The 70,290-nt window shown below is 53.2% G+C and overlaps 6 non-coding genes and 1 pseudogene across 6 annotated transcripts; 2 read left to right on the top strand and 5 right to left on the bottom strand.

The window, feature by feature from the left end:
• The first annotated feature begins 9,721 nt into the window (after positions 1 to 9,721).
• On the top strand, positions 9,722 to 9,803 carry TRNAS-UGA (transfer RNA serine (anticodon UGA)). Its single transcript has one exon. It is a non-coding gene; the product is annotated as a tRNA-Ser (tRNA).
• Positions 9,804 to 11,196: 1,393 nt separating this feature from the next.
• Positions 11,197 to 11,268, bottom strand: TRNAH-GUG (transfer RNA histidin (anticodon GUG)). Its single transcript has one exon. It is a non-coding gene; the product is annotated as a tRNA-His (tRNA).
• A 14,007-nt stretch (positions 11,269 to 25,275) lies between these two features.
• LOC142016244 (small nucleolar RNA U3) lies at positions 25,276 to 25,475 on the bottom strand (annotated as a pseudogene).
• A 9,921-nt stretch (positions 25,476 to 35,396) lies between these two features.
• Positions 35,397 to 35,478, bottom strand: TRNAL-UAA (transfer RNA leucine (anticodon UAA)). Its single transcript has one exon. It is a non-coding gene; the product is annotated as a tRNA-Leu (tRNA).
• Positions 35,479 to 53,866: 18,388 nt separating this feature from the next.
• Positions 53,867 to 53,939, bottom strand: TRNAK-CUU (transfer RNA lysine (anticodon CUU)). The gene has a single exon. It is a non-coding gene; the product is annotated as a tRNA-Lys (tRNA).
• Positions 53,940 to 61,828: 7,889 nt separating this feature from the next.
• TRNAT-AGU (transfer RNA threonine (anticodon AGU)) lies at positions 61,829 to 61,902 on the top strand. Its single transcript has one exon. It is a non-coding gene; the product is annotated as a tRNA-Thr (tRNA).
• Positions 61,903 to 67,163: 5,261 nt separating this feature from the next.
• On the bottom strand, positions 67,164 to 67,237 carry TRNAT-AGU (transfer RNA threonine (anticodon AGU)). Its single transcript has one exon. It is a non-coding gene; the product is annotated as a tRNA-Thr (tRNA).
• Positions 67,238 to 70,290: the final 3,053 nt, after the last annotated feature.

Raw genomic sequence — 70,290 nt, 5'->3', positions numbered from 1 at the left:
GGGGGAGGGGATCGTGCTGAGCCCTGGGCTGGTCGGGGTCACAGTTATGCCAATTCACGTCAACCCAGCAAACCTGTCCCTCGGCTGAGATCTGGGTACAGAGGGGAAGTGACAATTGCTGCTCATATTGAATAGGAACAGAGAGAAAGCCGGGCTAGTCTGTGTACTATCAAAGCCATAAAGCAGTCCAGGAGCACTTTAAAGACTGGCACAATAATTTATTAGGTGCTGAGCTTTCATGGGACACAAAAGCTCATAACCCAATCAGTTATTTTGTTAGTCTTTAAAGTGCTACTGGACTGCTTTTTTCACAGAATGATAGAATACTAGGACTGGAAGGCACCTCAAGAGGTCATTGAGTCCAGCCCCCTGCCCTCATGGCAGAACCAAGTACTGTCTAGACCATCCCTGACAGATATTTATCTAACCTGATCTTAAATGTCTCCAGCAATGGAGATTCCACAACATGGAGTTTGGGGCGCAGCTGGTATTCTCCTCAATCCTGTCTGTCAGTGGTAGGGGCCCAGGCAGAGACAGGTCCATCCTAGAGGTGAATGCCTGGCTTCGAAGATGGTGTCGCCGGGAAGGCTTTGGCTTCCTTGACCATGGGATGCTATTCCAGGAAGGACTGCGAGGCACAGATGGTGTTCACCTTTCGAGGAGGGGAAAGACCATATTTGGACACAGACTGGCTAACCTAGTGAGGAGAGGCTTCAAACTAAGTTCGATGGGGGCAGGGGAGCAAAGCCCACAGATAAGTGGAGAACATGGCAATCTGGGAGGTGGGTCAGAAATGGGAGGCAGCATGGGCAACAATGTCAGAGTAAAAAGAGGGTGAGGGCAAAACAGGGAGGCAAGATCAAATCAATATCTTAGATGCCTATATACGAATGCAAGAAGTATGGGAAATAAGGAGGAAGAACTGGAAGTGCTAATAAATACATACAACTATGACATCATTGGCGTCACGGAAACGTGGTGGGATAATACACCTGATGGGAATGTTGGTATGGAAGGGCACAGCCTGCTTCGGCAGGATAGACAGGTAAGAAAGGGCGCAGGTGTTGCCTTCTATATTAAAAATGGACACACTTGTACTGAGGTGGAGATGGATGTAGGACATGGACATGTTGAGAGTCTCTGGGTTAAACTAAGAGGGGTAAAAAACAGGGGTGATGTCCTGCTAGGAGTCTACTACAGGAGCCTAATGGGGTTACCCTGTCCAAGTGCAGCACAGGCGTCCAGCAACACAACCCTCTCCAAGGATGGGGCGGGGGCGGAGTCCAGAGAAACTGTCAGCTTCACTCACACTTCTTACGCGCCGGGGAGAAACCGCCCCTGCTTTGGGCAGTGGTTCAGTAGCACTAACAGCGCCAGTGCGGCTGTGGTTCCGTTCCAGACTTCGCTCTCTCAAAATCATGCGCTTGGACTCGCCACCAGTCAGCCAGCAACAACCCATTTGGCTACACCCAACATTTTAAATCCCTCTCAAGCCTCCTGGAGAAAATTTAGGAGCAAAAGTTGACTCGAACCGCCAGGCAGTTCAGCCGGCGATGAGAACAGGGAGGCAGACCGGGGGAGTTTAGATGGATCCCTTACTGTTCACATGCGTGCTGTGGCCCCATCCTGTTCTCCGTCGTCACCCTTTCCAGCTGGAGCTCCAAGCCATCCTGTTTGTGATGCCAGTTGTTGAGGAACCCCATTCCCCTGGGGTACAGTGTCCCCCAAAGCCCGAGGCTAGAGGTCAAAGCATGAGGCAAGAGTGAGATCTGAAAGGAAACTTTATTCTGCATGTATGCAGGCTGCCAGATTGCAAAGAAGTGGGAGCCCTGAGAACCAGTTGTAAGGACTCTTTATACAGTTTGTTTAGACAGTTTAGTCAGTAATTTTCTTCTTTGCCCTGATACATGTCTGTAAGCAACAGATGTGCCTGAGGCCAGTTTACACGACAAAGGAACCCGATAAAACAGACAGAGGAGCCGACAGGATGAATCATCGCTAGGCGACAAGGTAGGGACTTCAAAGAAGTGCAGATGACCATCTAGTTTCCCTTGCAGAGTGAGGCCAGGTTAGAATGAAAAACCATTTTAACACTGAAAACAGTTTCCCCCCCGAGTTTTGGGCATAACGGTGGGTTCGAATACGAGAGGCAGAGCCCAGAAAGAACAGGGAGACGATCTGGTAGCTCGGCGCAGAGCTCGTCTACAGAAAGGAAGGCGCTCTGCACTAGAGAGGGAAAGATGGAAGGAGATAGTGAGACGGGCATTGGACACCAATGGACGCTGAGCACATGGTCGATGAGGATGGTGCCAAGAGCCTCCCTGGTGTGTTCCCTCAGCAGCCACATGCCCACCTTTCTGGGCAGGAAAAGAGGCCCGGCAATCAGTGATGCTTCCGGCCGGCAAAGGAGTCTGGAGGCTCTGACGTCTCGCACATCAGCCCTTGACTTTCCAGCAGGCCATCACGGGTGCGTGTCAGGACCAATGGCAAGCAAATGAATGGCATTTGAGAGGCGGGGCGAAAGAGCCCACCAATCGAGCCGCTTGTGGCGTGTCCTTGGCATGCAAAAGGAGCCCTGATGGAAAATGGGCAGGAAGACAGCCTGTGCTTCCCCTTTCTGGCCTTCCTGCCAGCTGCTCCTTCTTGGCCCACTGGCTCAAGCGGGGAAGTGAGGTAGGAAAGGGGCAAAAAATGGGTCAGGCTGAGGGAAGCAGGCAGCTCTCACCTTGCCTGGTGGGGCCACAGGCAAGAGCTTCTTTCTTGTGCACTACTGCCGAGCTCGAGAAGCGGCAGGGGCAAGGGCTGCAGAGCCGTTGTTGAAGGAGCTCACTTGGGAGAGGGCTGTGCTGAAGCTTGAAAGGTGTGGGGCCCATTGCCGGGCCTGGGGAGGACCCTTTCCTCCTGGGCGGAAGCAGGGCTTTGGCTGCTTTTGGGAGAGTACAGCTGCCTCTTCCTGGATTGGCGTTCTCTGCTCAGTCAGGGGGTGTTTCCTTTCTTCTCTTGTTCGGCAAAGGGGAGGACAAAAAGAGCCTCTCCTTCGAGTTGGAATTCAACCAGCCACCTGAGGAGAAGATGCTTCACCTTCCCCACAGTCCTGCGCTCTACCAGCTGAGCTATCGAAAGTGGGGGAGAGGGGAGCCGCCGCTCTGCCCAGCGAGGCCCGTCTGCATGCGTCGGGGCGAGCGCCTCCCGAGCGGATGGCATTTCAGGGAACAGGCAAAAGAAGAAAGTGGAGGTTCTGTAGCCCACTGGGCTCTCGTGTTAGCCAGGCCTGCAAAATGGCTCCCGCTTGAAAGCAGACACAAACACGGCATCTCATCCTTGCTCATCCCCTTTCTCTTCTGGCAGGCGCTTCTGTTTCTCCCGCTGGCCTGTGCTCTACCATCACCTCCCAGCCCAAGAGAACGCCCCTTGGTGCCATCGGGGGCAAACTAGAGGCAAAAGGCCAATCAGCTCTTCCTAACAGCTTTCAACCTTGGCCTCCTCTGCCCTTGGAGGCCAGCTTTTCCCCCGGCCTGTTTTCCTATACTTGCCAAAGAGGAACTAGAGGAAAGAAGCAAGTGCCACTAAGAAAGATGGCGTGGCTTTCGGCTCAAGACCCAGCGCCAAAGCTGCAGCTGAGCCTCTGTTGCTCTCCTGTCGCCTCCGCTCAAGCTCCAGGGGAGAATCCAGCCCTCGATGGAAAAGGCTGGATGGGACATTGTCTGTGGGTGTCCAGCAAAGTGAAGGGAGGGCTGGTCATAGTGTGATGGACCTCAGTGGGAATTTTGGGAAGGCCAGCTGGGGCTTCCGAGCTCGGTGTGTGGCTGGGTTTGTTGGGTTACATCACAGTGGTTTTCTCTTCTGAGGTGTGGTGCTTTTTGTGGGGGGAACTTTTATCCCCATGACACACCTCATGCAGGAGCCGTTGCTCTTTGTGCCAAGGCATGTGGCTGGGATCCAGGACTCAGGACCCTTTCCCAAATGTACATATTCCCCTCCCAGCACACACATCTGACACTGTTCCACTTCAGACTCTGCAGCCTTCACTTTCCCTGGCTGGTGCCTCAAACGGCTTGCATATGTGGGGGGTTAGCTCAAGTGGTACCTCCTCCCCTTTCAGGTGCGGCGAGAGTCGGTTCCATGTCCATATCCTCCCACTGCTGGTTTTCCTTTCCCAGGAGCCCAGAATTGTCAGCCTGCAAATGTCTCTCTCTTCTGCAACATTGGCCTCCCTCTTACTAAAACCAGCCACAACAAACTTCTTCAACCTAATTTTGTCGTACAGACATAGCCAGAGGCATTTGAACCAGGCTGAATGGGATTTCTCGGGTGCCACGCAAGTCTCTGCTAAAGTGTGGCTGTGTTTGTTTGGCTTTGGTAGTGGATTCCTGTTTCTATAACTTTCTCGCTTCCTAGAGAGGGAGTTCTTGAGGTCAGAAGACCTGGCAAGGAAATGAGAAGCAGAGAAAGCCAATGGAGCTGCTGTGGAGTGCTGGTGCCCTTGGGAGAGTGATCCTGCTGCTCCTACCTGAGTAAGGAGTGCTGTGCAGTGAGGGCTGGTAGCTCTGGGAGGCTGGGTCCAGGGATGTCCAACCCTCACCTGCTCTGCTTTCTTCTTCATAGGTTTTTTTTTTTCCCTTTCATGAAACTTTAACACTTGAGGGACAGTGGGGAATAACAGCCGAAAAGGATCTGGGAGTTGGAGTGGACGAGATGCTGGACAAGAGTCAACAGTGTGCCCTTGTAGCCAAGAAACCTAATGGCATATTAGGTTGCGTCAAGAGGAGCGTTGCCAGTAGATCCAGAGAACTGATTATTCCTCTTTATTCGGCTTTGTTGAGGCCGCATCTGGAATACTGTGTCCTGTTCTGGGCCCCCTTTTACAGGAAGGATGTGGATACACTGGAGAGGGTCCAGTGGAGGGTGACCAAAATAATTCGGGGGCTGGAGCAAATGACTTTTGAAGAAAGGTTGAAGGAATTGGGACTGTTTAGTCTGCAGAAGAAAAGACTGAGGGGGGACTTGATAAGAGCCTTCAACTTACTGATGGGAGGTTGCAAAGAGGCTGGAGAGAGGCCGTTCACAGTGGTCACGGATGGCAGAACACAGAACAATGGACTGAAGTTGCGGTTGGAAAGGTCCAGGTGGAACATTAGGAAAAACTTTTTTCCACTCGGAGGGTGGTGAAGCATTGGAATGGTCTCACCAGGGAAGTCGTTGAGTCTCTATCCCTGCAGGTGTTTAAGTCTCACCTTGACAAAGCCCTGGCGGGGCTGATCTGATGGGTTTGGTCCTGCCTCGGGCAGGGGGCTGGACTTGATGATTTTTTTAGGTCTCTTCCAGCTCTTTTGTTCTACGATTCTGTGATTCTACGACCACACACGCTCAGAGCCTCCTACACTCACACGTTTACCCAGATGAACCCCCACTGCTCTTAGTGACAGCTCTGTGGGAAGCTTTACGATATATTTCAACAACAGAGAAGAATTTTTCTCTTCTGAGCTGTGAAAACTACGTCTTTCTAAGGCTACGTCTGCACAAGCCAAACACTTCGAAATGGCCATGCAAATGGTCATTAACAAAATGGCCCACTCCATTAAAGTGCCGGCTGACAGCTCAGCAGCTCCAGCTCAAGCAAGAGTTTATCAGATTCACACTGGTGTGCCAGTTCGAGGGGACTGTAACTGCGCCTGCTGAGTCGCATGGGAGGGAAACAGGCATCCATTGCGTCTGTGAGCTCCAGCTCAGACAGAGAACTTCTGCCTGGTTCTTCTCTCTGCTGCAGGTTGTTCAGGGACAGAGCTCATCAGCGCCCTTGGTAAGAAGCTGTAACATTTGCAAGTTCACCCTGGTTGTTAACACAACTTTTTGTTTCTGCCGCTGCCTAAAGCAGGGTCAGCCAGTCAATCAACTGCTCTGGGACGCTGCCAATAGGGCTGCAGAAAGGAGTCTCAGCTCGGGGCTGGACTTCATGGCGAAGCGGACAGGGCGCTGCAGACAGAGGAGTTTCGGAGCCAGAGCAAGTGATCCTGCCGCGGCAGAAGCTACCAGGTGAGAGCGCTGGCTTTTGGGGCGGGTGAGTGAGTGAGTGAGTGCGTGAGTGAGTGCGTGTGCTTAACTATTTGAATGTGAACTTCCATTTTGATTTCAGGTGGGTGAGTTTCAGTTTCAGTTTCTGAGGTGGGTGGGATACCTGCCTCACCTTTGTTCCCTTGATTGCCTTCATCAGCCTTTCCCTGTGTGACCCCCGGGGGGAGAGCCTGACCCAGGCCAGTCGGCTTTGAAAGTCAGAGGCAAGGGCGACCAGTGGAGAGACACGGACAGGGAGCTGCAGACGGGGACTTGAAGAGGGAGTGTGACCGAGGGAGGCCTACGATGGTTAGGAAGACCCCCAACACCTGTGTGAACACGACTCCTGTCTCCTCCACCTGCGCCTGTAGCCAGACAGACTGCCTGGCCATGGATGCCTCTGCCCCGATGCTGGTGCGGCTTTGCAGGGACTGTGGCTTGCAATTCCCACTCACTGACACCCAGGCTGGGGGCACCATCCAGTGTGAAAGGTGCCTGCTGGTGGAATCTCACAGGGGGCAAGTGGGAGAGCTACAGGAGGAGGTGGCCAGGTTGAGGAGTACCCGACTCCATGAGCAGCTCCTGGACAGTATTCGTGTGGAGACAGCTGAGGTGACTGTCCCAGGACACAGGACGGCTGATAAACCACTGGTGGAGGAGGAGATAGATCGGAGGGACACTGGCAGCTGGTTACTGCTGGCAGCAGGCAGTGTTCCACCCCTGCTCCGAACCCTCCCACCGTGGTACTCGGAAACCGTTACGCGCTGTACTTGATACAGGAGACAAAGAATCGCCCCACACAGCAGAGGAGAAGCCTCGTGCCCCCACGGCTGGGAAGTCTGCTGCCACCACTGCGAGGAGGAAGTGCAGATTAGTGGTGCTCGGGACTCTCTTCTAAGGGGGAAGGAGGTGCCCATCTGTCGCCCTGACAGTTCATCTCGGGAGGTGAGCTGCCTGCCGGGGGCCCGTATCCAAGACATTACCAAGGTGTTGTCGAGGATTATCCGTCCCTCTGACTACTATCCTATGCTTCTTATCCATGTGGGCACTAATGATATGGCAAAGTGTGATGCTCAGCAGGTCAAGAGCGACTTCAGGGCTCTGGGGGCACGGGTGAGGGAGTTTGGGGCACAGGTGGGTTTCCTTCCAGAAGATCCCCGCAGGCCGGACGTCTGCACGTGTACTTCGGAGTCAGGAAGAGCTTCTTCTGGACTCCGAACCATGTGCTGATATGCTAATAAGGTGTGGAAAATTTGCATCCATGCCTCATTAGCATCTTCCAGATAACTCATTTGCCTGAGGCTTCCAGAAGATGCGGCACGTGTCGACACAGCCAAAGGCTATGTCTGCACAGCAGCATTATTCCTGAGTGAGGTATTCCAGAAGAGCTGTTCCAGAATAGCCGATTCCAACATAGCACAGCTACACACAATATGGATTTCAAAATATGGCTCAGCTATTTTGACATACAGCAGCTGCAGACACCGAAGCCTATTCTGAATACAGTCATTGGAAGGACTATGGTTTATTTTGAACGAGGCGCTATTCCCTCCCTACACAGTCCCTATGTCAAAAGAGCTTTTTGAAATATTCAAAATAGCTGAAGTCATGACCCCAAGACACACTCAGCCAGGGCTCTGCTCTCTCTCTCTCTCTCTCTCTCTCTCTCTCTTTCTCTCTCGTTCTGTTTCCTTTGACATCCTGGCCTAAGGCAGGAAAAGTCTTTTCTTGTCCTCAGCTCTCGTAGAAGTGAAGAGAGGAGAAATTGGTATTTCCATCATCCTCAGAGAGTGGAAGTGGATTTTCTTCTCTTTAGTTCTATCCCCACCTCCCCAGAGAGGAGAGAAAATAACCCTTCCCCAGCTGACTGTCCCCCTCAGCACCTCTGGGGCACCTGGCATTGGCTACTGTCAGCAGACAGGACACTGGGCTCCATGGGCCTTTAGTCTGACCCAGTATGGCCGTTCTTATGTCTTATGTCTTTCCACATCAGCTCCATCTGTGCACTGGGCCTAGACATGAATTACGTATATCCAGGGGACGGTAAGAAAATGAGGAGCTCAGCGTTCGTGTTCCTCACTTACACAAGGACAAAAGATGGAGGGTCAAAAGTGTGATGGGAAAAGTGTTACTGAGAAGGGGAGGGGATGGTGTGTGTTGAAGGGCTGGATGGAGATTTCTGCTTGGAGAGTTCTGATTCTTCACACCTGACACTTGTCTAGCCAGGGCAGTCGGGGCAGGTGAGCATCAGTCACAAGATTGTTCTCACATGAAAGGGCACCAGAGGCTTTCTGTAGCTATTTGGAAAGAACAGAAAGAGGGGAACTGCTGGCTGGGTATTAAATATTCAGGAGTTTTCTGCTGCCAGTTTTCTTGAGAAGTCGGCAAACTCCCATAACCTGGTGGTGACGGCATTTCTACCATTACTCCACTGGAGCAGAGCAGCCCCAGGAGGCCTTGAGTTGCCTCAGCCCCCAGGAGGCAGCTTGGCTTCACTCTTCTCCTCCCACTTCTCCTTTCCATGTGGGTAGGTCTGTTTGGAGACACCTGAAGCTCCTGGTGACCAGCTGCTTTGCTCTCCCCTTGTTCTGGGCCCCTTTGACCACAGTAAAGGGATTGCACATAAGCTGTCTGAAAGCTTTGACCAACAGATCTTAGCTCACACCAAGCACCACAGGTATAAACTCCAACACCCGCCATCTCACCAAGGAGCAAATCATCCCTGCTCTCCAATTCCAACAGAGAACTTGCTGGGGGAAGAGGAAGTAAGAAGCAAAGCTGGGAATTGAACCCAGGCCAACTGCATGGGACGCAGCCATGCTAACCACTACACCACCAGCACCTCTTTGTGCATTGGGAGGGGGGCTAAAAGGGCAACATGCAGAAATATGAATTACTGCGCATGTGGTTTCCACCCCACCCCGGTTCTTTTTTCATTAGTTGTAGGCATCCTTCGATCCCAAGGGATCCTGGGTTTGCGCCCCAGCTGGACTGATTCGCGTAGTGTCTCCTGTGGCTGTGCAATCCAAGGCGGGAGTGGCAGTCCTTTCCGCACAGTGAGCAGCAGGAGGCAGACGTCGCTCTGGGGTCACGGGCACGGACCTCTCTGAGGGCTCTCCTGCATTCCGCTTCCTTCACCAAGGTAGTTTCATACATAACAAGCGCTTCCTCCACTCCCTGTTTCCAGACATGCCTGTCTGAGGCGAGCGAATGCCAGGTGTTCGCACTGATAGAGAGAGCGCTGAGGTCACACTTGCACGTGTCCTTGTAGCGCAATTTAGGTGGCCCTTTCGGCCTCTTCCCAGACGCCAGTTGGCCGAAGAGGAGGTGCTTCGGTATTCGGCCATCCGTCATGCGTGAGACGTGGCCCAGCCAGCGCATACGCCTCTGTTTGAGAAGGGTGAACATGGAGGCGGTGCCCTCTCAAGCACTGCGCTACTGGGGACCTTGTCCTGCCATGAGATACCGAGTATGCGCCTAAGGCAGCGCATGTGGAATGTGTTGAGCCGCTGCTCTTGTTTTGAGTGCAAAGTCCATGTTTCACTGGTGTACAGCAGTGTGCTCAAAACACAGCTATCAAGTGACAAGTTGCCCCAGGGCCAGTGAACCTCCTTCTCCCCCACCGAGCATTCACCAGGGTCTCTGGCCTTCAGGAAAAAATAGCCTTGGAGCTGTGATGGCTGAGTGGTTAAGGCATTGGACATGAAATCCAATAGGGTTTCCCTGCGCAGGTTCAAATCCTGCTCACAGCGAAGGCTGTGTTTTAGCCACATCCTGGAACCAGGACAACGCAGCAGCACACACCCTGAGACACTGCCCAGGGGCTGTCTGTGACCAGTGTGTGCAAGAGGGCAGGGGAGACTGTGGTGGGGTCACTGCTCTGGCTGCTGCTGGGCCCAGCTGAAGACTCAGCAGGTCTGTTTGGCGGTGCCCATGCACTTAACCCTGAGGCTTCCAGGCTACATGGTGGGCAGCTTGTGGCTGGGACAGAGGAAACACAAGCCACATATCACCAGGAAGGTCAGAGGGAGGCTGCACCTCTCCCAGGTTTCTGCTCCTCCCCTCTGGGGTCACCTTTCCACAAGCAGAGCTCTGAGAAAAGCACTGAATGACCTGCCCCAGCTGGGGGTGTGTTGTAGAGGGAATATCAGGCCTGCAAACCCCCCAGCACGGCATGGAAGAAGGCTTCTGAAGGCTTTGTATGTCTGTGACCTGCCTTGTAACACCTCCCGTCCTCTTCATTTGTTTTCTCTTGATCACAAACTTTTTTTTCCCCACACTGCAGGGATGGGCGGCAGGGGGCCTATTGGGGTCAGAAGAGCCCTGTGTACATGTGAGTGGGGAGTTTAAATCACTTCTCTCTGCACCAGAGCCTTCAGCAGGAGAGATACGGCATTGCCAAGAAGGGCTGCCCCAGGCTCACAAGATCACACCAGCATCAGGACTCCAGGGATCTCTGGGCACACTGCCAAGTTCCAGGGCACCAACCGATCGCCTGAACCCTTCCATCTGGCTGGGCCAAAGACCTGGCTCCACCAGGCGCCAGTCACCCCACTCACTCTCGTGCAGGACAGGAGAGGGAAGCAGCTCAAAGAGCTTTAGGGCTGTGCCTCAGTAAAGCAGCCCCAGCAGGTGCCTCTGACATTGAACTCAGACTGGAGGAAGCAGAGCCCTGAACAATGGCTCCAGCCCTCCCCACCTGCCCCTCACCCTTTGGGGCTGGCTGGCATTGCCCTCTGGACACCTCTCACCCTCAGCTGGCAGCATGGACTGTGTCCTCATTGCTTCTCTGCAGATCCTGTGTCTCCCAGGACTCCCTCTCTCTGCCCGGGGCTTTCTCAGCACCTGGCCCTACAAAGCTTCCACCAGACAGATAATCTGCTTTCCAGGCCCATTCCTGTGGCTATGGGCTTAGAACCACAGAATCCTGGGGCTGGAAGGGACCTCAGGAGATCATTGAGTCCAGCCTCCTCCTCAAAGCAGGAGCAACCCCAACTAAATCATCCCAGCCAGGGCTTTGTCAAGCCAGGGCTTAAAAACCTCCAGGGATGGAGATTTCACCACCGCTTCAGGTAACGCTCTGCAGTGCTTCACCGCCCTTTTGGGGAAAATAAAAGCAGGACCAGCCCTGTGGGGGGCTATTACTGCCATGACTTGGATTTGAACCAAGGTTTCTGCAGCCACAGTGCAGAGTACTAACCACTGTACGATCATGGCCAGCTGGGGAAGCTTTCTCATAAGCTTTCCTTTCTTGGGCATCACCCCACAGTCTGGAGTCTGGACCACTGCTCCAGCTGTAGGCAGGACTCTTTGGGCTCCAGGGCACAAAGCAAATTAACAGCCATCTGCCCAGAGAAGGACTTGAGCCCAGCACTGCCAGATAAAGAGCCTGATGCTCATCCAACTTCTGCTGGTAAAAGGGGCTTTTCCTTTTGGCCCTCGATACAAGTGCAGTCAGGGCAGCATTAGAGGAATGTACAATGTTAAAGAAGCCCACATTAGAAAAGGCTGGGGGAGTTGCCTCAGGTGGGAAGCAGATGGTTCTGTCTTTTGCTGCACTTCTACATAACACACATTCTCTGTGCTAGAAAGTGCCTCATTCTTCTGGAAAAAGAGAAACCTCTGGCTTTTTACAATGTGTCTCCTTTGACGCAAATAGAGCCCTCAGCCTGCTACCTACTGTCAAAGTTTGACTCAGACTCACAATTTATCAGACCACTCTGTTTTATTAGCAAAGCCGCTCTGCTAATACATTTAGAAGTGAGCCCCCTGAGTGGGGCTTGTGTCTCTTAATTTATACAGTTGTTTTTGGAGAACAAGTTACAGAGAAGTTACAGACAAAAGAAGAAAAGATTTTAGTCACCACCCTTCGAGATCCCTGAGACCAGTCAGGTATCTTCAATTACCTGCCACCCTTAACAATCTCCTTTAACAGCTTCCAGTTAACTTAACTAACTGCCCTTCACACCTTCCATTCTGATGCCTGCTTCTTAGACGTGCTGGCTCCATCTTAATTGCTTCTCCATTCAAAAGCTAACTGTCCCTACGTGTGCTCCCTCAGATACTTTGTAACATGTTTTGGCATGTCCCTCTCATATACAATGTATCCAGCATGTCCCCTTATACAACGTTATACTTATACAATGTTATACTTATACAATGTTATACTTCCACAATCCCCCCTTTTGGTCAAGGCTACGCCCATGACCAACGACTTACTGGATTCCATACATCAATCGCTCTTTTTCATTACTTTCACTGGTGACATTTAACAACATTAGATTAGCACTCTGGTTAGGGGTAACCTGATGGATGGTGTGTCTTGTGCAGTTTTGGATACAACAAGAAATCAATTGAAAACACACAAAGATTATTAGAATTCCAAATAGGATAGTCAGGATTCCTTGAAACAACCAGTTTCCCAGACTAGAGAAATTGAATAAGTTACTTATCCATTTCCACAAGGAACTTGGTTCTTCGTGGGGAAGGTATGCAATTTGCTCCAGATGGCTAGCACGATTTATTACCTCATTAGTATTATCAGGTATGTATATGCAGCATTCTGTTCCAATTAGAGCACAGGTCCCTCCTTTGGCTGCCAGTATTATATCTAATGCCCGACGGTTTTGGAGGGCCACTTGTCGGACCGCTCCTGCTTCTTTGGCTAGAGCTTTTAAGCTCTCTCCTGTTTCATTGGCCATGATCTCAACCACCGCTTGTAACCTTAAAAGCCTTTTTGCATGGTGGATTACCCCCCCCTACTGGGACTAAAGAAATGCCAACAGCGTCTTCCCAAGTTAGGGGGCTTATGTTATCCACATACCATTTAGCATCTGGCAAGTCCCTCCTTTTTCGCCTGAAATTACGGAGGCGATTTCGTGGGAGGGATTGAAGCACCCGGAATTGTGGGAAAAGCTGAGCAGGATAACAGATACCTGACCAATTTGCTGGTAACACAGTGTAAGCATTTTCCCCACAAACCCAATGATGTCCCATTAAAGCTGGGAAGGGTTGACTGCAACCCTTTGACATGTAAGAATTTACAAAGGAGGAATAGTATCCCCCAAAGGGCACAGGATGATTTTCACTGGAAGAAGAGGTAGCATTTACATGACATTTGTAGATGGTGCTGTTTTTCTCAGGGAGGCTGTAGGGGGAGCAAGAGATTGAATCTTTGGTTTGATCCCAGGTTGAGAGGAAGTTTATCTTTCCATACCCGGTTCGCCATTCTCCAACCTTGTTTGAATAGTCCCATACACCATGGGACACGATGTATTGGAGACAGCTGCTCCTCCCTAGATTTAGCCCTGTCCCATTACACACCCAGCACCAGTGGCCCTTTCCTTTCACCACACTTATAAGTTTAGGAACATATGTTTTTCCCAGCCCCCAAGTGTCATTTTCCTTCCATGTCCTTTTAAGTGGATAGGGTTCTCTAGCAAGCTCTGAGGAATTCAAAGGGATTGCCATGGTGGGGATACTAGCTTGTGAGTGAGCTGGGATGTGGCTGCAGACCCAGCAATTAGAAATATTCAGGATCTGGGCTATCTGCACCTGTTGTTGGATGAAAGAATTGTCACTGTCACTCTGGACTCCCCAGACCCTCAGGACACAGTAGCTGAGGATTAAGCTTCTCAAAGGACACATGTTGGAAGCAGGACCCTTTCTGGTTCCGACAACCCCTTTCGAGGGAACCGCAGTCACGGTTTTACGTCCACCAGGCAGCAGGCGCTAGGCTCACTACTGCTTCTTGTTTGTTGGGTCCTGCTGTCTGCTCACCCTCTGCTTCTGGCAACCCTTACGAGAGTGCAGATTGTAAGGTGTTGCAGGCTGTTCCTCTTTGTCTTCTGGGGTTGAAGCTGGTTCTGCGTGGTCTTGCAGAGGTGCTTGGTCCCCTGGAGGTGGCGCTGGCTTACACTGTGAGGCGTGGATCCATGCAGCGATGCCGGATAATTTCACTGCTGTCTGGGTGGTGAGCAGTACCTGGTATGGACCCTTCCACCGGGGTTCCAAGGCAGGCTTCCGAAGGTGGTGCCGCAGGTAGACCCAATCACCAGGCTCAAGAGTGTGACAGGCAGCAGAGGTGGGTTCCGTCGGCCAGGCTGCTCGCACCTGCGAATGGAAGGAGCTCACAGCTTGCATTAACCCTTTGCAGTACTGGAGGAGCGTGCTGTGAGTTAGGTTTAGGTCTGGGGCTGGGGTAATAGTAGCCATTGTTCGCATAGGGCGTCCCATGATGATTTCAAATGGACTCAATTTGTGTCTCTGGGATGGGGATGACCGAATTTCCATAAGGGCCAGTGGTAAAGCAGCTGGCCAGTTTAACCCTGTGGAACTACAGATTTTTGCCAGCTTATTTTTAAGCACACCATTTCGCCTTTCAACTGCCCCTGCACTCTGTGGATGGTAAGGGCAGTGCAACAGGTGGGTGACATGTAATACCTGGTTTAGATGTTGAACAATTTTTCCAGTAAAATGTGTTCCCCGGTCACTAGACAAAGTGGCAGGAATTCCCTTGGTAGGGATAATGTGGTTTAACAGACATTTTGCAACAGACAATGAATCAGCTTTGCGACAGGGAAAGGCTTCAATCCAACCCGAAAACAGACATATTATAACTAAAATGAATTCATATTTCTGACACTTTGGCATTTGTACAAAATCAAGTTGCCAGTGTAGGAAAGGTGCTTGAGGCAAACCCCGGAACCCTTGTGTTACTTTTACAGATTTGCCTACATTGTGGCTTTGACAAGTAACACAAGTGGCACAGTGGCGGGTTGCAAAGGAGCTGAAATGGGGAGCCCACCACCCCGCCTTACTCATAGCAGAGACCATCCCCTCCTTGCCGACATGCGAAACACCATGTAGCAGGGCGGCTAGAGACGGGTAGAGTGAGAGGGGGGCTACAAAGGTACCGGTGGGCGATCGCCAAAGGGAATCAGAATGCAAAGAGCAACCCAAAGCACTCCAGGAGTCTTTCTCTGTTTCTGGGGCAGAATCCTGGAGCTGAGCGAGATGAGACAGGGATGGTGGCGTTACAGAGACAGAGAGGGGACCAAGAAATGCTTCTGGTGAAGGTTTTATAGTGGCGGCATGTTTTGCAGCAGCATCAGCAAGTGCATTACCTTTTGCCACCTCGGTGTCTGCCGCTGAGTGGCCAGTACACTTAACAATTGCCAAGGCAGACGGTAGTAAAACTGCATACAGGAGGGCGGCAATGTAGGGGCCATTCTTGATAGGGGTACCAGTAGAGGTAAGAAAACCTCGAGCCTGCCAGAGGGTGCCAAAGTCATGCACAACCCCAAAGGCATACCGAGAATCAGTAAAAATAGTGGCAGAGAGCCCCTCGGCTAGAAAGCAGGCACGGGTTAGAGCAATCAGTTCAGCCACCTGGGCAGAGGTCACAGAGGGTAAGGGCGCAGCTTCTATGGTCTCAGAGAGAGAGACCACAGCGTACCCTGCAAGAAGGTGGCCTTGGTCATTTCTATAACAGGACCCATCAGTGAATAATACCAAGTCAGAGTTAGGGAGAGGTACATCTGAAAGGTCGGGGCGCGGGACAGTGATAGCGGAGACAGTTGCAAGGCAGTCATGGGGTTCACCATCACTAGTTAAAGGAAGGAGGGTAGCAGGGTTTAACCGGGAGCAGCGCTTAATAGTGATATGTGAGGCTGAAAGCAGCAAAAGTTCATACCTAGTGAGGCGAGCAGAGGAGAGGTGAGCAGTGTTGCGTTGCAGAAGGAGAGTTTCCACAGAATGGGGAACCATGAGAGTGAGAGGAGAGCGGAGGTCAAGGGACTCAGACATCTCGACCAGGCGCGCTGCAGCAGCTACAGCGCGTAGGCAAGGGGGTAAACCCTGGGCTACAGGGTCCAAGGTTGCAGAAAAATAAGCCACCGGGCGATTTCTGTCACCGTGCTCCTGAGTAAGAACCCCGAGGGCACAAGCAGATTGTTCGTGACAGAAAAGGGTAAAAGGCTTGTCATAGTTAGGTAACCCTTGGGCAGGGGCAGAGGCTAAATTCTGCTTAAGGGAGATGAAAGCAGCATTTGCCTCAAGTGGCCATGGCATGGGGTTAGGTACAGAGGATCGAGTGAGTTCTTGGAGTGGTTTAGCCAGAGAAGCATATTGGGGAATCCGTTGCCTACAGAACCCTGTCGTGCCTAAGAATTTTCTGAGCTGGCGTGGAGAGCAAGGCTGGGGAAAGCTAAGGATGGCTTGTACCCGGGCTGGAGAGAGTGTATGGGAGCCCTGGGAGAGAAGGAAGCCTAGGTATGTGACAGAGGTTTGGCAGAGCTGCAATTTTGTGCGAGAAGCCTTATGACCCTTGTTCGCTAAAGCTGTGAGAAGTGTTAATGAATCAGTTTCTGAGGCAGACAGAGAGGGGGAGCACAGGAGTAAGTCGTCCACATATTGGATCAGTGTGGATCCTGATGGGAAAACCAGATCAGCGAGATCCCTGGCTAGGGCTTGAGAAAAATAGGATGGACTCTCTGTATACCCCTGGGGAAGGGTAGTCCATGTATATTGCTGACCCTTGTAGGAGAAGGCAAAGAGATACTGGGATTCAGAGTGAACTGGGACAGAGAAGAAAGCGGAGCACAAATCTACAACAGTAAAGTGGGTTGCATTTGGAGGAATAGACGCGAGTATTGTAGCGGGGTTAGGAACCACTGGAAAAGAAGGTATGACAATACGGTTAATAGCTCGAAGGTCTTGAACAAATCGCCACGATTTGCCATCAGCCTTTTGAACTGGGAGGATAGGGGTGTTACAGGGGCTGGAACAAGGGACAATAATTCCTTGTTCTTTTAATGCAGATATAACTGGAGCAATCCCAGCCTCTGCCTCAGGATTCAAAGGATACTGAGACAGGCGAGGCAGAGGTTTGGAATTGTCTACAGTAATCCGAACTGGGTCAGTATTTAATCGGCCCACTTCAGATGGGTGAGATGGCCATAGGGAGGAAGGAACCTGAGAGATTAGGTGCTCTAGGGACGGAGTTAAGGGACAGCAAGGGACCGGAGTGGAGAGGGAAGTTTCAGACAGCAGGGAGGCTACAGAATCACATAAGGAAGACTGAGGGATTTGCAGACAGACACCATCTGGGGAGCAGTAAATAGAACAGCCAAGTTTGCATAGCAAGTCCCGTCCCAGAAGGTTTGCAGGGGTGGAATCAGAGAGGAGGAATGCATGCTCCTCAGAGAGGGGACCGACCTGAACAGACAAAGGTTTTGAGAGGGGAAAAGAGGTAGGGATCCCTGTAATGCCAACAGCAGACACAGATTTTCCAGATCGGGGAACCACAGGCAAGTCAGTGGTGCGGATTGTAGAAAGAGAAGCTCCAGTATCAACAAGGAAAGGGAGAGAGAATCATTTACAGTCAGGACACATTCTCCAGTAGGGGACAGAGGTAATAAGGGAGCTAAAACTTTCTGAGGTTCCCCAGCATCCCGTCATTGTTGGGGTGAAAAATAGGGTTGGGGATCAGCTGGAGGAACCAGCGGGGGGTTCACTTGATTTCCCATACAATTATTAGGTCGTCTTGGACACTCTTTTTTCCAGTGTCCAGGCTGTTTACAGTAGTTACAAACCCCAGTTAATCCAGCCCCCCGCCCCCTTCCGCAACCCCGTCCCTGTCCCCGGTGTGGTCTGCTTAGTCCTGAATAATGCTGTATCTGCAGAGCCATTAACTTTTGGGAGGACTGTTCCTCCTCTCCTTTTAAAGTGCGGTGGCAATGCTCTGCCACTGCCAGCAATTTGTCCATGGTTTCAGTCTCCCATCCCACACTTATTTGTTTTAACATGCTGCCTGTGGCAGGGAGAAGACCATCAACAAATGCATGTGCCAAGGCCCCCTGCCCATTTACATCGGGCTCTTGTATTCCTGAATGTTGTAGGAAAATATCAGTTAGCCGGGACCTATAGTCGCCTGGGCTTTCTCCTTGCCCTTGCTTACAGCAACGTATTGCTCTCCAGTTTGTTTTAGGAGACCACACTTTGGGAATGGCTTGATGCAGGCGCTTCCAAAGAGCCATACACCGGTCTCTGTATGCCGAATCTGGGCCAGTACTTTTTATGGTTGAGTGGCGTGCCTCAGCTGGCCAGTCTGCGGCAGCCAACCATTTTTCATAATAACTGGCAGGAGCTAACAATTTACACAGTTGGAGGAGATCTGTCTCAGAGGGTTCATAGGTTTCACAGATTAACAGAAACTCCTCAGCAAATTTGACAGAGTTTTCCTGTGGTTTGGGAAAACCTTTAACTATAGATAAAAGTTCCGTACGAGTCCAGGGCTTATAATCCCATATGGACTCACTTTCTCCCATTTTAAGGACTCGTAAGGGTGCCACAACAGTTTGATCAGAGTCTCTCATTAACCTCCCATCAGGTTCTCTTTTCCAAGAAGAGATGTCAAGAGAATCTTTGCAGTCTGCTTTGGATTTCTTCTTCATTATATTTTGCAGAGCTGCGAGGCCAATGAGGGTATCTTCTTCACTTTCATTATCTGTAGTCACTGAAGATTTTTCTTTTTCTGATTTCTTATTTGCGCAGGAGTATGGTGGGGGTCGGGTTTGATCCGGATCATTGCACAGGACTGGGCAAAGGGGAGCGCTCGGACTAGTGGTGGGAGAGACTGCATCCAATTGAACTGTTAGTTTTTTGATAGAATTTTTAAGAGAGGTGAGTTTTGACTCAGTCCATCTACGATTTGCCTCTTCCCACCACTGCATGAAGCAGTCTACTTCTCCTCTCTCAAATTTGGTTTTTGGGAGGACGAGTTTGCTTTTTAAAGCGTCCACTCGATCCTTGTCCCAAGAACCTAACAGTGGCCACTGTAATTTGGGGTTCTCTAGAGCTAATTTGGACCATTTTTCAAGAAACCTACAAGAGTCCGGACCCCTCCTAAAATACATAAAATGAGCCAGAGTTCCCTTAGGGAACTGTTCTACCTTAGACTTCTGATTACCCATCCAGGAGGACTTCACACAGCACTCACACAAGAAGGAAATTCGGGCTCGGCAGAGCGGTACCCGGTGCAACACACAGAAAGGAGCCCACAGGCTACTGCCTCAACTGCCCTTGCTTTCACACCAGGGGTTATACCCAAGGCGTGGTGCGGCTGCAGCTGTGCAGATTCCACTTATTCAGACCATGGGGACAGGGACCCCTTGGTCAGCCAGTCTCCGGACAGAGATGGCTCCCAGATTCACACACACACCACAGGGAAGACGGATAGACACAAAGACAAGACAGTCCTCAAACCGGTTAAAGCACAAAAATAATAATTACCTGAGACGTCTGATTCCAGAAGCTGGATCCAAAGACCCCTACCCGAACAGAGTGGCAACCAACAAGTTCAATGGCGTAGACTGCGCTGCTGCTGTGTACCTTTCTGTCTTGTGGAGGATCGCTTGGACTAAGCGTCCAGGCGCCGGCTGCCACGATCGTCCTGCAAGGCAGTCAGGGATCACACAGCCTCAGCGAAGCCACTTGCCATCTCGGTGGAACCTCCAAATTGTCAAAGTTAGACTCAGACTCACAATTTATCAGACCACTCTGTTTTATTAGCAAAGCCGCTCTGCTAATACATTTAGAAGTGAGCCCCCCGAGTGGGGCTTGTGTCTCTTAATTTATACAGTTGTTTTTGGAGAACAAGTTACAGAGAATTTACAGACAAAAGAAGAAAAGATTTTAGTCACCACCCTTCGAGATCCCTGAGACCAGTCAGGTATCTTCAATTACCTGCCACCCTTAACAATCTCCTTTAACAGCTTCCAGTTAACTTAACTAATTGCCCTTCACACCTTCCATTCTGATGCCTGCTTCTTAGACGTGCTGGCTCCATCTTAATTGCTTCTCCATTCAAAAGCTAACTGTCCCTACGTGTGCTCCCTCAGATACTTTGTAACACGTTTTGGCATGTCCCTCTCATCTACAATGTATCCAGCATGTCCCCTTATACAATGTTATACTTATACAATGTTATATTTCCACACTACCCACCCTGGTCCTCCAGAATACAGTGACCCACAGTTTAAAAGAGCAAAAATTATACAACACACAAAAAGTTTAATAAAATCACAGAATATCCAGACAGCACAGCAAGTACATTTGAAAAAAAAATGGTGTTAAACAGCAAGAAACATTCAAGGAAATACACATAAAAATCAAGCTATTAACACACATCAACCACAAACTGGATAAAAATTCTCACATGCTTCTTTGCACAGACAGCTTTATAAACAAACAAACAAAAATTAAACAAGCAAGAAAGAGAGTACACACCAAACCAGCTGAAGGAGCTGGGGGGGGGTGGGAAAGCAAGTTCTTCTCACATCACAGTGATGACACAGACAACCCACAAAGCCTCCCCTTTGTGCAGCCCATTGCCCAGAGGTGCTTCCAGCCGAATTTCAGCACCAGAACCAGAGGCTCCAGGAGCAAAGGCAGCTCGTGGATGAGGGACTCTGGACACACCACGCAATGCATTGTGGGTATGCAAAGGAGCATCACTGACTCTGCCCCAGAGAGCAGAGGAGCCGGGGTCTCCCAGCTGTGGCGGCTGCCCCGAGAACAGGGGTGATGACAGTTTTTATGCTGTGCCCCCTTTTTGGCCCTGCACTGAGCTGGTCCCCACAACCTGTGGGAGAACCATAGGAAGGGACGCTGGCCTGTGTCTGGTTCTGTAGATCAGTCTATTGCTGTGGGGGCAGACAGGAGATTGTGACTTTCATTCCCCCTTGGGCAAGTGTCTGTCCCTTTCCCAGCTGTGTACTGCACAGCTCAGTAGCTGGGAGAAACCAGATCCCCTGAGCCAGCCTTGGGAACAGGCCCTTCCCTTAGAGGCAGCTGCCCTATCTCTGGCTGCAGCTGAACCAGGGCTGCCCACTCCTTGCCAGGGCATTACACAGGTGAGTGCAGCACTGTTGGGCTGACGTAGGAGACAGGCTGGGCCCAGTAGCAGCCAGAGCAGTGACCACACCCCAGGGTCAGCATTTCCCCCAGGCACAGACTCCCCTCACCTCTTAGACACACTGGTCACAGACAGCCCCTGGGGAGTGTCTCAGAGTGTGCGCTGCTGTAGTGTCCTCGTTACAGGATGTGGCTAAAACACAGCCCTTGCTGTGAGCAGGATTTGAACCAGCGCAGAGAAACCCTACTGGATTTCTAGTGCAACACCTTAAACACTCAGCCATCACAGCTGCAAGAGCATCTCTCCTCCTAGGCCACACACACTGGTGAATACTCAGTGGGGCGAGGCTGGTCAGATTGGATTTCTTCAGCCCCGGCCCCGGCAGTGTCCCTGGAAGCTGTGTGCTTGAGCAGCTGCTCGGGAGAGATGCAGGTGCTGCCTGGCTAATTAGCAGAGCCCCACAGGCAGCAGCCGGTGTTTCTCTTGGAGGTGCACATCTGCCCAGGCCGTGGGGCACAGAGCAAAATGTATTCTATGTCCCTAGGGAACATTCGAGGGAACTGTGGCCCTCGGGCAGCAGATGGTGGGGGAGGGGGATCATTCTGCCCTTGGAAAGTTCCATGTGGCAATCCATGACCAATGACCACAGCCCTGTATCCCCCAGACCCCCCTTCAACCCATCAGAGGTGTGTCAGGAGCCGAGCCAGGGGACGCAGACGAGGGCCCCTCCTGGAGTGAGACTGACTTTAAGGACTTCTGACACTCTGGGGAATGAGGAGCTGCTGCTCCACATGACTGGCTGGTGCCAGGATGCTGCAACCTTCAGCCACCTGTTCTCTGGCCTGAGCTCCGAGGGTCACCCCACCTGAACAGCTGAACTACTGGGGAGAAAAGTGAAGGAACTGTGGCAGGCCGACTGCCAGGCCCAGGATGAGGCCAGCCACTCGAGGGGCAGTGGCCGCTACCTGCCCCACTTCCAGGAGCTCAATGGCCTCCTGGGACCCAAGGAGGCCGCACTGACCACATACGTCGTACACACGACCAGGTCAGATGGCGCTTGCCAGAGGGCTGCAGGAGGTGTCAGGACCAGTATCAGGCAGCAGCTCCCACCCAACAGGCACAGGAACAGAAGCCCAGAGCCATGACAGGGGTTCCAGCAATGGGGCCCTCATCATCTCTGTGTCCTCAGAGGTCTCTATCTGGCCCCCCTCCAGCTGGGCCTCCCTTCAGTTCCTCTAGGGACACCAAAGCAGGTTTCGTGCATGTTGGACGCCTGGCACAAGGGGAGGGGAGGCCAGCAGTGGCCCACTCACACAGCCACCAGCTCCAGTCTGGATGCACCCCACATGGCCGTGCTCCCTGAGCCTCAATGGGGGCCTCATGCAACACTCAGCACCTGCCCCTGTGGACAGCACCACAGGCTGCATGCCCAGGGAGGGATCCCTCAGGGACCCCCGGGCCAGATGGGGGGACAAGGTGGAGGGGGGCACACAGCCCCCAGGGCCAGGTCATGGTACTGATGGCCTTTCCCTGGGTCCCCTTCCGTCTCCAGAGCTCCACCACCCAGGGGCCAGACAAGGCCTGTAAACAAGCCAGAAAGGCCCACACCAGAGGGCGAGGGGGCTGGAACTGCACCCCTAAGAGCGCCCACATGGGGCCAGTGCTGGGGCATGTGCTGGTGCCACTGTGGGGAGGAGGAAGCTGCTGCTGTCACTGCTCACACCACCCTGCAGGACGTGACTGCTGTCACGCAGGAGAGGCTGGTGATGGAGCAGGAGGCCTGGGGTTGGGTGGCAGGCAGCCTGGACACCCTCACACAGGCTGTGACCACGTGCCTGGCTCAGCCTCCCACCCCATCACCAGTCCCTCCCACAGCCCCTGCAGCTCCTCCCTCCACATGTCCCTCACAGTGTCCCACAGTTCCCCCCACCCCTCCACCCACAGTCACTGACACTGCTGCCCTGCTCCCCCCAACCTTCCCCCATCCCCTCCCTCCCTTCCTGTAGCCCCCAGTGAGCCCAAGCCTGAGCCCACTGGACCCCTTCCTTGTCCCTACCTCCTGATGGTCCCAGACCCATCCCAGCCCGTGTGAGAATATGGACTGTGGCCTCCCACCTGCTCCCCAGAGCCCTTTCTGAGTTCTGTTACCCCAACCCCCTCTCCAAGACATCCTCTAAGCTCCATTGCCCCCACTGCCCACCCCAGGACCCCATTGTCTATAGTCCCCCATCCCTCTTGTCAATCGTTTACTGTTCTGTTTATGCAGTTTGGAATCCATTGCCAGAGTTTCATGAAATACTTCCTTTATCAACACTCCCGTGTCCCTGGTGTCTATTGGGAGGCCGGGAGGGTATGGGAGTTTCGGGGAGGTGTTGATAGTGAGAGGTGGGTGCGTGGGAAGGGAGTTGTGGTGGTGGCTGGATGTTGGGGGGTCACATGGGCCCCCGCACAAAGGCCTCCCAGAGGAACTTACTGACCTGCACCCTGACCCTCTGTGCCTGACAGCATGGGAAAGCAGCCAGCTGCTTGGAGCCGTGGCCAGACCCAAAACCCACCCCTGCATGAACGGCTCTTGCTTTACCTCCACAGTGTTGTGGAGGGAGCAGCATGTACCCACCACATCTGGTACATTGCGCGGGATGACCTCCAGTATCCTGAGGGGGCTCTGAAAGTGCCCTTCAGCCACCTAATATTGCAAGCCCAGTTTAGGAACTAAATAAAAACATCCTGGTTGGGCTCAGTGTGTCCCATGTAGGGCCGCATCAGCCACTCATGCAAGGGGTAAATGGCATTGGGCAATATATCGGGGGGCTGGTGGTGTCCCCATTTGGTAGTTCCCAGGTTGGGATGGATGTCTTCTCCTGCATGCTGCAGCAGAGCCATGAGTTGCAAAAGATACGGGCATTGTGGGCTCACCCAGAGAAACCCACACAGAATGCCATAAATCGTCCTTTGGTGTCCATGCGGGTCTGGAGCACCCACAAAATGGTACCCCTTGCAATTGATGAAGATGCCTGTGCTGCATTCTGGGGCCTGGATAGCAATGTGGGTCCCATCCAGAGCCCTGAAGCACTTGGGGAAGTCCAGCTTCTCAGCCCCATTAGGGTGACTTGCAGATCCCAGACATGGAGAACCCAGTAAAGTAGGTTGTTTTCGATTGCCCAGAAGACCTGAATGGTGTGTGGGGAGAACGGGTCCATGTGTGCGTGGTGGGGTGCTCCATGCATCCCCTTCCCCTCCTGCCACCGGGTCCCAGCCACCCCACCCTGTCCCTCTCCCCTGTCTCTGAGGGTCCCGCTTGCCTGGTAGCCCTCCTCCCCGTGGTGGGGAGGTGCCCCAAGCATGCCCTACCTCCAGCAGAACAGCCGCAATGGTGGCCCTGCCCACCCCCAATTGGTGGCCAAATGACTGGTGGCTGTCCAGGGTAGTGAGCCTCCAAGTAGCAATGGCTACCCCCTTGTGCAAGGGGAGTGTGGGCGGCACCTGTGTGTCATGGTGCTGGGGGGCCGGGGAGGGCCAATGACTGAGCTCCAGAAATAGCCACTTTCTCGTTCTGAAGTTGTGGGGCCAGCGGGTGTCGTTCCAGTCCCCCAGAACCAGCCTGTCCCATCACTCGCTGCTGGAGGGTGGCAGCTCGGAGCAGTGCCTACAGGCTGACCATGGCCTGGATGGGTCGGGCACCAGGGAGTCTCTGGGGGCCATTGTGTGCCACCAAGTGGCTTCTCCATGTAGTTGAGTTCTCGGTGCTCTGGGTACAAGCCAGCCCTTGGCATGTGCAGAATGAGTGTGTTTTGGCGGAGCCCTTTAAAGGAGCACCAGGCTGCAGCCCCCAGAAGGGCTTATCTGCCTTGCTAGCGCAGCCACGGCATTTTCTGGCCCTTTTCTCCCAAAAGAGCACCCGGTGACATGTGGCTGCTTCCTTGCAAAGCAAGGGCCTGGTCTTTTCAAAGAGCGGCTCACAATCTCCTTTCGCTTGGGGCGTGCGGACGCTCGCTTTCGAACGCTGATCTGTCAGAAGGGGGCTTTGGAAAGTTTGCCTTTTGACATCACACTGTGGTGTAGGCTTAGCCAGACACGGAGAAAAGGGTAGAAAAGCAGAACCAGGTCCCCACGTGAAGAGTGCAGCATAGTGTAACAAAGGATATGTGTGTGTATTTTAAAAAAGGATAAAATTCTTTTAACAACTAAGAAAAAGAAACTTTTAAACACCATTTTCACTCTGTTTGCTCCTAAACATTTTATGTAAAAGCAGCTAACGCAATTCTCCCCACTCTCAAAATTTCTTTTAAATTTTACAATAAGAACCAACCACTCAGACGAGGTTCCCTTTTTCTTGTTTCCAAGCGAAAACAAGAACAGTCATCAAGCGCAAACAGCAGCACAGCCTGCTTATCTCATGCTCAAAAGAGAACACTTCAATTCATCATCATGGATGGCAAAACCAAGAACACCAACATGCACTTCTCTAGCTACACACTACAGAAATGATCCCTAAAAGTACAGTCTGAACCACATGCTTCTCAGCTGCACACCCAGCAGAACAGGCACAAGCTTCCTGCCCATGGGGAACGTTTTCAAACAGCTGCTTCCACCCTCCTCCAACTACGGGACAAAAGTCTAAAATCAACCACCCCTTTCTCTGAAGCCCAATTCACCCGCTTTGGGACGCAGTGTATCAGAGGTGGTCGCATGTGGCTGTTTGCAGACACACCTCTCCTGATTAGCATACAGCGCCCTTTGGAGTCAATCAAACCCTCTCACTTTTACTTCCCCAATATGCCACTTTTCTTACAGGCTCTCATGTGACAGGTATCAGGCACAGAGGACTCTAACAGGTTAGTTCCTTCTGCCAGCTGTGCAGGTGATGTAAAAGGAAAGTAGAGAGGCACTGAAATCAACAGGCACCTATTGAAATGAAAACAAAAAAGCATTCAAGTAGCACTTTAAAGACTAACAAAAGAATTTATGAGGTGAGCTTTGGTGGGACAGACCCACTTCTTCAGACCACAGCCAGCCCAGAACAGACTCAATATTTTAGACACAGAGAACCAAAAACTGTAATCAAGGTTGACAAATCAGAAAAAAACTATCAATGTGAGCAAATAAGAGAGCAGAGTGGCAGGGCGGGATGAGGGTCGAGAATTAGATTAAACCAAGTATGCAAAAAAGCCCCTATAATGTCCCAGAAAATTCGCATCCTGGTGGAAACCAAGTGTTACTGTGTGGAATTAGAATATGAAAGAGAGTTCAGCAGTTTCTCTTTCCAAAGCAGACTGAAAATTCTTCTTCAATAAGACGCAAACTCTTCACTCATTAACAGAATGGCCCACTCCATTAACAGGTAGACTAACTGTTTTGTGGATCAGGAGTGTTTTGATGTCTGTTTTGTGCCCATTAACTCTTTGTCGCACAGAGTTTGAAGTCTGTCCAATATACAAAGCACCCGGGCATTGTTGGTACATGATGGCATAAATGATGTTAGCAAAGAAACATGAGAATGTGCCTGTGATTCTGTGAATAATCTGGTTAGGTCCAGTGATGGTATCTCCACAATAGATATGTGGATAAAGCTGGCAGTGGGCTTTGTTGCAAGGAAAAGTCCCAGAACTGGTGTTCCTGCGGGCTAGACTGTAGAGATTGGTCAGAATCCTCGTAAGGTTGGGAAGTTGTCTGGAGAAGAGAACAGGCCTGTCACCAAGGGCTTTCTGGAGTGTGGCATCCCGATTAAGGATAGGTTGTAAGTCTTTGATAATGCATTGCAGTGGTTTGAGTTGGGGGCTGTAGGTGATGACCAGTGGTGTTCCGTTCTTGGCTTTTTTGGGCCTGTCTTGGAGTTGCTGGTCTCTGGGTATTCGTCTGGTCCTGTCAATTTGTTTTTTTTATTTCTCCTGGTGGGTAATTCAAGTTTATGAATATTTTGTAGAGATCTTGTAGTTTTTGGTCTCTGTCAGTTGCATCAGAGCAAATGCGATTGTATCTGAGGACTTGACTGTAAACAATGGATCTCGTTATGTGTGCAGGATGGAAGCTAGAAGCGTGTAGGTAAGTATAGCGATCAGTGGGTTTCCGGTACAGTGTGGTACTGATCAGACCAGGCTTGATTAGTACTGTAGTGTCCAGGAAATGTATCTCTTGCGTGGCGTAATCCAGGCATAAATTGAAGGTGGGGTGCAGATTGTCAAAGTCTCTGTGGAATTCTTCTAGAGTCTCTATACCATGAGTCCAAATCATAAAGATGTCATCAAGGTATCACAAATAGAGGAGGGCTAATAGGGGATGAGAGCTGAGGAATCGTTGTCACTTCCACAGCTAGGTCAGTGCAGGGCAGCTGACGTTAACGTAATGGTGCAATATAGACAAGGTCTTAGTCTCACTTCCCAGGTGGTGTTTTCAATTCAGCCGAAGCTGGTGGTGGTGGTCGTATTTGGCTAAAATCAAGGCACCTCATCTTTTAGGCTCTTGTGGACCCAGCTCAGGCATCCTGATGCTCAAGGTCTTCCGGCCCCACATGGTGAAAGCCTGGTCTGTGCCCTTTGCCTTGGGCTGCAAATATTATTTACTAAGCGATGATCCGGCTCTTTCTGGCCCAACCCAATCTGATGAGGCCATTTTTCAAGGTTGGGATGAAAATGGTGTCGGGTCCCAGGATTTGGGGGGTCAATGTTCCCTCTGACCTTTTCCATCCAGGTGTGGAATGCATTTTATGCACACTCAGGTGTGAGCAAATGTGCACCATCAGTAGAAACAAGAAACCGAGCTGGGGATGCTCTGCTAACGGGCTGGGGAGCATTGGAAACAATGCTGAGCACTCGCACGAGCCCACAGCTTACAGGGAACACCGACGGCGGCTGCAGCACAAAGATGGAACTTGCTCAAGTAGGTGATTTTTCTCCCCATGTCTCTTTTTGTAAGGCAGCAAAAAGGGAACGGTGGCTGGGACCCCCCCAGTCGTTTGTCTGCCAACTAGGCCTGATTTGCAACAGAACAAATTAAGTGACTTAACATGAAGTCTTGGCCAGGGGCCTGAGACTGGGGAGCGTAAGATGGGGAGCAGCAGAAGGTGCTGCTGGAGAGGTGCCAGTGGGTGCACTGTGGTTTGGTGGGAGTAAAGTGAATTTGCTGGGTGTTTGCTGTTTGATGCTGATTGCAGCTGATTTCTGTGATGGTGTCAGGTGGGATTGTGTGTCTGGGAGGGTTTGATCCCTTGTTCCCTTGGTTGCCTTTGATCAGCCTGAGGCTCAGCCTGCCCCTGTGTGGCTAAGGAGGGGGAAGGCCTGAGCTGGGTGAGCAGCTTTAAAAGGCAGAGTCAGAGCAATAGGGGAGGGAAGGAAACAGGGAAGTGTAAAAGGGAGTTTGATGGGATCAAGCTAATGCCTTTGGCTCTTTCTGAGCCCCTTGATGCTATTGAAATCTCCACAGCAGTTCCCATCAACTGTGTGAGCAGAGAGGGACTCAGCCTGTTTTCTTTTCTCCCTTCCCTTCCACACCCCCAGGGCATTGCACGCACAACAGACAGGTGTGTGTCGCCCTCCCCTTCCCGTGGCATCCTTCTGGCCACAGGCTGAGAACAGCCAACTAACCCAAGGCTCAGCTACCAGTGGAGCTGGAGACACAGCTCCTGTGCTGCATTACAGAGCTGGCATTCATGCAGTTCTCAGAGCAGAGAAGAGAAGGCCTGGTACAGATGGTGGGTGTTGGCCCCTTGACTGTGTAGTCACTCTGCCAGAGTGGGAGGTTCACCTTCACTCTCCTGAGAGGTTCATATCTGAATTCTGCCTCACTCTTGCCCCTGCTCTAACAGAAATCCAAAGCAACCTCTGGTGAGTTGTTCGGAGAGGCATTGAATCAAGGCCAGTTCAGCATGTGGAGAAAGCCATTCGCCTCAGGAAGGGGATTTGAACCCACCTTTCCTTCTGGAGGCCAGAACATCCAGGGAAAGGAAAGACAGTATCTTACAGCAGGCACCTTAGACCACGCAGCCATCTCGACACTGCTGGAAAGAATGCTCTTGAGCCACTGATTTTCTTTTACATTTTATGAGTCAGGCAGACAGTTTCCGTACCCAACTGTAGCACAACTCTTTCAACACCAAACAGCCGTTCTTCAGCACAGCAGGTTTCTATACATAGTCACCCTGACCTAATGCTGGGACGTGCTTTGACATTAGCTGAAAACAAATAAATGAAGGAGAAACTGCCAGTTTCCCACCCTGAGGCCTGGAATTCTTCTATCATCATCTCTGTAAAATAGGTGGCAACCAAACACCCAAGTGATGGGAGCTCTTTTTGGCTCCTATTCTCCCCCATCTTTAGATATGAAAGTTTCATGAAAGGAAAAAAAAAAACCAATGAGGAAGAAGGCAGAGCTCTTAAGGATTCTTCCAGAAATGAGTTGGCCCCACAGAAGAGGTAGCAGGACTGTTTCTACCTGGCTGAGAACAAGCGACTAGTTACAAGTTAGACCCATGTGCTAACCACGACACTGCAGAAAATACACACTGACATTTTGGTGCTTTGCTGAAGTGTTCTCAGGAGCCAGTGCATCAGCAAGTTTCCCTTCGAAGAACGGGCAAGCAAACGGCACGAAGAACTTCTAAAAACTACATCAGTAGCAGTGGTGCAACAGCTTCTCCAATTCGCCTTTCTCACAAGGAGGAGAAACAGAGACAAACCCTCCAACCAACAATGTTCATATCTGCTCAATGTTTCCTGCCACCGCCCAGGGACCCCTTCAACAAACCAGGACAGCAAAATGCAAGACCCTCAATGGATTCTCTTCTTGCCATTGGTTGCACCCACAGCACTTAGGAGAGGCAGACGTGGTGTTCCCAGGCTCCAGCCCCAGTGCACAGGAGGTCCAGCAGCACAGTCTCAGCCCTGCCAGGCCCAGGAGAGGGAGCAGATGGAAACAAGCCCTAAAGGCAGAGTGCAGCTTGTAAGCTGGGGGAGAGAAGAGTCAGTTATACACAAGAAGCCGGTCCTCTGGTGTAAAGCACAGAGCTCAGGACTCTGCCTCTTGCAATCTGAGTTAAACTCCTCAGTAGGACTGCCTCAGTGTCCCTTCCTCACAGCAGTGCAGGCTTGTTCCACCTTTACTGCTCTACCCAGCTCTGAGCCCGTGCACAGGTAATGGCGCACAAGCTGCCTGCTTCAGTGACTGCTCCGCTCCTGTCCCCAGCATGTGCAAAAGCTTTCTCCCAATAGCACGTATGTTCCATACTGTTCAGGGGGTCACCGTCATGCCTGCCCTGCAGACAGCCACAGACACCCCAGCCAGGCTGCCACCTCCCCTCCGGCAGCCCCAGGTTTATTTAACACAAACCATCACCTTCCCCTTCTCAATGACACTTTTCCCATCACACTTTTGAACTCTCCATCTCTTGTCCTTGTGTAAGTGAGTCGGATGAGCACCGAGCTCCACATTTCTCACCGTCCCCTGGACAATCATAGCTCATGTACATGCCCAGTGCACAGCTGGAGCGAATGCAGAAAGCCCTGAAGCTGCAGAGCACTGAAGGGGGACAGTCAGCTGGGGAAAAGTTTTCTTCTCTCCTCCTTGGGCAGGGGAGGATAGAAATGAAGAGAAGAAAATCCTCTGCCACACTCCAAAGAGGATGGAATTATCCATTTGCACTGTCTTTGCTTCCACCAAATCGGAGAACAAGAACAGCCGTGTGCTACCAAAGGCCAAGACACCAGTGCAAGCTGGGAGAGACCTGCTGTATTGGCTGAGAAAATCAATATCCAGGCGGGAAAGAAACTGCCTGGGATGTGATGTGAACCCCTGACACTGGGGGTTAGAAGCCTTTCCACCATCTGCCACAGGTCACAATCACTTCACCAATTCACCTCACATTCTGCTACCCAGCAGGTGGAGTCAAGGGTGTATAAATGTAGGTGTGTATAAGTGTGTATAAGTGTTGCAGAAAGTCCAGGTCTCCTCAGGGTCTCTCACAACTACTGAGATGGAAACACAGGTAATATCAGGAAATTCTATGATATAAATCACTGATAGCAACTCCAGTTCCCAATTTCCTCTCCTCCAGCCCAAAGGCAGCTGTCTGGCGTAAACCACCCCCCAGCCCTTAGGATTTAGCCTCACTGTCCCTTAACCCCTTCCCCTTGGTCCCAAGCGGCCCCAGTTTCCCAGCGGGGGCTGCCCTGCAGATGGGTTTAGTATCTCACAGGAAGTGCCCCACACCAGCTCTCCTTTGACACTGGAGAGTTTGCCTCTGTTCCCGCACTGAGAGATCCGTTATTTCCTTACAGCCTCTCCTGCGCCAGGAAGGCTTCACGGGCTGAATGACGAGTGTGTCAGGAAAGTGCCAATCAAACCAGCCAGTGATTCGATTTAAATGTAAGACTGAATTTCCCGCCCTTGTGCTCCTGGGCAGCCTCCTCTGTGGGCAGCACCGTGTGAGCGCTGTGAGCCCAGGATCCGTCACAGACCACACAGATGGGGCTTTGATCCTCTTCACAGAACAGCTCACCTCATAAATTCTTTTGTTAGTCTTTAAAGTGCTAATGGACTGCTTTTTTGTTTTCATTTCAATTGGTGCCTGTTGATTTCAGTGCCTCTCTACTTTCCTTTTACATCACCTGCACAGCTGGCAAGAAGGAACTTACCTCTCAGAGTCCTCTGTGCCTGATACCTGTCACATGAGAGCCTGTAAGAAAAGTGACAGATTGGGGAAGTAAAAGTGAGAGGGTTTGATTGACTCCAAAGGGTGCTGTATGCTAATCAGGAGAGGTGTGTCTGCAAACAGCCACATGCGACCACCTCTGATACACTGCGTCCCAAAGCGGGTGAATTGGGTTTCAGCGAAAGGGTTGGTTGGTTTTAGACTTTTGTCCCTTAGTTCGAGGAGGGTGGAAGCAGCTGTTTGAAAATGTTCCCCATGGGCAGGAAGCTTGTGCCTGTTCTGCTGGGTGTGCAGCTGAGGAGTATGTGGTTAAGACTGTACTTTTATGGATCTTTTCTGGCCATTTTGAAGTTTGGGGCACGTGTAGACATAGCCTCTCTGGCAGTGCCGGGGTCAAGTCCTTCTCTGGGCAGCTGGCTGTTAATTTGCTTTGTGCCCCTGGAGCCCAAAGAGTCCTGCCTGCAGCTGGAGCAGTGGCCCAGGTCTCAGATGGTGGGGTGATGCCCTAGAAAGAAAAGCTCACTAGAAAGCTTCCCCAGCTGGCCGTGATCGTAGAGTGGTTAGTACTCTGCACTGTGGCTGCAGAAACCTTGGTTCAAATTCAAGTTGTGGCAGTGGTAATAGATGGCTGGTACTGCTTTTGCTTTCCCCAAAAGGGCGGTGAAGCACTGCAATGCGTTACCTGAAGAGGTGGTGAAATCTCCATCCCTGGAGGTTTTTAAGCCCTTTCTTGACAAAGCCCTCGCTGGGATGATTTGTTGGGGTTGCTCCTGCTTTGAGGAGGAGGCTGCACTCAGTGGTCTCCTGAGGTCCCTTCCAGCCCCAGGATTCTGTGGTTCTAAGCCCATAGCCACAGGAATGGGCCTGGAAGACACAGTGTCTCTCTGGTGGAAGCTTTGTGGGGCCAGGTGCTGAGAAAGCCCCGGGCAGAGAGAGGGAGTCCTGGGAGACACAGGATCTCCAGAGAAGCAATAAGGACACAGTCCATGCTGCCAGCTGAGGGTGAGAGGTGTCCAGAGGGCAATGCCAGCCAGCCCCAAAGGGTGAGGGGCAGGTGGGGAGGGCTGGAGCCATTGTTCAGGGCTCTGCTTACTGCAGTCTGAGTTCAGTGTCAGAGGCACCTCCTGGGGCTGCCTTACTGAGGCACAGCCCTAAAGTTCTCTGATACCCTATGGGGTATCACCAATTCCTGGTGCTCTTTTCCTGCTCAGAAAGGTGGGTGTGCGGCTGCTGAGGGAACACACGAGGGAGGCTCTTGGCATCATCATCACGATCATAATCAACCATGGGCTCAGCGCCCGTTGGTGTCCGATGCCTCCCTCACTGTTTCCTTCCATGGCTCCCTGCTGTGTGAGCAGCAGGCCAGGAGAAGGCCCAGCACAGTCACCTCCTGAATGGGTGGGGGTGGGGGAGGTGGCACTTGGCCGGACCAGATAGAAGGCTGTGGCCAGGAGCAAGAGGCTGGCAGGGAGGGTTTTGCATGGGGTGGGTGAGAGAAGAGGCAGTTCCCTTCATTCTGAGCAGTGCTGGGCGAGATGTGCCGCCCATATCTCTCTCTTCCAGGGTTATGATCGAAGCAGAGGTCGGGGAAGAGGGAGCTTTGCTCCAGGCCTTGCCCCAGGGCCGTGTCTCAGGGTTTCCCTTACCGCTCTGCAGAGGCAATGGGTGAAGGGGTTTCAGGGACAGCCCTGGTTTTAGTTTTGGTTCTCATAAGAGCAGTTTGAGTATTATTTTTTACATGTAAGGCATGTGCCAGCAGGAGCTCAGTATTGCTGAAGGGTTTGGGGAAGGTGTCCGTTAGAGAGCGTCTGCATGAAAATGCAAAGGTGTGCTTATGTAATGCCTTGGAAACAAAGCCTGATGGGAACAGGCAAAGCAATGAGCCTTTGTCTATTGTAAACAACATGTTGTTGTAAAGTCACAATTTAGGCTATCACCCAGTGTAAGAACTGAGGAGTCTCATCAATGCTTGAAGTTGTTGTGAGGGTACAGGGCAGTCATCACTGCTGTGTAAGATATGGATTGCGCAGGGCTCCCTCCATGGAAGCATTGTGAGGTAAAATCCAGGGAGGGAAAGGGGATCTTGGGAAAGGCAGTAGGGCAGGTTCTTGAAGCAGTCGGCATGCACACTTGAGGGGCTTCATTTCTGCCCACTCTGTCAGTGTTGCTTCTGCAGTTGTTTCTTCTCTTGGGTTTGGGCTGTCATTTCTGTCAGTCACTCTGCTCCCAGGGAGATCTTCTGTGGGGCAGCTGCCTCAGGCCCTGGCATGCTGCTACTCAGGGAGGCAGCTCCTGCTATGGGGAGTCTTCTGCATGGGGCAGCTGCCTGTTGGCCAGGACCCCTGCTGTGAGGTGGCTGCTGGGTGGCTTCACAACCCTTATTTTCAGCACATTCTGTACCTAGAGGGTACAACCATCCTCCACTCCCCTTTGTCTCTGTTGTGTCACCTCCATCTGTGGTGCATCACTGTGAGTCACCAACACACCATCGAGGAGGAGCCCTGAGACAGGAGAGCAGCTCCCCCGCCCAAGAGGTTCGTGTCTGGTACTTGCCATAGTTCAAATCTCAGTGGGACCTGGTGGTGCTCTACTGTAAATCTCGTCTTCTCCAAGGGCTGGGCTATTTTGTCCCCAGGGGTACCTGAGTGAGGTCTTTTTCCTCCTGCTGCGTAAATGAGGCCCACTGGAGCCAGGTCTTGGCTTGGGCTGGCTCGTCAACCTGAGCGCAAAAGGTTGGGGCCTCAGAACTCAGCAGTGTGTGTAGAGATAGATGTGGTCTGAGGTTGTATTTCTCATGGCTTCTCCTGATGCCCTCACAACTGGTCCTGGGGGTGCCAGGTTATTCCTATTGCACACATGGCACTCAAAGGAAGGAGCATCAAAACCAGGCTAAAAATTCAGGGGACAGAAGGGGAGAGGAGGAGTCCCAGGCTGGAGCCCAGCTCACCTGTCCTCCTCTGGGCACCTGGAGGTGGGGCAGCTGGTACTGACACCTCAAGGGGAAGGCTCAAAAGCTGCAGAGGGCAGTGCAAGAGGAGGGGAGGACCATGACTGCATGTGGCCTGAGAATCTTCATAACATCTCTGAGCCAGGCTGCTCCCCACCACCAACCCCTCACTGAGGACACCCCAAAGCAGCGCGTGGTCTGCAGCCAGCATCACAAGGTGGGAGAAAATCAGCCAGTCCCTCAGTGGGGTCTCATAACTGTGGGGCTCATTTTAGCTGTGGGGCAGGACATGTGTCCTGAAGAGGCTTTTCCCCAGCTGGAGACAAGCGCAAAACAAGCCAGAACTTGCACAGGGTTAGGCACAGGCACATGGAGACCTGCCCAAGGCCCTGTGTCTGGTTCTGCAGATCAGTCTACTGCTGTTGGGGCAGAGAGGAGATTGTGACATTCATTCCCCCTTGGGCAAGTGTCTGTCCCTTTCCCAGCTGTGTACTGCACAGCTCAGGAGCTGGGAGAGACCAGAGCCCCTGAGCCAGCCTTGGGAACAGGCCCTTCCCTTAGAGGCAGCTGCCCTATCACTGGCTGCAGCTGAACCAGGGCTGCCCACTCCTTGCCAGGGCATTACACAGGTGAGTGGAGCACTGTTGGGTTGACATAGGAGACAGGCTGGGCCCAGCAGCAGCCAGAGCAGTGACCACCCGCCAGGGTCAGAATTTCCCCCAGGCACAGACTCCCCTGACCTCTTACACACACTGGTCACAGACAGCCCCCTGGGCAGTGTCTCAGGGTGTTTGCTGCTGTGTTGTCCTGGTTCCAGGATGTGGCTAAAACACAGCTGTTGCTGTGAGCAGGATTTGAACCTGCACAGGGAAACCCTATTGGATTTTAATTCCAATGCCTTAACCACTCAGCCATCACAGCTACACAACTAAATTTTCTTCAAGGCCAAAGACACTGGTGAATGCTCAGGGGTCCGAGGCTGGTAAGGAACACTGCCAGACAGCTGGTGCGTTTGCTGCCCTCGTTGTCCTCAGCCCCGGCCCCAGCAGTGTCCCTGGAAGCTGTGTGCTTGGGCGGCTGCTCAGGAGAGATGTAGGTGCTGCCTGGCTAATTAGCAGAGCCCCACAGGCAGCAGCCGGTGTTTCTCTTGGAGGTGCACATCTGCCCAGGCCTTGGTGCACAGAGCAAAATGTATTCTACGTCCCCAGGGAACATTCGAGGGAACTGTGGCCCTGGGGCAGCAGATGGTGGGGGAGGGGGATCATTCTGCCCGGTGAAAGTTCAGTGTAAAATCGGAATAATCACAGCTTTCTAATTCAGAAAATATTGTTGCAACAAGGTGCAAATAGAAGAACATTTTCATTTCATTTCATTTCGCTCCCTGACCAGACACAGCAGTGGCTGTCACTGACCACACCCTGGGCAGTGCCGTGGACAGAGGCAGGCGGTGGTTGGTTCCTGGCATGGGTCTCACTCCGACTGGCTTCCCAGCAGTGCCTGCAGCCTCCGGCTGGCAGTGTGTGGGGAGCCCCACATGGATAAGAACCTAAGAACGGCCGTACTGGGTCAGACCAAAGGTCCAGCCAGCCCAGTATCCTGTCCACCAACAATGGTCAATACCCGGTGCCCCAGAGGGAATGAAGTGGACAGGTCACGATCTCTCTCCTGCCATCCATGCCCAGCCCCTGACAGACAGAGCCCAGGGACAACATTCCTTCCCAGCCTGGACCTAACCTCCATGAACTGATCGAGCTTTTTTATCCCTGCTATAGCCCTGGCCGTCCCAGTCTCCCCCAGCAGGGAGAGCCGCGGGGCGGCTGTGTGCCGGGTGCAGAGCTTCCTGTTAGTTGTTTTACGCCTCCTGCTCACTCATGTCACTTGGTGGCCCCCAGTTCTGATATGATGGGAACAAGTCAATCATTTTCCTTGTTCACTTTCTCTCTCCTCTCTCAGACCTGCTCTGACCTGGCTTGGGGGGAGCCGAATCCAGTCTGGCCATCGGAGCAGGGCCCTGGGCAGCCCCCCGACTCAGGGACAGAGCGGCCCCACGGGGGTGTCTCAGAAAAACACACTAGGGGCACAAGGGGTGGGTATTTTCCTCCCCTGGGACCATTGGACCTCCCCCTCCCCCAGCTGGGTCCATTGGACCTCCCCTTTCCCTTCCTGGAGCTATTGAACGTTCCCCTTCACCCACAGGGGCCAGTGAACCTCCCCCCCAACTGGGACCATTGTAGCTCACCATGGTGGGGACACTGTTCCACCCCTGCCCTGCTGGATCCATTGTACCTCCCTCCGCCACTGGGACCATAGTTCCTCTCCCTCCCCCTGCCTCTGGGGCCATTGTACCTCCGTCCCTGCTGGGGCCTTTGTGCCTCCCCCCACTGGGGCCATTGTTGCTCCCCACCACTGGGGCCATTGTACCTCGCCCCACTAGGAGAGCTGTTATGTAGGAAGGGGTTAATGGAGGCCAGCACTGCATTGGTTCATCTATGAGCGACTGCAGAGGGCCATGTCCATGCTAATCAGAGCCACAAAAAAGGGGCTCAAAATAATTGGTCCGGTCTTCCTCTGGAGAGTGGCCACACAATCCCCACTCTGAGGAAGGAAAGGGCCAGGGACTGAAAAATCCAGCACCATGAGGACAACGTTTTCAGAAAAAGGGCCCCTGAGGCATCTACCCACATCCTGGCTGTGGCCACACTTGGCCAAAACTTCAATATTGTCATGCAAATGGCCAAATCAAAGAATACTAATGAGGCACTGAATTGAATGGTTATCACCTCTTTAGCATTCGCACGCTTCTGGCCGTAGCACATGTAAAGTGTGGCTTTCAAACGTGTGTGGCTCTACACAGCTCTATGGGGGGGTACTCACTAGTATTCTTGGATCTGGCCATTAGCGTGGCCATTTCGAAGTTTTGGCCAGCCCCCAGTTAACCCAAGCGTATTGGACCCCTCCCTTGCCCTCACCTCCTCATGATCCCAGCCCCATCCCAACCCTGGTGGGAATGTGGAGTATGGCCCCTTGTCCCTTCCCTAGAGACCTCTCAGAGTTCTGTTGCCCCCCCCCACCCCCCCGGATCTTATGTCTGAGGAAATGCACACCATGAATAGACACAAAAATACCGAGGTGGACATGCTCTGCTAACCACCTGGGGAGCATTGGAATCTCTGCTGAGCACTCACACAAGCCCACACCTTACACAGAACACTGACGGCGGCTGCAGCACAAAGATGGAACTTGCTCAAGGAGGTGATTTTTCTCCCCAAGTCTCTTTTTTTAAGGTGCCAAAAAGGGGATGATTTCTGGTACCCCTCAGGGTTTTCTCGACCAATTAGGCCTGATATTGGATTTAGGTTATTTATGTCATTTATGTGCCAGGGGGAACTCAATGCTGCTGAAGGCTGGGAGGATTGTGTTGCCCAGATATCATTTGCATGAGAATGCAAAGGTGTGCATGTGTGATACCTTGCAAACAAAGCCTGATGGGTAGCAAGGAAGCAATGAACTTTTTTCGATTGTAACGTCATTATTGTAAAATCACAATTTCTGCTAACACTGAGCAGAATTGTGAAATCTCTCCAATGTCACAGGCCATTATGGGGGACAGGGCAGTCGATGTAACTGCATAAGACATGGATTGCACAGGATTCCCTGTTTTAAAGTCTTGTTTGACCAGTCCCTCTTGCCTGTTATAAGGTAGAGCTGCGTATTAATGACTTTCTATGAGGCTGTCCTTTTATAGATATCAAAATTTTAAATCACAGGGTTTTGCCTCAGCCTAGACCCACAGTGGCAAACAGGTGGCATAACCAGTGGGCAGCTGGTAGGAGGAGTAGAAGGTGGACGACTGGCAGATGGCTGGGATGAGCAAGCAGAACACTGGACTGGCGCAAAGGTGACATGAGGGAATGCATCAGTGTGAGGTGTCAGTGCCCACATGGACTGGACCGAGTCATAAGAGGGGCATTTGAATTCAGAGGTGCAGAGAAAGTTGGGTGTGTGGATTGATTTATTGGACTGGTGAGCCTGAGAGGCCAAGGACATTGCTCAATGCAGTTGACCTGGGCCAGTTACTTGAGGATTGGTTATGAACTCTGGGTGTGATAATTTTCCCAAGCTGTTGCTAATTGACTTTTCTGCCTCTTTTCTTAAAAGTCCTTTTCTACACTCAGACTCTGTGCTTGCGCGTGGGGAAGCATTGCCTCTGTGAGGTGCTCAGGGGGTGTGAGAATTTCCCAGCCTACTGGGTGGGGGCTCAAGTGTGAGGGATGAAAAGGAAGCCCTCGATGATGAACCCAGCCCTGGTTGCTCCCAGTTCCTTCCATCAGAAGGGTTACACTCTGTATGAGGTCTTGGACCGGGGGCTGCAGCCAGGGGAGCGTAAGAGGGAGAGCAGGAGATGGTGCTGCTGAAGAGGTGCCCGTGAGTGTACTATGGGCTGGTGGGAGTGAAGTGAGTTTTCTGAACTGTGTGAAGTTTGAATCTGATTGGGGGTCATGTCAGTGATGGTGTCAGGTGGGATTGTGTGTCTGGGAGGGTTTGATCCCTTGTTCTCTTGATTGCCTTTGATCAGCCTGAGGCTCAGCCTGCCCCTGTGTGGCTGAGGAGGGGGAAGGCCTGAGCTCGGTGAGCAGCTTTAAAAGCCAGCGGCAGAGCAATAGGGGAGGGACGGAAACAGGGAAGTTTAAAAGGGAGTTTGACGGAATCAAGTTAATCCTTTGGCTCTTTCTCAGCCCCTTGATGTTATGAAACTCCGCACAGCAGTTCCATCCCCTGTGTGAGCAGAGAGGGACTGAGCCTGTTTTCCTTTCTCCCCCTCAGGGGGCTGCAGGCACCACAGACAGGCGTGTGGCTCCATCCCCTTTCCATAGCCTTGTTCTGCACACAGCCTGAGCCCAAACAACTAACCCAAGGCTCAGCTGAGCTCATGGGAATAAGGGGACTTCGAAGTAGGCAGCATCCTTTCGAAAAGGAGCCCCGTCTGGACGCGTCGCGCGGCGGCAACGAGCGTCAATGTCGAAGCGCGGCTGCCGCCCGCATGCTAATGAAGCGCTGAATATGCATTTCAGCTCTTCATTAGTAAACTTCGAAATGGCCATTTGCATGGCCATTTCGAAGTTTGGGGCACGTGTAGACACAGCCAAGGGGATACAACCCCTTTGGTGCATTACAAGCCTGACATTTGTGCAGTTCTCAGAGCAGAAAGCAGAAGCTTGGTACAGATGGTGGATGTTGGCCACTTGACTGTGTGGCCGCACTGCCAGAATAGGAGGTTCAGCATCACTTTGCCAAGAAGTTCATGTCTGAATTATGCCTCAGTCTTGCCACTGCTCTCACAGAAACCTGGAGCAGGGGTGGGGCAATCTCAGGAGAGACATTGAAAAGAGGCCAGTTGGGGATGTTGAAAAAAATCAAATTGATGTTGTTAGTGGGATTTGAACCTACACCTCCCTTTAGAGAGCAGAGCACCCATGGGAGGTAAACACAATATTTTCAATCAGGTTCTTTCACTCACTCAGCCATCCTGACAAAGCTGAAAGCAGCACTTACTGGGCCCTAATTTTCTTTAATATTTTATGAGTCAGGTTGACAACTTTCTGCACCCAACTGCAGCACGTCTCTTTCAACACCCAGCAGCCCTTCTCCAGCACAGCTGGTTTTTACACACAATCACCCTGACCTAATACTGGGACGTGCTTTGGCATTAGCTGAAAAGAAACAAATGAAGAAGAAACCGTCAGGTTGCCACACTGAGGGGTGGAATTCTTCTATGCTCATATTTGCAAAGTAGGTGGCAACCAAGCACCCAATAGACGGGATCTCTTATTGGCTCTTATTCTGCTCCATCTTTAGATATTAAAGTTTCATGAAAGGAAAAAACCACACTGAGAAGGAGGAAGGCAGAGCTCTTAAGGATTCTTCCAGAAATGAGTTGGCCCCACAGAAGAAATAATAACACACAGGAGCACTGTTCCTCAACAAGTGACTACTTACAGGTTAGGCCAAAGTGCTAACCACGACACTGCAGCACACATTGACAGTTTGGTGCTTTTCTGAAGTGTTCTCAGGAGCCAGTGCATCAGCCAGATTCTCTTTGAAGAATGGGCAACCAAAGGGCACAAAGAACTTTTCAAAACTTCGTCAATAGCAATGGTGCAATAGCTTCTCCAATTCCCTCTTTCACAAGGAGTCGAAACACAGCCAGACCTCCCAACCACCAATTTTCATACCCCCTCAACGTTTCCTGCCACCACCCAGGGACTCCTTCAACAAAACAGGAAACCAAAATGCAACACCATCAATGGATTCTCTTCTTGCCATTGGTTGCACCCACAGCACTTAGGAGAGGCAGACACGGTGTTCCCAGGCTCCATCCCCAGTGCACAGGACACCCAGCAGCACAGTCACAGCCCTACCAGGCCCAGGAGAGGGAGCAGATGGAAACAAGCCATAAATGCAGAGCACAGCCTGTAAGCTGGGGGAGAAAAGTGTCAATTAAGCACAAGCAGCTGCTCCTCTTGTGTAATGGACACCACTCAGGACTCTGACTCTTGCAATCTGAGGTAAACTCCTCAGTAGGACTGCCTCAGGTTCCCCTTCCACACAACAGTGCAGGCTTGTTATGCCTTTACTGCTCTACGCAGCTCTACGCCTGTGCACAGGTAATGGCTTATGAGCTGCAGGTCCTGTAACTTCTCTGCTCCTGTTCCCAGAATGTGCAAAAGTTCCCCTGAAAATCATCAATGTTACACACTGTGAAGAGGTTTACCATCATGACTGCCCCACAGACAGCCACAGGCCCTCAAGCAGGACCAATGTTTGTTTAACAAAACTATCGTCTTCCCCTTCTCAATAAGACTTTTCCCATAACACTTTTGAACCCTGACTCTCTTGCCCTTCTGGAAGTAAGTAACATGAGCTGTGAGCTCCACATTTCCTAACTGTCACCTGGATAGGTGTGTCTTATTTATACCCCCTGTGCACAGCTGGAGCGAATGCAGAAGGGCATGAAGCTACAGAGCACCTGAGGGGGAGAGTCAGCTGGTGAGAGGTTTTCTTCTCTTCTTGGGCAGGTGGAAATAGAATTGAAGAGAAGAAAATCCTCTTCTATATTCCAAAGATGATGGAAATAGCAATTGGTAATGTAGTCGCTTCTGCTAGAGCTGAGGACAAGAACAGTCATTTGCTACCAAAGGCCAACATGTCAGTGAAAGGTGTGAGAAGATTCCTGTGTGGGATGAGACAATCAATTCAAGAAGACAACTGCCTAGTATGGGCTTTGAACCCATGACACTGCATGGAAACAGCTCATTGGTGACCAATAGAGGTAGACAGGCCCCAAGAAACAACTTTCCTTTCTTCTGTCACATAGTTGAAGGAGTTAAGTGTGTGAAAGTCAAATGCATGTGGCAAAGTGTTCACAAGTGCCTGACGAAAGTGTCTCCCTTGCCCTCAATTGGGTGCTTAGGTGTCTGTGGGGAGACACAGCTTCAAACTCCTCTCCTGACACACCCACTTTTTGGCCACAAGGAACAGCCTCAGTTCAACCTCTCCAGTCACATTAGAAAAGTCCGTGCTCAGGATTTCTCTCAGAGGCCCTTTCCCGCCCTCTCCCTCTTCAGCTCCTGTGATGTGAGATCAACCCTCCTCCCTTGGCCTCTGGGAGAGAACTGCAGCCAGCTGGGTGTGTGCTCCTGGAAAAGACTTCATGCGAAGAGCAGCAGCTGAGGTGGAGAGGGCAGAGCTGGGTTAAGTGAAAGCAAAGGAGGGATGGTCCTTTGGGGGTTTGTCTATTATCAGAGCTGTTCAATCCATAGGACAAAGGGGGGTGGCTGCACTAAAATCATAGAACAGGGATGGAAGAGACCTAAAAAAGCCATCAAGTCCAGCCCCCTGCCCGAGGCAGGACCAGACCCATCAGATCAGCCCCACCAGAGTTTTGTCAAAACGAAACTTAAACACCTCCAGGGATGGAGACTCCACTAGGGAGACCATTCCAATGCTTCACCACCCTCCGCGTGAAAAAGTTTTCCTAAAGTCCAACCTGGACCTTCCCAACTGCAACTTGAGTCCATTGTTCCGTGTTCTGCCATCCGTGACCACTGTGAACATCCTTTCTCCAGCTTCTTTGCAGCCTCCCTTCAGTAAGTTGAAGGCTGTTATCAAGTCCCGCTTCAGTCTTCTCTTCTGCAGACTAAACAGTCCCAATTCCCTCAACCTTTCTTCATAGGTCACATGCTCCAGCCCCCTAATTATTTTGGTCGCCCACCTCTGGACCCTCTCCAGTGTATCCACATCCTTCCTATAACTGGGGGCCCAGAACTGGACACAGTACTCCAGATGCGGCCTCACCAAAGCCGAATAAAAAGGAATAATCACTTCTCTGGATCTACTGGCAACCCTCCTCTTGATGTGACCTAATATTCCGTTAGCTTTCTTGGCTAAAGTGGCACACTGTTAACTCATGTCCAGTTTCTCATCCACTTCAGCTCCCAGGTCTCTTCCTGCAGAACTACTACTGAACCAGTCAGACCCCAGCCTTTAACAATGCTTGGGATTCTTCCGGCCCAGGTGCAGGACTCTGCACTTGTCCTTTTTGAACCTCATCAGATTTTTTGCAGCCCAGTCTTCCAATTTGTTGAAGTCACTCTGGACCGTAGCCCTACCCTCCAGCGTATCTACCTCTGCCCCTAGCTCAGTGTCATCCACAAACTTGCTGAGGGTGGAATCCAACCCCTCATTCAGGTCATTGATAAATATGTTGAACAGACCAGGTTCCAGAACCGAACCGAAGTTGAACGCCACTAGAAACCGACCGCCATCCCAACATTGAGCCGTTGATCACTTCCCGCTGGGCCCATCCTTTGAGCCAGCTTTCTATCCATCTTACTGTCCGTTTATCCAATCCACATTCCTTTAACTTGCCATCCACACCACCTGTGAATGCTGAAGTCACCTCCCATCAGGTCTCTTGATTGCTCCCTGCCAGCCACTCAGCCTGTGTCCTTTTTTTGGGCCTCTGCTCATAGCAGCCAGAGAGGAAGGACAGGCTCCCTGGCCAAGGCTGTTGGTGGATGGTTTTTGTTTCACTTAGAACAAAAGTGTTCCCTTGGCTCATTGAAAGGTACTGCAGGCTGTCTGATTGCTGGCACTCATAGGGGCAGGGAAGGAAAGGCTCCAGGCCAGCCATACAAGCAGGAACACATGCCAGGACACAAACGACATCCTGTGTTTGTTGCTGATTTCAGCTTGGAAACTTTTGGGATAACCAGTGCACCACAGAATCTCAGCTGGGTTCCTCTGAGCCTCCCCTGCAATGCCATCCACCTGTGCGGCATGTGCCGAGACACATGGATAGGCCAACCTGGAGAAAGTGGTGGTGAGAGGCCCTAAGAGCTGCCTTTCACTAGCTCAGTGGGTGGAGTAGTGGACTTTAGGGAACTCTCAGCAAGTTATGTGTAGTTGACTGCATGAGAGTGGACACAATGGGGTCTTTTTAGACTCCCCTTGCTAAGGAAGAGCAAGAGAAGAAAGGAACAGCCTTCAAGCACCAAGGTGTCTGGAAAGGTCTGACAATGTCCTTTCCTGGAGCATTTGCCAGCAGCAAGGACCCAAGTAGTCACTAACTGCTCTAGGGCCTTTGTTCGGAAAAGGTCTACTAAAGCCTGAGATTGAACGAGGGACCTTTAGATCTTCAGTCTAACGCTCTCCCAACTAAGCTACTTCAGCAACTGTGCAAACACCACGACCTCACTATGGGAAATGTTTTTCTCAGCTATTGTTGCCTTTGCAAGTGTCCTTGAGAGGCAGGAGGAATATTGGCAGCTTCCTTCAGCTTGAGTTCCTCTTTTGCCCCATTTCTGCCTTACTTCCTGGTTCACCCAGTGGCCGCAGGGGACTGCCGGATACTGATGGTAAGGAAGAAGATGGGATCTGACCCTTTCACCACAAGAGTATCTTACCACATCCTGGCCACTTATCCTCAGGATCATTGTGTGACCGGATGGTGCCCAAGCTTTTGGAGAGGGGCAAGAAGTAAGCAGGGCCACTCGTGTGTAAAGGCCAAGAGTTACAAAGGAAAGCAACCCCAGGAAGAGTCTTTCAAGAAGTGACCCATCGGGATGAAGCATCCAGGGGTCCTCAGGTGCTCTCGGCCATCCTCCCTGTTGAAGGAGAAGGTCCAGGATCATTGAACCATGGAGATAAATGTGTGGTTGTGCAGATCATGTCGGAGAGAGAGCGAAGGTTTCTTCAACCATGGGATTCCCTTCTGGGCATACACGTTGCAAGGAGGAGATGGGATGACTTAACAAAGAGAAGATTCAGGGGCAGAAAGAACCCCATTATGGGCTCAGGAACAAGGTGAGTGGGTTAAGAGAGTTGTTCCCAGCAGAGGAGTTAGCTCAAGTGGCAGAGCGCTCAAACACTTGTCCTGGTATAAGTGAATAACACGAATTCAGAGCTCCTCCTTTCCTGGCTATGTGTAGATCATTTATAGGTCCAGGGCACAAACGGAGCTGATGTGCAAAGACATGACACGACAGAGTGCTGAGGAGGACAGTGAGCTGGCAAAGGGTTTTTTTCTGCCCTCTTGGGGCATATGGGGATGGAACAGAAGAGAAGAAAATCCTCTTTTGCTCTCTGAGGGTGACAGAAACATCAATTGCTCCTCTCCAGACCTGAGGCCAAGAAGAGACTTTTCCTGCCTAAGGCCAGGAGCTCAAAGGAGACAGAGAGGGAGAGAGGGAGAGCAGAGCCCTGGCTGGGCATCTCCTGGGATCATGATTCCAGCTAGTTCAAATAGTTCTTTTACACCCCTGAGAGACACCACCCAATTGTCTAGCGCGGATCTATGCAAAGAGTCACCCCCCCTTGGGAGTTAAACCTCCCCAGCTCCTCTGCCGGACGGGATCTAAACTCCAGCAGAGCGAAGCAGGCCCAGGTGTGGCTGGCAGGAGTCAGGTGTGGGCAGACAGCAGAGCTCAGGCTGAGGCAGGCCTCATGGCTTAGCTGGCTAAAACACCTCCCTTCTAAACAGGAACCCCTGGTTTCCTGTCTTGGTGGTGCCCAACTACTGCCCTTTCAGGAAACCTGCCAGGACATTGCACCACACGGATGTGAGATATAACCCCCAATGCCCATTCTGCTGGTTTCCAAGATGCTGACAGGGACTCGTAAGAGAGCTGCTGACATTTCAGTGCTCCTCTGCTGAGGTCCAGGGATCATAGATTCAGGTCTGTTGGTCAGTAATTATTGTTTGTGTTCCTTCATGCTGGTCCCTGCGTGTCAGCAGCCACCCCACATGCTACTGGCGCCTGGGGGGTGGGGAGGCTCTTTGTGGCTGTGTCCTGGCCAGGGCTCTCCCCACCTTTGGTTCTCTGTGTTTTTAAGCCGCCCAATGGAGTTGTGAGCATTAGTTGCCTCCTGCTCCAGCTTCCCAGAGGAGGGGAGTTGTGGTGGGCTGCAGCCTGCAACTCCTGCTCCCTCCTGCTTTCCCCTGACTTGTCAGCCTGGCCCTGGGCCTCTTTCCTTTCGCATCAGAGGGACGAGGGACAAAGCTGAGTTGAAGTGCAACGGCCAAACTTGCGGGCGTGAGGTGCAGCTGTGAGAAAAGCAATGCCTGATAGTGTGTGAAAAAAGGGGAAGACTTTATCTTATTGTTAACCCCAATACTACCAGCTGGCAGGACTCTGAGCAGGGACGCCATGGGAGGGACCTGTGAAAAACATATCATTTGTCACAGAAGCGGCTCTTGTTTCTGTGCTGGAAATCACCTCGTCCTTAGGAGTTCTAAATCTGCCCTTCCCCAAGCAACGTGGACCACAAAAGCTCTCTGATTGCCAGGGTGATATGTGCACTGGGGGAGGTCTCCATTGTACTGGGGGGGGACAGTTTTTACACTCCTGAGTTATGGAGTGACATCACCGAATTTTTTAGCCCAGACCTGTCCAAAGAGTCACCCCCTTGGGAGTTCAACTCCACAGGCTCCTCTGCGTTACAGGATCTTCACTCAAGCAGAGCTGAGCAGGCCCAGATAGGGCGGCAAGGAGTGAGGTGGGGCAGACAGGAGGGCTTGGTTGGGGACATGCACCATGGCTTAGCTGGCCAAAGCACCTGTTTTGTAAGCAGGGGATCCTGCGTTCAACTCCCAGTGGTGCCTTGTTACCATCTCTCTTTGGGGTTGGCTACTGTTAGCAAACAGGACTGGTGCATGTTAGATATGATCCTCAATGTACATTCTGATGATTTCCATGATGCTGACAGGGACTCATAGCAGAGCTGCTGACAGCTCAGTGCTCCTGGCTTCACTATTGGTGGGGGCAGGGTCCTGGGGGGTGGGGAGGCTCTCTCTGGGGGCCTGCAGGCCAGGGCTTTCCCCACCATTGATACTCTGTGTTTTTCAAGCCCCCCCATGGAGGTGTCAGCATTTGCAACCCCCTGCTGCAGTTTCCCAGAGGAGGGGAGTTGTGGTGGGCTGCAGCCTGGGACTCCTCCTCCCTTCTCCTTTCCTCTGACTTCTGAATGCTGGACTAATCTTGACTTTCACAACCTCCTCTGCTGAGGGGTTCCATTGGTTGGCTGTGAGCTGTGTGAAAAATGCTTCCTCTTTGGTTCTGGTAGAGCTGGTGCCTATTAATTTCATTCAGTGATGCTCGTTCTCGTGTTATAAGGCGTAAATAGTATTTTCATATTTATGTTCCTGTCAGGGGTGGTGTATTCAGAACCCCCTTTATGTTTCACAGGGCAGCGTAAACTTGCAGCCACAATCAATAGTCCAAGTGCTGTCTGCAGGGCAGCGTGGCCTTGCGGAGAGAATCAAGACAGCAGGGTCCTTAATGGATGGGCGCTTTGGAAGGGGTTATGGGGTCACAACCACAGACCCCACAGCAGGGAGCTGGTTTCTGGCTTAATCACATGGCTAAGCAAGTCCAGCAGTCTCTGCAGCTGTGGCAGGATTGTGGTCCCAGCACCCCCACATAACGTGAAGTTTGCGTCAGTTGGGAACCGGCTGTTTTCCTGGCAGAAGGCCCCTTCTGCAGCCTGGGAAGCAGCAGGAGCATCTGAGCTCCTGGAGCTCCTTTTGAAAGGTAAGTCCTGGGGTTGGGGGGCAATTGAGGTGGATTAAGCCTGGCTGCTGGCTGGGGCCGTGGCAGGGGAGTAGCAGGATGAAGGCTGGGGTGGGTTAAAGCTGCAGATGGTGAAGTTGAGCCAGGGCCATGCAGTGGATTGAGCTGGAGCTCAACATGGTGGGGGTGAGTCAGAGCTGCATGGTGGGTGGTGAGCCAGAGCCATGCAAGGGCTTGAAATGAGACTGCAGAAGGCCAGGTGTGGTGAGCCAGGGCCAAGGGGGTGGGATTTTGAGTTGTGCTTAAGGTGCATTAACCAGTGAAACCTAAACCTCCCACACACCTGAGCCACTGAAACATAACCCCCACTCTGCCCCCTGCACCCTGAACTGCCAAAACTCAACACCCCCACCAGCCCTGCAGCTGCAAACCTAAACCTTCCACATACCTGAACCACCAAAACATAACCCCCCCACTGCCCCCTGCACCCTGATCTGTCAAAACTCAACCCCCCCGCCAGCCCTGCAGCCACAAACCTAAAACTTCCACATACCTGAACCATTGAAACATAACCCCCCCCACTGCCCCCTGCACCCTGAACTGCCAAAACTCAACCCCCTGCCAGCCCGGCAGCCACAAACCTAAACCTTCCACACATCTGAACCACCGAAACGTAACCCCCCCACTGCCCCGTGCACCCTGAACTGCCAAAACATTACCCCCCCACCAGCCCTGCAGCCCCAAACCTAAACCTCCCACACACATGAACCACCGAAACGTAACCCCCCTCTGTCCTGTGCACCCCCAGCTGCCAAAACTCACCTCCCCACCAGCCATGCAGCCCTAAATCTAAACCTCCCACAAACCTGAACCACCAAAATGTAACCCCCCCACTGCCCCGTGCACCCTGAACTGCCAAAACTTAACCCCCCGCCAGCCCTGCAGCCCCAAACATAAACATTCCACACACCTGAACCACCAAAATGTAACCCCCCCACTCCGTGCACCCTGAACGGCCAAAACTTAAGCCCCCGCCAGCCCTGCAGCCCCAAACCTTAACCTCCCACACACCTGAACCACCAAAACGTAAACCCCCGCCCCGTGCACCCCGAACTGCCAAAACTTAACCCCCCCACCAGCCCTGCAGCCACAAACCTAAACCTCCCACACACCTGAACCACCGAAACGTAACCCCCCACCTCATGCACCCTGAACTGCCAAAACTTAACCCCCCCACCAGCCCCGCAGCCCCAAACCTTAACCTCCCTCACACCTGCACCACTGAAACATAACCCCCCCCGCTGTCCTGTGCACCCCAACTGCCAAAACTTAACCCCCCACCAGCCCTGCAGCCCCAAACCTAAAGCTCCCTCACACCTGAACCACAGAAACGTAACCCCCCTCTGCCCCTTGCACCCCGATCTGCCAAAACTCAACTCCCCGCATGTGACCACTATTATTCTAATCAGGTGCTGCATATGCAGGGCAGAGCTTCATTAGCATCTGTTGAAATGGCTCATTAGTATCCCCCTTTTGAAAGTGTAGCCACGGCCTAAGTGATCAGCTCTTCTGAGAAAGTTTTGATATCGATTTCATAGTGCTGAGAATTACTTTTTTTAAAGCAAGTGTGAGGAGAGAGAATAAATCTGGTGTTTAAACATTTCTATGTTCTGAAGTTGTTGAAAGAATTCTCGTGTTCTGTTCTGCACACACACATTTCTTTGTGATAACCTGTTGCAAATGTTTAGGCCGGAGCCTGGTTCTGCTTTTCTACTTTTTCCCCACAGCTACGTCTGCACTGGAGAGTTTATTTTCAAAAAAGCTGCAGCTCTTTCAAAAAGTCCTGTGGAGCATTGACACACAAAGCCTGTGGCTACACTGCCCAGCCCTTTTGGAAGTGGCATGGAAATGTGGCCAATAGGAAATGCAAATGAGGTGCAGATTTAAATATTGCATGTCTTACTTGCATAACCACTCAGGACCTCAGTTCTGGAAGAGCTGAAATTGAAAGTCCCAGTTGTGAGTGCAGCTGCTTCCCTCTCCTCTAGCAGCTGAGCCGGTGAAGGACTCCCCCCAGTTTTTATAAGGGCCCCCACCTGCCTGTGGCAGGGCAAGCAGTGGCTTCAGGATGCGAATGAGGGGAGGGCAAGGTACCACACAGCAGCAGGTCAAGCTCCTGTAGTGGAGTCGTTATTCCATTTACCTGACGCACAAAAGGTCCTTCCTTCAAAACCAGGCAGAAGCCTCAATGCCTCTGTTTTTCGAGCTCCCCCTTATGCCCACAAGGGCTCGTCTCTTTCTGCCATAACCTTTCCCTCTGATAAGCCCAACGCCCCTGTGACAGGAGTTGAACCAGACCCTGCTCTGCAGCAGGAGAGCCCAGCAGGTGCATTGCAGCGAGTGCACAGAAACCGTGTCCCTGCACGTAGCTGAAGGCTTTTCCCTCACTGATGTCCCTGGCGAGGAACCACAGAGCTGTCTTTGCCTCTCAGCCAACAGAAGCTGTGCCAGGCAAGTGCCCCTGCCCTCTCCCACACCTTCCCTCCCAGCCCCAGCCTGCTCCTGAACCTGCCTCCCACCCCAGCCCGCTCCCCATCCACCCCCTCCCTCACAGACTGGCCTGGCAGAGAAGGGGCCAAGCCAGCTGGAGTTGCTGTGCTAACGGAGCAGCTGGAAAGGAGCAGAGCATGTCAGGAGGAGACACAGAGGCTGCAAACCCTGCCGATGGCCGGCCATGGCCCTGCTCTCTATCCACCCAGCAGGGACACATGGAGAGAGCTGGTGCAGGGCCCAGCCCCAGAGCAGAGACTGACCATGGCCGGGCTGTGCTGCTCTCAGGACAGGGCACAACAAGGCCCTGCTCACCCCAGGAAGCAGCACTGTGTTCCTGGCAGGGTTGAAGTTGGGCCATACAAAAAGGTTCCAGGCATGTTGGGTGAGGTGGCTGGCGGTGAAGGCAGCGGACTGCTAATCCATTGTTCTCTGAATGCACGTGTGCAAATCCAGTTCTTATCGAACCTTTCCAGTCACCAGCCGGCTGAGCTGTGTTGAGTTCCAGGCTAGTGTGTGATGCCACTTCCACTACAGCTGAGCCTGCCGCCTCCCAGCTCCTGTGCTGGGCAGACTCCAAGCACAGGCCATCTGTGTGAGGCTGAGCTCAGCTCTGGCTGCAAGGGGTGGGATGATTTCATTTGCCTCACAGACCCCAGGCTGTCTCCAGTGTCAGCCCAGCAGTGCTGTGTTCACCTCAGTCCCCTGCAGTGCTGCTGCCCGGGGAGAGCAGAGACCCAAACACTGCCAGGGTGCAGGGGTGCAGTACCCAGCCAGACATGGGGGACTGGTGGGGGCAGCCCTGGTTCAGCTGCAGCCAGTGACATGGGCAGCTGCGTCTGAGGAAGGGCCTGTTCCCAAGGCTGAATCAGGGGCTCTGGTCTCTCCCAGCTCCTGGGCTGGGCAGTGCACAGCTGGGAAAAGAGCAGATACTTGCCCAGGAGAGAGAATGTTTCTCTGCCCCAACTGCAACAGGTCCTTCCACAGCACCAGCTCCAGGCCCTGAGGCAGGTCTCCATTCAACTGTGCCACCCTGGGCAAGCCCTGAGTTCTTCTGTGCTTCTCACCAGCTGGGGATGCCTCTTTGGGACATATCTCCTGCCCCACTGCTGAAAGGAGCCCTGCAGTAAAGAGGCCCCACTTGGAGATTGGCTGATTTTGTACCACCTTGTGATGCTGGCCTCAGCGTGCAGGCTGCTTTTGGGGTGGGTTTGGTGGAGGGGAGGAGCCAGGCAGGGGGCTGTTTATGGAAGTCCTCTGGCCACATGTAGTCATGGTCCCCCTTCTTCTTCAGCTGTCCTGAGGTGCTCTGTGGCATTAGAGCCATCCCACGGATGTGTCACTACCATCAGCTGCACCTCCGGGTGCCCGAAGGAGGACAGGTGAGCTGGGCTGCTGCCCGGAGCCATCAGGCCCACCAAGAGTGGGTCCATGTCTGCGGGGCCGTATGGGAGTACTTTGACTGGGGTGGTCCCAGTAAGCACCACCCAGGCCACCCCTCGTGCACACCCTGCATACTCACACCACCACCTGCACACCGCCCCCACCACCCACTGACCACCCCCACCACCAACTGACCACCCCCACCACCCCCTCACTGTCCCCATCACCCACACACCAGCCCCACCACCCACTGACCGCCCCGACCACACACTGACCACCCCCATCACCCGCTCACTGTCCCCATCACCCACACACCAGCCCTTCCACATGCACATTGCCCCCACCACCCACTGACCACCCCCACCACCCGCTCACTGTCCCCATCACCCACACACCAGCCCCACCACCTGCACACCACCCCCACCACCCACTGACCATCCCTATCACCCTCTCACTGTCCCCATCACCCACACACCAGCCCCACCACCCACTGACCACCCCCACCACCCTCTCACTGTCCCCATCACCCACACACCAGCCCCACCACCTCCACACTGCCCCCACCACCCACTGAGCACCCCACCACCTGCTTGCTGTCCCCATCACCCACACACCAGCCCCCACCACCCACTGACCACCCCCACCACCCGCTCACTGCCCCCACACGTAACACGGGTGTGTGTGAAAATAAAACTGATTCCTTGTTAAACAACCAAAAAGCTCACCTCTGAGTGTGGAACATAACAAACACCATCATAACTCAGTATGGACATGGGGGAAACGAGACACACTAACTATTTACATGGGGGGACGGGGCGCATGGGACTGCCCAAGGGTGTGGGTGCTGATGGGCACTGGTGGCCGTGGCCTAATCCGTGGGCTGTCGTCTGCCAGGCCCAGGCATGCCAGGGTCATGCCCTGGGGGGTGGTGCCCTGTGGGGTACATACCTGACAGTCCAGCGCCATGGTCGGGGAACGCCCGTTGGGCAGATGCCTGGCTGGAGCCGTAGGAGGGGATGTCCAGCACAACCTCAGCCTCACTGTTGGACCACTTGGACGGTGGGTGACTGGCTCCTGCTCTGGCCCTGGGGGTGCGGGGCTGGGCTCCGGTCCAGACTCAGGCTCCACGTCCTGCTGGGTCTCCTCAGCCATGGCGTCAAGGAAGGCCGGGGAGTGGAGGTGTCGCTGGGGCCCAGTATGGCGATGAGCTCGCAGTAATAGGGGCAAGTGGTGGGAACAGCCCCACACTGGCTGGCCGAGTCCTGCGCCCAGGCGTAACCCTGCTGCAACTCCTTGACCTGACTCCTGATAGGGTGAGGGGTGCGGGCAGGGTGACTGCGGGTGGTCAGGCTCTTGGCCAGCTGGGGAACACTTCTGCGTTCTGCTGCTTGCTCCCCATTACGTGGAGCACCTTCTCCTCACTCAGAGCCCCAGAGGTCACGGAGCTCAGAGTCAGTCCAGGAAGTGCTCCTAACAGCCGAGTGCTGCCATTGCGGACCCCACTATTTCGAAGTAGAGGGACGTGGAATGTCTACACACGTCCTACTTCGATGTCAGATATCGACGTAGGGCTCTGTTCCCATCTTCTGATAGGAGCTGCAGCTTTGACATCACACTGGCTCACATCTATTGCAGCTTTGAAGTCGCGTGTCTCACGTGGAGATGTGGCACATGCTATTTCGAAGCTGTGCTTGCTACTTCCATCTCGCTTTCTCGTGTAGACGCACCTTCTGTGTTCTTTCCAAATAACTACAAATTGCCCCATGTGCCCTTCCCATGTGAGAGCCATCTAGTGACTGACACTCACCTTTCCACTGCCCTGGCGAGACGGGCGGCAGGAGTGAAGAATCAGAACATTCCAAGCAGAAATCTCCACCCCTCCTTTGAACACAAACCATCACTGCCCCTGTCCAATAACACTTTTCCCATCACACTTTTGAACCCGCAATCTCTTGCCCTTGTGTAAGTGAATAACAAGAGCTCCTCATTTCCTCACCATCCCCTGGACAGTTGGAGCTGATTTGTTCACCCAGTGCCCACCTGGAACCAATGCAGAAAGATGCGAAGCTACCGAGCACTGAAGAGGGACACTCAGCTGGGGAGAGGATTTCCTCTCTTCTCCTTGTGCAGTTGGGAATAGAGACGAAGAGAAGAAAATCCTCTTCCACTTTCTGAAGATGATGGAAATACCAGTTTGTACAAGAAATGAGAACAAGAACACACATTTCCTGCCTTAGGCCAGGACGTCAGGAAGAGCTGTTTGAGAATTGCTCAATCAGCTGAAAACATGAGGGCAAGAAGGGAAGTGCCCAGCATGGGGCTTGAACCCATGACCCTGAGATTAAGAGTCTCATGCTCTACCAACTGAGCTAGCCAGGCCACAAAAATATAAGCTTACCATGTCCTGTCACAGAGGAGACGGAGTCAAATGTGCATGTCAGCTGGATCTCAGTCAAATGTGTGTGGCAAATTGTTCACAAGGGCCAGACTCCAGTCTTTGTTCTTTGGGCTGCAGGAGGTGAGATGCGAAGAAAACAGACGGTTTGAGTGAATCTTGGCCAAGCCTGTCACTGCTGCTGCGAGCTCTCCCGCACACCTCACACACCTACGGCCATTTCTGCACAACAAATTAACGCTGACACCGTTTACCCCAGCGCAGAGCCGGTGCAGGCAGTCGAACACGTTTCTTTTTCATACAGAGAGAACACGCAGCTGAAGAGAGTTTTCCGTGGGAAATTGCCTGTTAGTGACTCTCCAGAGAAAGGGGCATTAGTGGCTCACAGGCGGTTGTGCTTTACAACGCTGGGCGAAGGGAGCAGAAAGGGGGACCTGATTCACTCACCCTTCAGTTCCACTGGGGAGGGCAGAACCCTAACCGAGTGTTTCCTGCCTTCAATGTGCCCAGCACCGGGTGGATCAGGCTCTGACCTGCCCCAGATGAACGTCGGTCGTCCAGCGCAGTAAGTTATGGGGCAGGAGAACGGGACAAAGAGGCTCCTCCTCATGCTCGTTTTCCTCACCCTGATTCCTCTCCAGCCTCGTGGGCAGAGCTGAGGAAGGAGAGTCCCTGCGGCAAAGCCCCGGGGGTGTCTGAGATGTCACCTGCCCTGCAGCCTGTCCCGCGTGGCTGTTGTCATGGCCTCTCTGTGAGGTCATCACTTCCAACTTCTTTTAACCAATCAGCTGAGGTGCTGTAAGAGGCCCTTGTGGTGTCACTCCCACACCTACCTGTACCCTGAAGGGTTCATGTCCTGCCCCTGGCAGCCCCTTTGCATGGCTGAGCTTCCACCCCTGTGTCACCCCCACTCACTCAGGGACATTCTGGGGCTCAACTCGGCTGCACATGGGAACACCAGAGGCTGCTCTGTGCCACAGGCTGTTTGCAGAGATCATCTCGTCTGACCTCCTTGCACATCACAGGCCTCCTGCATGGCGCAGTCGGGAGCAGGGCACCAAAGCGCACACCAGACAAGCACTTGGTCGGCACTGGAAAGTGCCCAGGGCTAGAGAAAGCCTCATGCCCCTGGGGCATCTGGAGGACATTAATGCAGTGACCGGAAAGGAAAGGACCCAAAGTCCACTCTTGTGGCTCTGCATCATAATCCACATGCAGAACATCTCTGTGTTCAGGTCTGCACATTTCACAGTTTTATTTCTCTCTCAAGCTGAAATTGAATTCTTTGAGCAGTGAGTTCTACAATTCCTAATCGGGCCAGAGTAATGACCAATAGATAGATAGATAGATAGACACCAAAAATCCATCAATCTATCTATCTAATTGGGAATACAACTATATGTCATAAAATTCCTTCCCTTTAATTTTAATTAAATTGAATTCCCCTTTAATTGCAGCAAGGGAGATTTCGGTTGGACATTAGGAAATATTTCCTGTCAGGGCAGTTAAGCACTGGAATAAAATGCCTTGGGTAAAGTCAAAATCTCCATCTTTGGAGATATTTTAGAAGTTGGATAAATATCCAACGGGGAATACCTAGATCAGGGATAAGGAAACTTTTTACTTTGGTCCCCACTTTTCATCTCTGAAATTAGGAGCTACCGCACAACCTCTCGAATGTGATCAGAACCTACAGAAATTTCAGTGATGTTCACAAGCTTAAACGCCCCTTTGGGTGTGTGAAAGAAAAGAAGTCTGTAAAATAGAAGAACTTTTTTCGTCAGTGTATAAATGTGATGACACAGACATAGAAACAGTGACAGATTTCATCATTTTTCATTAGATGGATGAGCCTGAGACCCAGCAGGTAACTGGGCTGTGCCCCCCTTCTGAAATTTCATGCCCCCTGAGGTTTGCTCACCCCACGATAGATGGTGCTTGGCCCTGCCATGAGGGAAGGGGACTAGACTTGATGACCACTTCAGGTCTCTTCAATTCTAGAGCCCTATGAGTCTGTGACTCCCACTGGCCCTGGCCCTGGCCCTGCTTCACTTCTAAAGACTTGAATTTCTATGCCCTGCTCCTTAGCCTTGGAGTGTCAAGTATTCTCTTTAGTGGCCGGCACTTCCTCTGCAGCCCCTGGGGGAGGCACTGAAGGGGGAACTCATATCTGCCCTTGACTGCAGGAATCGCCCCTGCGTTTCCCATTGGCCAGGAAGGGGGAACCGCAGCCAATAGGAAGTGGTGTGTGGTGCCTACGAATGGCAGGGAGTGCATGGAGCCACTTTCCCCTCACCCCCAGGAGCTGCTGCTAGTGGGAGGTGAACCTGCTTTAGCCCCACTGCGCCACCCCATGGCTGCACCAGAGTTTGATATGCCCCAATCTACGCTGCTGCACAAGGGATACTGCAGCTACCCAATGCACTGCAGCCTCTGGAGGGTTTGCTGGAGGCAAAGGGCTGTCTAAGCAGAGTCCCTGACCCTGTACATCAGGTCTGGCATCCCCAGGGCCTCTCTGCTCCCTGCCAGCATGGCCCACACAGCACAGAAGGAACACAGGGCTGAGACTGGGGACTCAGGTGCCCAGCTGCCGTTGCAATGAATGGAATGAAACGGGAAATGCTGAGGTGTCCTATGCAGCAGTGCAGTCAGCATGTGGGTAAGGACGGCCCTGCCACCGGATACTTAGCTGGCAGAGAGCAATCTAGAGGTCTGATAGGAGGAGACACCAGCACGCACATGTGGTGAGGCTGGCCAGCCTGTTGGAAAGGGGCTTTGGCCATCTCCATCCCTCCCCTCGCTTGGCTACTTACTTCATAGGGTGTCATAAGGAGGAGGGAGAAAACTTGCTCGTCTTGGCCTCTGAGGATAGATCAAGAGGCAATGGGCTGAAGCTGCAGCAGGGGAGGTTTAGGCTGGACATTAGGAAAAAGTTCCTAACTGTCAGGGTGGTCAAACACTGGAATAAATTTCCTGGGGAGGTTGTGGATTCTCTATCTCTGGAGATATTTAAGAACAGGTTACAGAGCTGTCTGTCAGGGATGGTTTAGATGGTACTTGGTCCTGCCATTGGGGCAGGGGGCTGGACTCGATGGCCTCTCAAAGTCCCTTACAGTCCTAGTGTCCTATGATTCTATCACTGATTCACCTGACTGAGAAGCACCTGGGCCCTGGGCACAGCCTGACCAGCCTTTCCCCATCCCAGGAGATGATGTTGATCACAAGGCTCTTGTCCAGTCCTCATTGTGTTGACCTGACGGACAAAATTCTTGCGGTCCAAATACACCCCACCGGGGCAGGGTCTCCAGCCCATGAGGCAGAGGAAGGCTTAATAGTCACGACCTCTACAAAAGGGACAGGCTTCCAAGTGGGTCTGGACCAGGGGAGGCTGGGGCTTGCCTGGACCCAGCTTCCCAAAACACAAAGCCAGGCCCCCATAAGCTCACACTGCACCACACACTACCCCAGGAAGGGGCAGCAGGAGCACCCTGCCAAGTGGCACCTGCCCTCCACAGCAGCTCCAGTGGTTTTCTCTGCTCTCCATTTCCTCCCCAGTTCTGCTGGCCTCAAAGCTCTAGGAATCAGGGAAGTCATAAACACAGGAGACCACTGCCCCAGCCAGTCATGGCCCCCAGCACTTCTGCACAGGTTGTTGTGGAACTCTGGAAATCCTCTTCAGAGACGTTCAAGTGTCTAAGTGTCTGGCTGTGCTACACAAATTAGTGCAGAGATGTGAAGGGTGGGGGGACCTCATTCCTCTGCTGGGGTGGGATGCTCAGCAGGAACTAAAAACCTTCTGAATAACTTTGGATTGCAACCTTCCCTCAAGATGTGATACTGAGTCTTCCCCCCAACACTCCCTTCCTTCCCTTGGAGGTGGTGGGATTAGAAGGCCTCCAGGGCTCTGCTTTCTTAGTTTTCAGCTTTTAGCTACTGGATGAGGAAGAGTGGCCAGGCCAGTGGGTTGCTGAACCAGGGGACAGGCCAAGCCAGCAGGAACTGGTGGAGTGACAATAAAGTCAGAAGAAAGAAGGGGGCACTGCTCTCACATTGCCTTGGAAGAAAAGGCTGCATAAAACCACTCTCAGGGAAATCCATCCCACAACCTCTTGCATGCAAAGCAACTGCTCTACCATTTGATCTAATTCCCCTCTGCTTAAAGAAAATTTCTGCCCCAGCCACCTCATTGTTGAGTCCATATGTCCCTGCAGCTCCCCTGGCTCCTTTCCAAAGATGACACTTGTAAAACCAGTTCCAAGCAGCTGGCTGGCTGAGCTGGTCAGACACAGCTGCTACGTGAGCCCTTGGGGCATCTTGATGAAGTGGCCTGGCTGCTTTGGATGGGGAGGTTCCAGCACGGATGGGGAGCTGTGCATGTCCAGCTGTGTGGGAGGGCTCTAAGGACATCCCTGCCTGCATCACAATGCCGCTGCCTGGGGGTGCTGGTGCCTGGCAGCCTGGCTTTGCAGAGCCTGGTGTCCTCAAACCAGGTTCCGCTGCTGTATCACCTCCCTGGGCTCAGACTTTCATTGAGCTACCTGAGCAGGTGATCGACATGCAACAGGGGTGGCTCTGTGAACTGCAGAGTTCTGTAGCATACACTGCTTTGGCAGATGCACCATTTCTGAGAGCAGCGGCAGAGGAGATGATGGTCAGTCAGTGTCTGTGGCAGGAGAGGTTCACATTGGGGCTCTGGGGCATATTTTTATGCTTTTAATTACAGGCCATGTCTGTGATTTATTTCTCGAGCTGTTTTCAGAGTGCCCCATCTGGGTGTGTTTCCAAGTCAGAGCTGTTTGAAGCACCCACCTGGGCTGAGGAGTACGACCAATGAACGAGCAGCACCCACCCGGGCTGAGGGATTCGACCAATGAACTGAACATCCCTCCCTCTCCACGGCCTCCTACTCAGAAGATAAATGGTACATTAGTTTGCCACAGGAGGCAGGATCCAGACATTCGGCACAATGGGGTGCCGGACACGTTGGACTCTGGCCTCAACCAAGCACCCAACATTCCCTGGGGTCTGGCCAGCCCCAGCAGGGGAGTGTGCTGATGGGAGGGAGTGTGTGTGGGTTATAAGCCTGTGTGTACTTAGCTGGGTTAAATTGGCATAAAAGTGAGACCATGAACCGTTCGAGCTGCACATGACTTTTGATTGGCTTTCTAATTGGTAACGATTCCAATGAAACCTGGTTTGGAAACAATTCACTCGTCGGTTACTTTGAAGTAACCAGCACAACGTCAAAATAGCTCATTGTGTCTGCTCGCACCATGCGCTATTTCAGTGTTAAAATCAACGTTAGGAGTTGAGACGTCAAAATCGCTATTCCTATCCAAAGATGGGAAAAGCCCCCGACTTCGACACTGAACGTCAAAGTAGGGCATGTGTGGACGATCCACGTCCCACTACTTCGAAATAGCAGGGACCTCCATGGCAGCAATCAGCTGAGGGGTTGAGACGTGCTGTCCACCCCCTGCGGGGCTCTGTGATCACTGTGCACAGCAGCCCTTAATGCACCATGGACCTGCATTTCCTGTGGCAGGAAGCTGAGAGCATGCAGGCAGCAGCACACACATGTGCTAGCCTGCAAGCCCTCTACGGACCTCAACCCGAACACCCAGCACCAAGGCATCGAGCCAGCCCCCTGACAGCCCCCAGGGCTCCCCCCCAGGGGGACTCAGGGACTCCCAGTACCCAAACGGGGGGACAAAAAGCAGCAGGGCCCCTCCTGGTTAGAGGCCTAGCTGTGAGACCTGTTGGGGCTCTGGGGTGAGGAGGACGCGCTCCATGTGATGGGGAGCAAGCAGCGGAAGGCAGAAGCATTGACCTGACTGGCCAAGGGCCTGGCCACCCAGAGTCACCCTGCCCACACTGCAGATCACGTCTGTAGCAAGGTGAAGGAGTTGCGGCAGGATTACACCCGGGACTGGGAGTCGACCAGCTGGTCTGGGGCTGCCCCCACCACTTTCCTCTTATTACAGGGAGCTCAGGGATATCCTGATCCCCCAGAACACCTCCTCCCCCCAGACCACATTGGACACAGCAGCTGAGGAGTCCCAGCAGGCCTGGGATCTGGAGTCCATCCCAGAGGCCAACCTTGCACCCCAGGGCCCACCCGAGCAGCCACCCCTTGGGATGGAAGAGGAGGGATCCAGCACCAAGGAGGGGGGGCTCCTCATAGAGCTCTCCTCTCAGAGCACCAGCCAGGCATCCACCCACCAGGGTACCCTCAACCGTGGCAGTGGAGGGTCAGGTACGTACCCTACAGGGCAAACACCTCTGTGCCACGGGGCGGGGGCACCAGACATGACCTGGAGCCCAAACACCCCCAGGGGACCCCGACCCGCAACTGCCCAGCCACAGCACGGTCCCAGGATGGCGGCATGGCCAACGGCACCCTGCTCAAATCGCCACACATTCTGGGTGCACATGGCCCAAGCTCAAAGACCCACCTGGCCCTGTGTGAGCCAGGGCTGCCCATTGCAACAGCCTGTCCCTGGAGCAAGGAGCTGGGACTTGGGGCTTGTGCCTCAGTGCTGTGAGCTGCACTCCAGCAAGCCCCTTGCTGCATTGCAGAGCTTGTCTACATGAGCCGGTGGCATCAACTCAGTTCCATTCTTATTACAGCAGCCCAGAGGCTTTCCAATTCAGGCTGGCCTGGATTCCCCCTCTGCCAGCTGCCATCTCCTCCTGGGAGCCACAGATCTGATCCCAGGGCAACAGGCAAATCCCCTGGGACCATATCCCAGCCCCAGCTCCCTGCGTGGGGCAGACACAGCAGGGCTCACACTCAGCAGAGGAGCCGCCCTCGGCCCCAGCACACACTGTCTGTGCTGCCCAGGAAGTGAATTGCACTAAGGGAGCCTGTGAAGCGAAGGGGCCTCACCACAGACCTGCAGCCCTCGCCAGGGCAGACGTGTGGTGTCCCTCACTCCTGACCTCCAGCCCCTAACAGCCCTGGGAAGCCTCTTACTCATGACTTGCAGCCCCTACCAGCCCAGCTCTGTGGTGCCCCTCACTTCCCACACGCTGTCCAGATACTGGGCTCAAGGCCACCTCTGAGCTGGGCCCCCAGTGCCAGTCCTGTCTACACAGCTCCACACTCCCTGCAGGTGAGTGACTGTCATGAAGAGGATCCAAAGGGCAGCTGGTCCCTGTGAGAGGAGTCTGGGCCAGGGCTGCCTGTGGGATCTCCTGGAAAAGCCAAGAGCCCCTGGGAGGCCATTGACTGGCTGCCAAGTCCCCGGCCCTGCTCAAAGGTTTCACGCAGGGAAAGCTGTAAAGTCAGCCCCACCCCCGGGGCACAGGGATTTGCACTGGGCTGGTAATAGAGCAAAGGGGTTGTGTGGAGGGTCACAAGTGGGACTGAAGGGCAGAAGGAGACAGAAAGGCAAAATGTTCTTCTCGTTACGCTGCATCAAACACTCCCCCTGACGAGCTCCAGCTGGGGCAGCGCAGCCCATCCCCCCTCCGTGAGAGACAGGAGATAACTGTGCCCCACAGCTGGGCCCTCCTCGCCCCACCCCTGGGGTGTGAACAGGGAGAAAGGAGGGAGTGGGGAGCACAGAGTGAAAGTGAGGGGGGGACTCAGGCTGGGGGAGCAAAGGAGGGGCAGGACTCCAGGCTCTGCTGGTGGGATCCTGCACTGGGGCAGGTGGGGAGAGAGGAGGCTTCCCTCAGGCACAATGTCTGTGCTGGGGAGTGGGAAGGGCTGGTTGTGGGCAGTTCATCACAGTGGTTCAGCCCCACAAAAGCTCAGCACTGGATAAATTAGGTCAGTAACCTTTAAAGTGCTGCAGGACGGGTTTCTGGTTGAAGACACAGACTTATGCAGGTACCTCTTTGTCAAAACCCACAGGTTAAAGTGGGGGGCACTATGGCTCAGCTGGCTAAAGCACCTGTTTAGTAAACAGGAGATCCTGGGTTCAACTCCCAGTGGTGCCTTGCTGCACATCTGTGGCAATGTTTTCCTACATCTGTCTGGGGAACAGAAGAGCCCTCCCTAAGCAATCGCAGTCATTGCTGGGGAAGGTGAAGGCTGATGGGAGAGGAGCATTGGAAAGCCTCCAGTCACAGACTAGAGCTCAGGCAAAGTCAGCTGGAACTGATGTTGGGAAGGTGTCTCCTCTGGCAGCAAGAAGAGAGGATGATCCTCCCAGCTCTGGGGCTGTCTGGGCAGGGCAAGGGCAGGAGAAGGAGAGTTACTCTCCTCTCACATCCCTTTGTCATTGACAAAACCCAAACAAGTTAGAAGAAAAGTCCCAGAAAGGCAGAACATGGCCAAGATGGTGGGGAAGCACATGGAGGTGTGGGCTGTGGGAAGAGAAGTACCTGCACAGTTCAGCATGTACTGTGCCCCCTCTCACATCTTGCTCACAACTCTCCTGTTCATACATCCCAGAATCACATCTGCTTTTTGTGCTACAGCATCACCCTGTTGATTCATATTTAGCTTGTGGTCCTGCAATGAACCCTAACTCCATTTCTGCAGTTCTCCTTCCTAGACAGTCACTTCCTCACTGGGCCGCTTTCCATTTCAGATCACACTGACACACACAGGAGGGAGATGGGGGTTACTAGCTCCTCTTCCCAGCTGTGGTGTATCACACTCCCCTTGAAGCCCCAGTCATACTTCCTGAACGCAGCTGCAGCCCTCGGATCCAGCAGCTGAGCCTGTGAAGGGCTCCCCACAATTTCTTTAAGGCTCTCCAGCCCTGTGTGCCTGACAGAATGTCAATGGAATTGGAGGGATGGAAAAGTCTTGCCCCAAGAGCTCCTGTGGTGTAGTGGTTGTCACATTTGCTTAACATGTAAAAGGTCCCTTGCTCAAAAACAAGTAGAAGCCTCAACGTTTTCCTTATTCTCTCTCCCCTCACCTCCTTCTGCCCCCACCTGTCCCTCTAATAAGCCCAGCTCGTGTGTGACAGAAGATGGAGACCTCAGCTGAGCATTGCCTTTGCTGTGAACATGGGGAAGCTGCAGGAGATAAACCAGTCACTTCTAGGAGGCTTGAATCTTGGCCTCCCTGCCCTTGGAGGTTCTCCTGTGGAGGTCGGCTCTCCCTGCTGGCCTCCTCTGCTTGAGTTGCTGAAGGAAGAAGTGAGGCAGGAATGTAGGGGAAGAAGGAAGCCAAGCTGAGGAAGGAGGGCGGTGGGGAAGCTGAGTGCTTTAGGATCATAAATGGAGCACCACCCTTTCTTCTGCCAAAGCCTGTGGAGGTGAGGCTGCCTGAGGGAAGGAAGAATCCTGTGTCTGTCTCATGGCATGTCCGGGGTGGCTCATGGCAGCCCAGGAGCAGACGTGGGTGGCGGAGTGGAAGGGAAAGAAGCAAAGCTGTGTCCAAGAGGGCAAGACCCACCACTCCATTGTGGCAAAGCTGAGTGAGCAGAAGTGGGTTTGAGGGGGCTCCCTGTCAGCCTCAGGGAACTGAGAAGCACTGACCCTTTGCAGCTGAGCCAGGGGAGTGGTTCATAGTGTTGGGCATGGCTGGATGTGAGCCACTGGACACCACGAAGCCCCAGCCAGCTTGTGTAGGAGGCAGATCTGAGGCAATTGTCCTAAATAGAGGCGGTAAGGTAGGGGGGAAATGTTTGAATCATTCACATATTACAAGCTCATTTCTGTGTGTGCAGACTTTCTATTTTGGGTGATGGCTGTGTCTGTCTGTCTGTCTGTCTGTCTGTGTTTCAGAACTTCTGCTCTGTCTCTGGGTCACGCTCAAAGCCAGTTGGGCAACGCACTGCCTAGCTTGCTCAATGGCCCCTCCTGTGGCATCTCCTATCCAGTTGCCCCAATGAGAAAGCCAGGAATACAGCTGAAGGCTACGCAAGTAGCTCTGACCATGCCCATGCACAGAACCCAGAGCCTTCCAGGCCACATGCTGAACGGCTTTTGCCTGGGACAAAAGAACCGCAAATCACATGGCAACAGGAAGACAAGAGGGAGCTGCATCTTCCCCAGCTTGTCTTCATTCCTGCTTCTTCTCTCTGGGGTAATTGTTCTCCAACCAGAGCACTGAGAAAAGCACCGAAAGACCCACCCCAGCTGTGGCTGGATCACGGAGAGACTTTCAGTCCTGCAAACTCCCCAGAACTGCTTGGAATCGGAAGGTCTGGGAGGCTTTGTGTGCCTGTGACCTGCCATTTAACATCTCCCATCCTGTTCAGTTGTGTTCTCTTCAGAATAAAACTTTTGTTTCACACACTAAAGGGTTGGGTGGCCTGTGGGGTCAGAAGAACATTTTTGTATGTGAGCAGGGCGGTTAAACTGATTCTCACTGTCCCAGACCTAGTTCCTGATTGGGAGTCAGAGAACTGGGATCAAATGAAGCCCTGAGAGTGGCCAGTGCCTTCAGCAGGGGCAACATCGAGCATTTCCAGGGAGGATGGACCCAGACTCACCAGAATGAGGACTCCAGGCATCTCTGGGCCCACTGCCTAGTTCTACAGCACCAACCCATTGCCCCAACCCCTCCAGCCAGCTAAGCCAAACACCTGGATCCAGCAGGCCTGAGTCACCCTGCTCTCCCTCTCGCATGGGATGAGAGAGGGAAGCAGCACACAGAGCTTGCCAAGGCAGCGCTAGCAGGTGCCTCTGACCTTGAATTGTGACTGCAGGAAGCAGAGCCCTGAATGGTGATCTTCACACCTCCCCAGCTGCTCCTTACGCATTTGAACAGGCTGGTATTCTACGCTGGGCACCTCTCACCCTCAGCTGGCAGCAGCACTCTGCCCTCATTGCTTCCCTGGAGCTGCTCTTTCTCCCGGGACCCCCTCTCCCCACCCTGGGCTTCCTTAGCACGTGGCCCCACGGCCCTTCCTCCAGTCAGAGACTGAGCTGTCCAGGCCCATTCCTGTGGAGATGAGATTAGAATCATAGAATCCTAGTGCTGGGAAGGACCTCAGGAGGTCATCCAGTCCAGACCCCTGCCTTAAACAGGACCAACCCCAACTAAATCACCCCAGCCAGGGCTTGCTCAAGCCAGGACTTGAAAACCTCTAGGGATGAAGATTGCACCACCCATCTAGGTAAAGCACTGCACTATTTCACCACCCTCCTGGTGAACTAAAAGCAGCACGACCCAAACACTGCGCTATTACTGCTACGGCTTGAACCAAGGTTGTTGTAGCCACAATGCAGAGTACTTAACCACTGTATAGTCAGAGGCAGCGACAGGAGGCCTGCAGGGAGCACTTTCCTTTCTCAGGCTTTGCCTGACAGTCTGATGTGAGGCTGGAAGGCCTGGGGAGGTGATGGAGAGCAGAGAAAGCCAGTGCAGCAGCTGTTGGGGACGGCTGGTTCCCTTGGCCTAGCGTTGCTGGTGTCTCTTCCTGTGTGAGGTGGGTGTTGCCGTGTTGAAGAACTGGGGAATCCTCTCCTGGCCCACACCCCAGCTGCAGCCCCTCCCTTAGCCGGGGGTGGTGACTCTGGCCTGCTCCCTGCCAGCCACTCAGCCTGTTTCCCTCATCTCTGTTGCTCTCCTGCCCAGAGGGGTCAGGTGAAGGACAATAGGAAACACCCTTCAGTGGCCGGCATGGGGCTCAAACTCATGAGTTTGGTGCTCTGAGTACCAGGCTCTGGCCAGCTGAGCTCTCCAGCCTGCAGAGAAGGGCCTCCCAAGGGGCCTTTTGGAAATGAGCAACAGGCAGCTGCAGGGCCCCTGGCCCCTGAATGAGATTTTCTCCCCTCCCCCAACAGCCTGGCCTCCCCTTTCAGCCTCTGTCACCCATCCCCCACTGCTCTGAGCCCAGCTAGGGGGGTCCCCTCAGCCCCGGCTGCCCCTTGCCAGCTGTCCTGGGCCCCTGCAGTGTGTCCCTCAGACCCTGTCGCTCCCACCCCTCCCCACTGCCCTGAGCCCCTTGTCCCCTCAGACCCTGCCAACCCCCCACTGCCCTTTTCCCCTCCTCCCTCAGCCATAACCCCTGGCTGGGTTCCCCCCACACCTGCCACCCCTCCCCACTGGCACCCGCCCTCCCCCTCCCTTTCCATTGCACAGTCACCAGCTGAAAACTTTGGTCCTGCCCAGGGGCTGGGTGAGAACAGAGACAGCCTGTGGGTGCAGCCCCTGCCTGGAGAGATCCTGCCCCGCTCCCACCTGCACCATTCATGTCCCTGCAGGGGTTTTGCTCCCAGCAGGACAAGGACATTTCGAGGGGAAGCAAAGGGAAGCCACAGGAGGGGTCCCAGGCTGCTCCCAGGCAGTGCGGGTGCATCAGTTCAGCACTGGGGGCAGCTGGGGGAGGGGGAATTACCACTGGGGGGGCAGAGCTGGGTGTGAGCACCTGGGAGTGAGACTCTCCCTGTCGCTCACTAGCGTGGGGTGTCTCTGCAGTGGCAGGGCTGGGGCAGGAGATGCTCCCGCAGACAGGGCAGAACGTAGCTCCTGCCGGCTCAGGCAATTGTGTGTGTGTCACAAATGTGCTGCAGGAGCTGGTTAGCACTGACCTGTCTGGAGAGGGCCAGGAGGCAGCACACACTGTGACCGGGATTCCCTCGTGCTCAGTGGCCCAGGACTTAGTGCTGAGCACTGGGCTGCACAGACCTGGTGGTGAATAACAAGAATCAAGGGTGTCACCTCCCTGCCTTAGTAACAGACAAAGGGCTTTGGGGTTCCTCCCATGCTCCCCAGGCCCCTCTGCAGCCACCTCAGCCCATCCACCTGTCAGTGTCTGTTACTTCTTCCTCCAGAAGGACGGCAGCCGCCTCCTGCAGCTCTGAACTCTCCAGCACAGCCCAGAGGTGCTGCAAAGCAGGTGAGAGGCAGCCAGAAATATTTGGCCAGGCACCACTGGGTGCTGCTTTCCTCATCCCCATGTACCTGGGAGGTCCATGGCCGGGGGAGCCACAGAGCCTCTCTGGGACTCTTCTTCTCACACGTTTGGGTTTTGTCAGTGACAAACAAAAGGATGTGAGACGAGAGTAACTCTCCCTCTCCTGCCCTGCCCCACTGCCACCTTCTGTGTGCACAGACAGCCCCAGAGAGCCCCAGCGCTGGGAGGATCAGACTCTGTTCTTGCAGCCAGAGGAGTCACCTTCCCAACACCAGTCCCAGCTCCCTTTGCCTGAGCTCTGCTCTGTACCCGGACTCTTCCCAATGCCCCTCTCCCATCAGCCTTTACCTTCCCCAGCAAGGGCTGGGATTGCCAAGGGAGGGCTCTTCTGTTCCCCACACACAGGTAGAAAAATGTTGTTAAGGACTGTCTACAAGGTACCACTGGGAATTGAACCCAGGATCTCCTGTTTACTAGGCAGGTGCTTTAACCAGCTAAGCCCTGGTGCCCCCCTCTGGCAAGTTGTGTCTCCTGACAGAGAGGTGTCTGTATTTGTCTGTGTCCAACAAGAAACCAGCCCTGCAGCACTTTAAAGGTTACTGACCTAATTTATCAAGTGAGGTGCTTTTGTGGGGCTGAACCACTGTGATGGATGCCCACAACCAGCCCGTCCCACTCCCCAGCACAGACATTGTGCCTGAGGGAAGCCTCCTCTCTCCCCACCTGCCCCAGTGCCAGGATCCCACCAGCAGAGCCTGGAGTCCTGCCCGTCCTCTGCTCCCCCAGCCTGAGTCCCCCCCTCACTTTCACTCTGTGCTCCCCACTCCCTCCTTTCTCCCTGTTCACACCCCAGGGGTGGGGCGAGAAGGGCCCAGCTGTGGGGCACAGTTATCTCCTGTCTCTCACGGAGGGGGGATGGGCTGCGCTGCCCCAGCTGGAGCTCGTCAGGGGGAGTGTTTGATGCAGCGTAACGAGAAGAACATTTTGCCTTTCTGTCTCCTTCTGCCCTTCAGCCCCACTTGTGACCCTCCACACAACCCCTTTGCTTTATCACCAGCCCAGTGCAAATCCCTGTGCCCTGGGGGTGGGGCTGACTTTACAGCTTTCCCTGTGTGAAACCTTTGAGCAGGGCCGGGGACTTGGCAGCCAGTCAATGGCCTCCCAGGGGCTCTTGGCTTTTCCAGGAGATCCCACAGGCAGCCCTGGCCCAGACTCCTCTCACAGGGACCAGCTGCCCTTTGGATACTCTTCACGACAGTCACTCACCTGCAGGGAGTGTGGAGCTGTGTAGACAGGACTGGCACTGGGGGCCCAGCTCAGAGGTGGCCTCGAGCCCAGTATCCGGACAGCGTGTTGGAAGTGAGGGGCACCACAGAGCTGGGCTGGTAGGGGCTGCAAGTCATGAGTAAGAGGCTTCCCAGGGCTGATGAGGCTGGAGGTCAGGAGTGAGGGGCACCACAGGTCTGCACTGGCGAGGGCTGCAGGTCTGTGGTGAGGCCCCTTCGCTTCACAGGCTCCCTTAGTGCAATTCACTCCTTGGGCAGCACAGACAGTGTGTGCTGGGGCCGAGGGCAGCTCTTCTGCTGAGTGTGAGCCCTGCTGTGTCTGCTCCACACAGGGAGCTGGGGCTGGGATATGGTCCCAGGGGATTTGCCTCTTGCCCTGGGATCAGATCTGTGGCTCCCAGGAGGAGATGGCAGCTGGCAGAGGAGGAATCCAGGCTGCCTGAATTGGAAAGCCTCTGGGCTGCTGTAATAAGAATGGAACTGAGTTGATGCCACCGGCTCATGTAGACAAGCTCTGCAATGCAGCAAGGGACTTTCTGGGGTGCAGCTCATAGCACTGAGGCACATGCCCCAAGTCCCAGCTCCTTTCTCCAGGGACAGGCTGTTGCAATGGGCAGCCCTGGCTCACGCAGGGCCAGGTGGGTCTTTGAGCTTGGGCCATGTGCACCCAGACTGTGTGGCAATTTGAGCAGGGTGCTGTTGGCCATGCCGCCATCCTGGGACCGTGCTGTGGCTGGGCAGTTGTGGTTCGGGGTCCCCTGGTGGTGTGTGGGGCTCCCGGTCATGTCTGGTGCCCCCACCCCTTGTCAGGGAGGTTTTTGCCCTGTAGGGTATGTACCTGACCCTCCACTGCATGGTCGGGGGAACCCTGGTGGGTGGATGCCCAGCTGGTGCTTTGGGAGGGGAGGTCTATGAGGAGCCCCCACCTTGCTGCAGGACCCCTCCTCTTCCATCCCAAGGGGTGGCTGCTCGGGTGGGCTCTGGGGTGCAAGGTTGGCCTCCGGGATGGACTCCAGATCCAAGGCCTGCTGGGACTCCTCAGCTGCTGTGTCCAATGTGGTCTGGGGGGAGGAGGTGTTCTGGGGGCCCAGGATATCCCTGAGCTCCCTGTAATAAGGGCAAAGTGGTGGGGGCAGCCCCAAACCAGCTGACCAACTCCCAGTCCCGGGTGTAACCCTGCCACAACTCCTTCACCTTGCTGTGGACGTGATCCGCAGTACAGGCAGGGTGACCCTGGGTGGCCAGGCCCTTGGCCAGTCAGGTCAATGCTTCCGCATTCCGCTACTTACTCCCCATCACATGGAGCACGTCCTCCTCACCCCAGAGCCCCAACAGGTCTCAGAGCTTGGCCTCCAACTGGGAGGGCCCTGCTGCTTTTTGGCCCCCCATTTGGCTGCTGGGAGTCCCTGGGTCCCCTTGGGGGGGAGCCCTGGGGGCTCTCAGGGGGCTGGCTCGATGCCTTGGTGCTGGGCGGTCGGGTTGAGGTCCATAGAGGGCTTCCAGGCCAGCACATGCGTGTGCTCCTGCCTGTATGCTCTCAGCTTCCTGCTACAGGAAATCCGGGTCCATGGTGCATTAAGGGCTGCTGTGCAGAGTAATCATAGAGCCCCGCAGGGGGTGGACAGCACGTCTCAACCCCTCGGCTGATTGCTGCCATGGAGGACCCCGCTCTTTTGAAGTAGTGAGACGCGGATCGTTGACACATGCCCTACCTTGACGTTCAATGTCGAAGTCGGGGGCTTTTCCCATCTTTGGATAAGAATAGTGATTTTGACGTCTCGCCACCTGACGTTGAATTTAACATTGAAATAGCTCATGGCGCGAGCAGACACAATGCGCTATTTTGATATTGTGCCGGTTACTTCAAAGTAACCGACGAGTGAATTGTTTCCAAACCAGGTTTCATTGGAATCGTTACCAATTAGAAAGCCAATCAAAAGTCATGCACAGCTCGAACGGTTCATGGTCTCACTTTTATCCCAATTTAACCCAGCTAAGTACACACAGGCTTATAACCCACATACATGCCCTCCCATCAGCACACTCCCCCGCTGGGGCTGGCCAGACCCCAGGGAATGTTGGGTGCTTGGTTGAGGCCAGCGTCCGACGTGCCCAGCACCCCATTGTGCCGAATGTCTGGATCCTGCCTCCTGTGGCAAACTAATGTACCATTTATCTTCTGAGTAGGAGGCCGTGGAGAGGAAGGGATGTTCAATTCATTGGTTGTACCCCTCAGCCCAGGTGGGTGCTGCTCATTCATTGGTCATATCCCTCAG

This window comes from Carettochelys insculpta, chromosome 7 (assembly GCF_033958435.1).
Source record: "Carettochelys insculpta isolate YL-2023 chromosome 7, ASM3395843v1, whole genome shotgun sequence".
NCBI lineage: Eukaryota > Metazoa > Chordata > Testudines > Carettochelyidae > Carettochelys > Carettochelys insculpta.
This window is presented reverse-complemented; position numbering and strand designations above follow the sequence as displayed.